General features: G+C 32.1%; 1 long non-coding RNA gene and 1 pseudogene across 1 annotated transcript; one reads left to right on the top strand and one right to left on the bottom strand.

Moving 5' to 3' along the window:
- Window positions 1–3,148: 3,148 nt before the first annotated feature.
- On the bottom strand, window positions 3,149–26,760 carry LOC125612855. The gene is made up of 3 exons (XR_007343329.1): window positions 26,193–26,760; window positions 11,632–11,779; window positions 3,149–3,228 (listed from the first exon to the last, which is right to left on the bottom strand). It is a non-coding gene; the product is annotated as an uncharacterized LOC125612855 (long non-coding RNA).
- An 18,145-nt stretch (window positions 26,761–44,905) lies between these two features.
- LOC107142586 lies at window positions 44,906–47,189 on the top strand (annotated as a pseudogene).
- Window positions 47,190–62,916: the final 15,727 nt, after the last annotated feature.

Raw genomic sequence — 62,916 nt, 5'->3', positions numbered from 1 at the left:
TCTGGGAACATATTCAAGGTTAAGTTACAAAAGTACAAGAACCAAAAAAAAAAAAAAAAAAAAAAACAAGTAGGGAAAAAGAACACACACTTCCAAAATCAAACTCAAGAGTTAGAAAAAGGAGTTTCAACCATGAGATGTCACTGTTTAAATACTTTTTGTACAAGGCAAGGGATTGAGCTTCCATTTAACCTGGTAATTTGTGTTTGTGTGAAATTGGCACAAGTAGCTCAAATCAACAGAGTCTACAGTCATTACTAAGCTAGATGTTTTTCTCTCTGTGATTTCAATATTATTGATTAAAATGACAAATTAAAAAGAATGTGAAGAGGCCTGTGAATGTGGCTAAACACAGCTGGAAATACGGTAGCAGGGAGTCATCAGAAGAACAAAAATGTTTAAATACTGTTCTTGGAAGTAAGAATGCCTTGAATTATCCTTGACACTAATTGATTATTAGCAATTGATAATTGTTAATATCATACATCCAACTTAGTCCATAATTTTGAAAGTTTATTTCCCAATTAAATAAAACAAGAATATCATAGATTGGTATAGATTTCAGTAAAATAAGCAGAAATTTCTAAGCTAAAAATGAATCCATTGCATCAAAAAAATCAACACTGTTGTGTTAAACATAAATGAGGCTTTTTCTCAGAATGCAGAACACTGAAAAAAAATGTGTGTCCTAAAATTTCTTGTGAAGGGGTAGTTTTTCCCTATATATAGGATTTTGAACCTTTTTAATCACTATACAAAATAAGCTAAAAGAGGTAATTTTTTTTGCCCTCAAAGAAACAACACTTTGATAAACGCTAGTCTTAGAACACGTAACTTCTGTTTTTCCTAAAGAATGAACATAAAAAGTTTCAAGCAGCATGTTAAAAAAAATCTAGTATCTATGAAACATTAAAATTAGTGAAATAGAAGGATTACGTGCAGCGGAATTAGTAACTGAAGATGATTTTTAATAAAAATTAAATTTAAAATTCATATAAAAAGAAAACAGCAATCCAGGAAATGAATAACAGAATTGCAGAGTAGTATGAAATAGCTATTTTGTATCATCCTCACAGCTTTTATATAATTTGCATTATATGTTCACTAATAATATCACCCAGTTTTATTTCAGAGAGACCTTGAATGTGTTCCCACTAAACATATTTTAACATGAAGCAAAAATTTACATGAAGTTTTAGCTTCAATACATGATTACACTCTTTCTCATATATATATGTGTGTGTATATATATATATATATATATATATATATGTAAATATATGAATTTTAAAATGTGTGTCTACACAACACCTAAAATCATCTTATAGAGTAACTAGTTGTAGGACAAGGAGAGTAACTTTCTACAAATTAATTTTTATGTATTTAAAAAAATAATTAGTTAACAATTCCAGTAGTGATGATTTTTTTCTCATTACAACATCAAAGAACATTTTGGCATTTAAGTAAATATTTAAGTTTTAGAATTTATTATTTTAAAATTTATGTCCAATTGTGGCCCATTAACTTTGTGACAAGTAGAATTGGTTGCATTACCCAATCTCTCCATTATTTATGAATTATCCTTCATTTTGAATTGGTTTTAGCTTTCTAATTTCTGTCATTACTCAACATTCTAATCTCTGTCATTGCTGATAGTACTATTGAATTTACAAATGAATCCTAACCTTTAGTAATGGAATAAAATCCAAATGTTCAACTTAATTTATATTATGAACCCAGTAAGGTTATAAACTAAAAAATTCTCCCATATGTATCCTGACTTCTCAGTAATGCCCCTAGAAATGTACATAAGATCAGGTATGTGAGGACAAATTAATTACATGACAAAATTAAAAATAGAACAATATCAAAATATTTTATTGAGATGAAATATTTTTATAAAGTCAATTTAGATATATTTTATACAAAATAAAATGTATCTGGACTCGATGGTGCATGCCTGTAATCCCAGTAGCTCTGGGAGGCTCAGACAGGAAGATTGCCAGTTCAAAGCCAGCCTCAGCAAAAGAGAGGTGCTAATCAACTCAGTGAAACCCTGTTTCTAAATAGAATACAAAATAGGGCTAGGATATGACTCAGTGGTCTAGTGCCCCTGAATTCAATCCCTGGTACCAAAAATAAAAAATAAAATGTACCTATTTTAAAATTAATTTGGAGAAATTGTGCAAATGTACATGCCTGTAAAACTGCCACTCCAATCAAAAATGTTTTTTTTTCATCTTTTATCCTTTCCTACTAAAACCTCTCAACCATTAATATATTATTTATCATAGAATTTCATATAAAGTTAGATATTTTGCCCATTGAAGCATATTTCACTTATCATAATATTTCACATAAATGTAATTATATGGCATCTGTACATTGGTATCTAGCTTCTCATTTTCAGGATAATATTTTGACTTTTATCTATAATGTTTATACATGGTTCATTAAATTTATTGATGATTAATACTTCCTTCTATAAATATACCACAATTTGTTTATGAATTCACTTTATGATATGCTTTTTTATTATTTTTCCAGTTATCTATTATGAACAAATCTGTTTTAAAGAATCATTCTCAGTATTTTGTTTTGTTTTTTTCAGAAGGTATGTTTATACTTTTCCTGGGAAAATGTATATAATACATTCATTAGATCATATACTGATTATGTTTAACTTTGTAAGAAACTGCCTAATTACTCCCCCCAGTGTTTTACAATATGGTATTCATACAAGCAATGTATTAGAGTTCCAATCATATAACATTCTTACAAACACTTGTATTCTCATCTTTCTTAATTATAGCTATTGCAATGAATGTGTAGAGTAGAACTCTCACCCTCCCCCTTCTCTCTCTAAAACTTATTTCAGATTTTTAAAATTTCACTATTCATTTATTGCATATATTTTAAATTTAAAACATTCTATGAGTCAATGCCTTTTAAATTGCTTTTTAGCTTAATTTTTAATTATCTTTTGCTACTATGTAGATATTCAGTTAATTTTTAGGACTTTCAAAAACTTGAATTATTTAACTTTTTCTAAATTCACTTAATCCTAGGTCATATATTTCAGCAGATGTCTTAGAAATATTTATGTACACAAATATTTTGTCTATAAAAGAAGACAGGATGCTTTTTGTTTCCAACTATAAAACTTTATTGCTTTTTCTTACCTGATTTCCCAAATTATCAGTTATATATGGTTTTATGGTAACTGACCTATGGAAAGAAAGAGAATAATATTAAGAGGGGGAGGGAATAGTGGAAAGGAAACACTGATCACCTTTGATTTTATAAACAACCATGACCTTTTAATATATAGTTTTTTTAGAATAAAGTAAAAGAAATACACAAATTTAATATAATAATTCTGTGTAATAATTTCAATCAATATCATTATATTTTCACAGGTTTTAGAGGTTTATTTTAATTCATATTAAAAATAAAATATTTATCATAGATAAGCATTTAAAAAGAATATGTGCCCTTTCAATTTCTTAGAACTTTCCAAAAATATCAGTTTGATCAAAGTTGATTATGAAGAAAGCAGAATGTTTTTAGGTCTGATGTATTTTCAAAGATGAACAGTTACCATGCAAGAAAAGGTAGAGTAGCATGAATCAATGGGATTCAAATATAAAGGAGAAGGAGAAGGAGAATAAAACCATTACATCATATTGTACTCTAGGCTGGATCCTAGAAATTGCAAGTATTTTGGCACTGGGCAGTAGAGGATAAGGGAAAATATCACACATCTGAGAGCCAAAACTCTACATTAGTTTCTGTCTCTCTCACTCTGTGTCACTCTGTGATCTTCATGTTTAACCTATTTGCGCTTCAGATTTCTTCAAGTGTAAAATGGAGATAATTATTGTAGCAATCTAATAGCATTATGATGAGGATTAAATGAGCTGCTATTTGTAAATGTGCCAGACATCTATTAAGCATTGTGTGTGTGTGTATGTGTATGTGTGTCTGTGTGCTGTAAGTACAATTCTAAATGTATTACACGTTAGGAAGAAAACATTATTTGTATACTTCAAGGCAAAATGTAATAATTTCTTAAAAGTTAATTCCCATGATCCCTTAAAACAATTGTGCATTTAACTCTAAAAAATATTTGCAGATTTTGGTGTATAGAAAATTCTCTATGTCCATTTTCTAGGGTATTATTACAAAATAAAAAGTATATTAATATTTTTCATGAGTGAAAAAAAGAGCTAAGCTTCTCCCATCAGCACTCTTCCTGCCTGTATTCATTGTGTTAGTTTCCTCCTCTTCAAATCAGAATTTACACGGGTCTATCTCGGGGAAGTCCTCTCTAACCCTTCTTTTCTTGGCTGCATCCCCGATACATGTCTTTTTAATTTTTTATTCTACATTTTTATTGATGTATTATAGTTGTATATAGTGGTGGGATTTGTTGTTATATATTTGTACATCTATACAATATAACAAAATAATTTGACCAGTATCTTTCCCCAGCATTTCCCCCCTCTCTCCCAACCTCCCACCCTTTGTTCCTTTTCTTCTACTGATCTCACTTTGATTATCATGGGATCACCTCCTTTTTTTATTCTGTTTTCCTCTCTAGTTTCCTCATATGAGAGAAAAGTTCTACCCCTTCACCTTCTTAGTTTGACTTATTACACTTAACATAATTATCTCTAGTTCCATCCATTTTCCTGCAAATGACATACTTCATTTTTCTTTATAGCTGAATTAAATTCCATAGTGTATATATACCACAATTTCTTTAGCCATTGATCAGTACCTGGGTTGATGCTATAGTCTGGCTGCTGTGAATTGTGCTACTATAAACGTGGGTATGCACACTAGATACATATCTTAATGAGTCTTATATTTTGGTCTTATAACACCACAGTTAAAACTAAATAATTATATTTTGTAATAATACAATATTTATTCTTTTCATGTTTATCAGAAGATATTGAGCTGCTCAAGAATACAGTGGTTCTTGTATGTAGCTGCATCTTCTGTTTCTAATTATGTATCTACAAGTTCTCTGAGAGGAAAGATCTGTGTATACTTTTTTATCCTTAGCTGTTGCACATATCAGAGATACAATAAATATTTCTTGTATGAATGAACGATGAACTGAACATATAATTAAGTTGGTGAATCACTCTTATTTTGTTTTATTTTATATTCTTCTTAGTATTCCAATACCAGGATACACCTTGACATAATCACAAAAGCATGGAACCCAACCTTCTCCAATTCAGACCCAGCACTTCTCCCTCATCCCATACTCCCTTCCCTCTGCTCCACTCATCCTTCTTCAATCCATTTACAGGTTTTTTTTTTTAATTAAGTAAATATATATTCTGCAAAGTAAGAATGTTGATTTTTGGTGCTATATTTCAAAAAGTCACTATCCAATGCTATAATTCTAATCAAGTTCTACTGCAACTACTTGATAGATTGAACATATGTTTGTATGAAGGGCTGAATGATAGGCAGGATTTTACAATGACCCTTAATATCCTGATATTCTAACTTCTAGTCTACACATACCTTCTTCTTGTTATTTAATACAACACTGATCTAAGTGCTGTCCTAAAAGGATTTTACATATGTGATTGATATAGTAAATCATTTGAGCCTTCAATAAGATTTTATGGGTAGGAATTAAGACCCTTTAATTATAGGCCTAGAAATTAGATTCAAAGAAAATCAGAGAGATTTGAATTGTGAAAGGAATTCCATGCAAGGAAATTTATCTTCTTCTGGCTTTAAAAATGATGGGGAAAATTGGCAAAGAACATGGGCAGCCTTTAGAAGTGAAGGGGGACCCACAACTGACAGGCTAAAAGAAAATAGGGATACTAGCGCCACAGCTGCAAGGAACTGAATTTTATCAACAACCTGAATGAGCTTGGAAACAGATTCTTCCCTAGATCCTCAAGACAAAACACAACCAAGCCAACGTCTTGAATTGCAGGCATTGACACATTGAGTACAGACACACTGTATCCAGACTTCTAACCCACAGGTTTGTAAAGATTAAAAAAAAAAAAAAAAAAGCAGTGTGTATTGTTTTAAGCTGGTAAATTCATAGTAATTTTCACACAGCAATAGAAAAAGAATTAAAGCTATCTATAGACACAAATAATTTGTTTTGCATGTGCAAAGAAAATTTTTCCAGGGCTCAAGTGAATCCAGTTTGATCATAATGTTTTCAGACAAAAATTTTAATTGATTAATCATAAAATCTAGATGAAAGGGAGCAAGTTTTATTGCAAGCTTCCTATAAATTTGGTCTAGACAAAAAGACAATGTTAATGGTAATTAAGAATGTTTTAAACAAGAATTTTCAAGCACATATTATATATTTGGCAGGGATTTTGCTATTCATGCTTCAATACAAAACCCATGCTTACTTGTTTGCATATGCCAGAGAGATAATCCTGATTTATAGATTTCAAGAGTTTGTTTCCTTCCACGTCAGTTGACCTTCATCTCTATGGTTTCTTGTGTTTGATCCCTGCTGCTTCATGTGGAAATCACAAAGAGAAAAAAAAAGGCACGACCCCCATTGTGTTTGAAGATCAGATCTCTGCCATTTCTCTGTGGCTTTCCATAAAACAGGTGAGTCTGCAACCCACAGACTATAATAAGCATACCTTCCCTGTATAATTTAAACAATTCAAAAATTCTGAATCAGGAGAACAGCACATGGGACAAACAAGCCAAGAAGGGAAAAGATGGAGAAGAATTTCTGATTTTCTTTAGCACCGAGACAGCTGCTCTACTAAATTATATACGACCCCCAGCACAGATCTTCTCCATAATGTGAGAGCAGCTTGAACATCCCTTGTATATCTGAGTCCCTAGCATTACCGTCTCATGTTGCTTTATTACCACAATAAACTTGTGAATCCTAGTAACTAACTCAGTGGGGCTCCGATGGCAAATTCATTTTCATAACCTCTTTTGTTGTCACAAATGTGATCCAAAAGGGTGCCAAGTCAGCAGTTCCTAGCTGCTTATTAATATAACACAGAGATTCGTTTAAAAATTCAACAGATGTACTATAATGAAACATTTTACTCATAATTACAATTATGCTAACAGTTAATAATAATTGGGCTTCTGTGCCTATATTTCATTTTGCTCTAAAGACAATTGGGTCTTTTCAAAAGCAGATAACCTCTCAGCAGGTATTCTGCTTAAGAAGCCAGCATAATCAAATGAGAGTAAAAAGTGGGTATGGAACAGGCAACAAGTATGTAGCTAAGAAACAAAGGAAAGCAATTTGGAGATCACTTGTTCTTAAAGAGAAAGCAGTGATGCAAAACTAAAACCAGGATGTTCAACAACAATATATAAACACAGGACACAGGATGTAGAAGAAGGGAAAAATGTGTCATGTGAGTAGCAAAACATTGTTTGCAATTATTTGATATATAGAAGTAGATGTCATTGCAATAAGCAAGCTATTCAATAACAGCTCATCTCTACTATTCTTGAAGATTTAACAGAAGCAGGGAATTTCCATTCTAATGATTATCATAATATCTATTTTCCATCATATCCCATTTACTTCTGTTACAATATCTATATCTTATTATCAAATGCAACATAAAAGTTATATACTAGGTATTATGATGAGATATTCATTAACAAATAATCAAACCTCTCTAAATACAAAATGCACATTTCAAGTTGTATTGAATAAAAAAATACCTCATAAGTATTTAGACTTCACAGTGAAATGTTTAGTTTTTAATGGATTTCACTAAATGTTGCTAAAGCCTCCACACGCTGAATTTTAATATTAAGTAAATAATCAAGTAGAGATGTCTCAGTTGTAAACTGGTAGTGAAACACAATGTGTTTTAGGAGAATGTACTTGAAAATACTCAAATTTATACTTTAATTATAAAAGCTAAGCAAATAACAGATACCATTTACTATTTAAAGTGGTAAACATTTAGATAACATTTTTTCTTTCAGAAAACTTACACTTTATAGAAAGTACAATAAACAAATATATAATTATAAATTTTGAAAAGTGTTGTAATTAAAAGTAAAATTGTACTTTTATCTCAGGGGGACAGAGTTAAGAGTGAATGGTCTATACTGACTGATACATCTTACAAGGAGCCATTTTGCTGAGGCCCTATTGCTCAGAGAAACAGTTTGAGTTAGTGGCTTGATGAAGAGAATATGCATAAAGGGCTCTGAAGTGTAGGTCAATGTAAATACAGCAGATTGTGAGTGGTCCTGGATACTGTTGGACATATAAGGTGAATGTATTTGACAAAAAAATCTCTTAATACAGGTTAAAGAATTGGGAAATTTATTTTATTTTATTTTAAAGGAGAGAGAGAGAGAGAGAGAGAGAGAGAGAGAGAGAATCTTTTTTGTAGATGGACACAACACAATGCCTTTATTTTTTTATGTGGTGCTGAGGATTGAACAGGGTCCTGCCTGTGCCAGGCGAGCACTCTACCACTGAGCCACAATTCCAGCCCAAGGGATTTTATTTTAACAACATTGTAAGTTCATGGAAATATTCTAGTCTATGGAGGACAATGTTGATTATTCAAAATATCACTTTGGATGTTCTGTGGAGATACAGCAATATGTATGAGACATGAGTTTCACCAGAGAGATCAATTTGGAGAATGCTATAAAAATCTAGGTGAATGACAATGATAGCTTAGAATAAGCATCCAAAACTAGGTCTTTGGGAATGAGTCTCTAAAGTTTCAAATGGCACAAGATACATTATGCTGTTAACACTGAAGAATTGAATTTATTTATATGTTTACAAAGATTTTATGCCATTTGTTGCATAAGACTTTATTGAGCATTTTACTAATGTTTTAATTAAATTAAAATGAAGGTATAACAAATCATGAACATTGAGCAAAAAAGAAGTGAAGTAAAGCCAAACTATAATATCTTCAATACTAACTGCAGGGAAACACAGTTTGCTTATCAAATTTCTAGAAACTAGTAAAAAGAAGGAAACATGATATCAATTTACAAAATAAAAACATTTTAAAAATTAAAAACTAAAACTATTTCTCAGTTGAAATAAACAACTCCTTATGCTGATTCAATGGGAAATTTCTCATGAAATCTCCAAATGAAAATAGTTTATCTGAAAAAAAAAATGACCACCACAACTTCTTAGACCATATTCTAAGGCACTATACCCAGGCTATGACAAATTCTTCTTGAAAATTATTTTTTGCTTACTCCAGCTCATCTTTAAAATGGTTCTGGAGTCTTAATGCAGTACTAAGTCCAGAATCTGATTTTAGCATGCACATTAAATCGTTATAAATCCAGGTAAATAGTCCAATATGGAGGAAAGATCAGAAAAAATTATAAACATAATCATTATACATAACAGGTTTCTCCACACTGTGCTGAAGTATGCAACTAGTGATCTTTAATGGGATAACTTCATTCAAACCTATTTCTTCATCATATACAACAATGGCCTGAACATCAGGAAAGAGGACAGCAATGGTGCATAGGAGCTAGACACATTAGGAAGACCACAAATTATATTCTCAAAAGGTTTGCGTTTTGAAACTCAGCAGTTTTAAGCTATTTAAGCCTCACTTCCAAGATATAAAGTGCTGATAAGACTGACTAAACATAATTATCTTGAGGATTAGATGAGATGATGCATTAAAAGTATCATTACAATGTCCAGTGCATGATAAGCACTTAAAACATCCTATTTTTCTTTACTTGTTTTAAACAGAAAATAAAGTTTATTTAATGTTGCTTCCAAAAGTTTAATGTTTTCAAAAATAATATCAGTTTTATAAAAAAAAAAAAGAAAAGGGGTTGAGGTTGTGGCTCCATGGTAGAGCACTAGCCTGGCACATGTGAGGCACTGGGTTCGATCCTTAGCACCACATAAATATAAATAAAAATAAAGGTATTGTGTCCATTAAAAAAAATAATTCCAATAAAGATGATGATCTAATGAAATTGACAGGTAGCAGAACATTTGAATATGAAAGTCCATATACCAGGATGTGTTTTAGATGATTACTTATCATAGTACATAGGACTTACACTGATCTTTGTACAATTTCTGAAAAGTAGCTCTAAGAACAGGAATGATCTCAGCTATTCTTATCTATCACTATAGGAATGTCTGCAAAGAGATTTCAGGGTGTGGGAGTTAAAGAACTGTTGCAGATGGAGAGTCATAAGGAGGGGCACATATAAAAATTATACAGTACTACTTTATCTGCTTTATTGTAAAGCAACCCTTCATTTCAGATCAAATGATGTGTTGATCTTTTAGCTTGAAAACAAAACCCATTTATGAATCAATCTTGTGCCTTCTTGTTCCTTCTCTGTGTATCTTTTAACACTGATTCATTAATTTTAGATAGCTAATAATTTCATATACTTATCTTATGAAACGACTGCAAAAGAAAATAGCAATGTATATCATCTAGCTTTTGTGAGAATTCTCAAAAGATCTTATCTCTAACTGTGCATAACTAAAGGTTCTTGGTTCCAAGAGCTGAACAACTCTTTTTATGTATCTTTTATAATCTAGAATAACTGATAAAGATTTGTACAAGTTGGTTTCACTTTTTATTTACCTATCAGGCTTTATTTACAAATATAAGGACATTAAAGATAATGGAACATGGAATTCATAAACTCCATATTTCAACATACTTTCCTGAAATAGTAGTAATTTGGAAATATATAAGCAAAGTAAGATGTAAGTACATTTATGTATAATAGTTTGCAATTTTTTATCATTCTCTTATCTATTATGAGCATTTAAATATATGTTATATAATATTCAGAGGTAAAAGTGGCCTCAATTCTGAGCGTTTTTTATTCACAGTGAATAGGGGAAATATCAAAGATGTAAATAATATTTTTTAAACAAGTATAAATTGTAATGTTTGTATTCAGATTAATCTTGTACAGGGAAGAATAAGAGCAAGTGTCTCTAAGGAGTTGCTTTGATATTTAATACAATGTGCTGAACAGCTACTGGTGTAATATTTTCCAATTTTCTACTAAGTATTCATGGAAAGTCAAAAGCATCCAAGAAATTGCTTAATGCAGAACAACAGGACTGGCAGTAAACCTGTTATCAGAATTTGGGACAATTTTTCCCGGAAGTACAAAGCTCATAGAACTGAATTGAATCATGTAATTAGGTAAGTCAGGAGACATTTTTGCCCACCTCCTTCTTCTATTCCTTGGTTTACAAGTACAGTGTAAAAAACAACTAAGAAGTTAGACATCCAACCATTGATGATATTATTTGAGACAAACTTGGTGCTTTTGTTAGCTTAAATCCCACTCAGAAATTGCCATTGTCATAATACAATAAGCAGGATACTTGGGAAATAGGAAAAATTGTAGTTGTATGTTGAATTTTGAGATTTTTATTTGTAAAAGTAATTTGTTGTTGGAAGACAGAGTAAGAGCCTTGGTAAATTAATTATTATGATATCCCATATGCTCTATCCATACAAGGATCAGAGAGGCAAGAAAAATGGGCAGATGGAAGAAATCACAGTTTGTCAGAACATTACGGGTAGAGCCCTCAGAGAGTAGAAATTAAGCCATATGCTAATTTGCACTGACCTAATGTCCATGTTTGGTTCAGAGAAGAGGTTTCAACCAACGGCCAAGAGACTGAGATTTGAGCCAAGTGAACACCCAATATTCCATTGGTAAGCATCAGATTATGACAGATCATTCTCAATTCAAGGATCAGTAAATCAAGGATAACCTAGGATTGAAAAACAGACTCTTTGCTGAATTTTATAGCACAATGCTAGAAGCTCAATATCTTTGCTGTCACATTCTCATAGTGCCCTCTACCGCCTTGCTGGCAAGCTCAGTGAGAACAGGTTGAATGACAGTGGAGGAATGGACTTCCAACTACCAGTAAGAAGAAGGAAAAACAGCACGAAAATTTCCTTTTTGCATGTTCTTGATTAATAGAAGATGCATTTTAAAGCCATACTAAGTTTCTTGTAAGTAGTACTTCTCTTTAAATTCCATGTCAAAGACCTTTCATAAATATCTCTCAGATTATTCTATATAGAGAAATGAAAAAAAATGGATTTTAATTGGACAATTATTAAATTTCAAGCAAAAACTGTTTAAAACAGCAGATCTTTAATTGATAGAGAGTTAATAATTGGAAAATTTAAAAAAATATTGCTGAAATCTTACATAGAAACATAATGTTCATACTAAACATTATGAACTCGAAAGAGGAGTATACTATCTCACTTATTGTTGAAATTATTATTTTGTAAACCAATATATTTTGCTAAAATTCTTCCATGATTGAAAGAGCCCAGTTCTACTTATAAAATTGAAAATTATCTTTTAAAATCAAAACATTTGCAAGGAGAGGGCATTATGCAGAATAAAAAATTCAGGAGATTGCAAAGATAAATGAAACAAATGAGAAATCATTTTGAACAAAGCTTTCACCTGGCAGCAAAACTTTTTTTTATATTAGCATGATTACACCTTTAAAAACTCAATTGATAGATCTCAGGAGAATCAAGAATGACACAGCAAAATAGAATGCAAAATAAAGAAAGTATTTTGCACAAATTAACATGGCTTGATGATTTTAAACCTATTTCTTTTAAAGACATTCTGTACTAAGTGAATATAAAATGGGAGTTAAGATATCCATGTGCAGATTTAAAATTGATCTCATGATTAGATTCAGTGTCACAAGTCAATTTTATCACACACACAATAGAAGATAGTTTTGTTTTGAAGTTAGTTTTATGTCAAATCACACTTCGATATTTCTTTTTATAATAACTAAAGGTAAAGCATGGTGTCAAAGTGAAAAACAATATGTTTTATACCTGGTTATATTAATAGTGAAAATTTATCAATGAATATTAAAACCCAAAGCAGAAAGAAACACAACAATTTGTTCTCTTTCCAAAAGAGAAACAGTAAATCACACAAACACATAATTTGTTTGGTTATATATTGTAAAGGTTATGTTTATACTACGAGCTGTGAATGAGATTAATGAGTTTTCTCAGCACAGTAAACCTCCTCCACGGAAACAGAAGCTAAATTGCAATAAATCACAGGTTTATGTTCACGTATTTATGAGATGGGGAAGATTTAAGGTTCCACAGTAGAGAAAGCATCCCGAAGTAAAAGAGAAAATTATGGCTTCTGTAACATAAAGGTAGATAAACTGGGGTAGGCTCAAAATTGTGCATTCAATACACTTTAATGATGTCAGTAATTTATTAAAAGTAATTATCATGGCACAGTTTCATGCTCATACTTAACCAGAAGTGACAAAATGCTATTTCAATATGGTAGTTACCATCACATGATTATGTATCAAGACCAATTAAACTAGAGTTGTGGTTTTCTCTGCATTTATCTAAAAATTCAATACTATATTTTCTTTTAAAAATCCGTTGGCATTATCATTGGGCCATAATCTTATGTTACTTCATAAAAACAAGGTCTTTTACGTTATTCTGGGGGTGAGGGAGTGGGGGGAGGCTACCAGTCATATTAGGCTATCTGCTGAGAGCATAATCCATTCAATTTACTTGTGTATATAAATAAGTTTTTAACAGATTTTTTTGCATAAACAATTCTTGAAAAAAAACTCAGTTTTGAGTTATATTTTATTTTTATTCACTATCTCTCTGTCTTGTCAATTTGTTTTATCTTCCTTGAAAAATTAAAACCAAATACAGAAATAGTGATAGCAATATAGACCAAGATGCCAAGGCCCTACTGTTTGTTACTTTGCTCATATCTGAAAATGACACTGTTGAAAACAGCAGAGTGAGTTTTGTTTCAATATCTCAAAATAAAATAAAACAATGGAATTTGATATATATTTGGCTTCTGGGAATGTCATTCAATGTGATTCAAACACACTGCATGCAAAGAGAAAATTGTTTGATTGTTTCAGAAAAGTCAAAATCATTTCAAGTGAATGATGAATAAGTAAGAATATTCTCATGGGAGAATCAAGAAAATAATTCCAATCCTTATAATTAATGATACCTCAAAAAACTTGAATAAAACATTTTAAGGACTTAAGTGCCTCCTTCAAGACATTTTAAATGGACTGGATCATTCATCTGTCTTCAAAGAAAGTATAGATTGTTTACACTTAAAATTGGGTAAAAAGCCTCTTTGAAGGTTATACATACTGAATTAGTTCTTCAGGAAAAAAAGGACTGGTTTTTGAAGGAAGAAAGTAATTTTCTGAAATTCAAGTAAAAAGTAATTTTTCCAACAGATTTTATTGGGTCATATAAGAAATTTGTATCTATTAATAAACAGACAAATAATTTTATACTTCTCTATTATTTGAATCCATCTTGTTTAAATATTTCCAAGTTGCATATGTTTAATCAGCTCTAGTAAATACCCTGAAAACAGTGAATAATCCACTTGTGGAGATAAGATTAATATAATACATGAAAAATTCTGATATATTCTGAAATAAAAATGCAACATATATTTATATATTATGCATCTTCAGAAAAAAAAAACATATTTTAATTATATATACCAAATTGTCAAAAGGTCAACTATTTTTTAATTGGTACCCTTAAGAAAACCAGTCCATACCATATAAAACTGTTGTTTATGTCACCTGTTGCACGTAACATCTATGTTTACATGTTTTGATTCTTCTATATAGTAAAACTATCTAGCACAGATCCTCCTTGACATTGATTCACAAGTAAGATAAGTATATTATTTTCTTTTATTACAGAAACCAATAAAATGACAAGTTTAATTCCCAGTCAATTGTTTCACTTGAAATTATTTAAAAAAAAAAAGTTGTGTGTTTTGAATGTGTTCACACTTGTTCAGAATTTTTATATTGGTTTGAAAGGAACTATCTTACTATACGAAATTACAAAATATGACACTTTTTAAAAGTAAGCTAATCTGTATATTATATTTGCCTTATAAATTATACTATATGAGATGAGGTTGAGAAGTAAGGGTATATTAAATTTAGCACTTTCTAAAAAATTGCTCATTAATTTACAGAAAGTTTTAGTTAGAAACGTTTTAAATCTTCACAGTTTCAGGAAAACTGGTTGTTGTTAAAATAAGTGCATGAACTTATTTTTATTATAAAATCTTAAAAGCATAAATTTCATATCTTAATAACTTTCATGAATGAAATATGAATAAAGATAAAACTGTGCCCATACCAAGGAGCATCCCACCCCACCTTTACACATAACACAATTAAGATTTACTAAGAATTAGTACAAGATAATGAAATCTTCAGGTATTTAGTGTTGTTAATAAAGAGTTGGGAAAAACAAACAAGTGTTTCACAGGTTCAAGGAACATTCATATTTACACAACATCCAAATTACTAAAGTTATATCACACTTAAGATACAATAAAGACACATTTTTTTACCCATTCATCTATTGAAGGGCATCTAGGTTGGTTCCACAGTCTAGCTATTGTGAATTGTGCTGCTATGAACATCGATGTAGCAGTATCCCTATAGTACGCTATTTTAAGGTCTTCAGGGAATAGTCCGAGAAGCGCAATAGCTGGGTCAAATGGTGGTTCCATTCCCAGCTTTCCCAGGAATCTCCATACTGCTTTCCAAATTGGCCACACCAATTTGCAATCCCACCAGCAATGTACAAGTGTACCCTTTTCCCCACATCCTTGCCAGCACTTGTTGTTGTTTGACTTCATAATGGCTGCCAATCTTACTGGAGTGAGATGGTATCTTAGGGTGGTTTTGATTTGCATTTCTCTGACTGCTAAAGATGGTGAGCATTTTTTCATGTACTTGTTGATTGATTGTATGTCTCCTCTGAGAAGTGTCTGTTCAGGTCCTTGGCCCATTTGTTAATTTGGTTATTTGTTATCTTATTGTTTAATTTTTTGAGTCCTTTGTATACTCTGGATATTAGGGCTCTATCTGAAGTGTGAGGAGTAAGAATTTGTTCCCATGATGTAGGCTCCCTATTTACCTCTCTTATTGTTTCTCTTGCTGAGAAAAAACTTTTTAGTTTAAGTAAGTCCCATTTGTTGATTCTTGTTATTAACTCTTGTGCTATGGGTGTCCTATTAAGGAATTTGGAGCCCGACCCCACAATATGTAGATCGGAGCCAACTTTTTCTTCTATCAGACGCAGAGTCTCTGATTTGATATCAAGCTCCTTGATCCATTTTGAGTTAACTTTTGTGCATGGCGAGAGAAAGGGATTCAGTTTCATTTTGTTGCATATGGATTTCCAGTTTTCCCAGCACCATTTGTTGAAGATGCTATCCTTCCTCCATTGCATGCTTTTAGCCCCTTTATCAAATATAAGATAGTTGTAACTTTGTGGATTAGTCTCTGTGTCCTCTATTCTGTACCATTGGTCCACCCGCCTGTTTTGGTACCAGTACCATGCTGTTTTTGTTACTATTGCTGTGTAGTATAGTTTGAAATCTGGTATCGCTATGCCTCCTGATTCATACTTCCTGCTTAGAGTTGCTTTTGCTATTCTGGGTCTTTTATTTTTCCATATGAATTTCATGATTACTTTATCTACTTCTACAAGAAATGCCATTGGGATTTTGATTGGCATTGCATTAAAACTATAGAGAACTTTTGGTAATATCACCATTTTGATGATGTTAGTTCTGCCTATCCATGAATAGGGTATATGTTTCCATCTTCTAAAATCTTCTTCTATTTCTCTCTTTAGGGTTCTGTAGTTTTCATTGTATAAATCTTTCACCTCTTTTGTTAGGTCGATTCCCAAGTATTTTATTTTTTTTAAAAGATATTGTGAATGGGGTGGTTTTCCTCATTTCCAGTTCAGAAGATTTGTCGCTGATATACAGAAATGCCTTTGATTTATGCGTGTTGATTTTATATCCTGCCACTTTGCTTAATTCATTTATTAGTTCTAGTAGTTTCTTTGTTTTACAAAATTAAATATAAGAGGAAGTGAGGGGAAAGGGGAAAAAAAGAGAGAGAGAAATGAATTACAGTAGATGGGGTAGAGAGAGAAGAGGGGAGGGGAGGGGAGGGGGGATAGTAGAGGATAGGAAGGGCAGCAGAATACAACCGACACTAGTATGGCAGTATGTAAAAAAGTGGATGTGGAACCGATGTGAATCTGCAATATGTATAAGGGGTAAAAATGGGAGTTCATAATCCGCTTGAATCAAACGTATGAAATATGATGTCAAGAGCTTTGTAATGTTTTGAACAACTAATAATAAATAAAAAAATTTAAAAAAAGAAAAAAAAGATACAATAAAGACAAATAAAATAAGCTAGTACCAACTTGATGCCAGAAACACTTATTTTTCTTAATTCTCAAGTGAATTAGAAACTTCCCAAATTTAAACTAGGCATAGATATTTTCACTGATGAATACATCAAACATAAAAGGGACAAAAAACCTCCAAATTTACCTAAATCTTATTAGAATATAGAGCAAGTGGCTACATACTCTACCGTGTTTTATGATACTAGCATAACCTCATAATGAAAATATGGTATAGACTCCACCAAAAAAATTGTAAATATATCATAAGGTAAAAAGCTTTGAAAATGTAGACAAATTAAATTACGCAATATGTAATAAAATATAGTACAGTATGTCCAATTGCTGTTAGCCCATGGAATGTAAGAAATTATAATTCTTAAAAACCAATCAATTGTTAAGTTAACATAAAAAGAGCACAAATATATAACAATTTTTACTTATGATTTTAAAAGAGAGACAAATTTAAATGCACATTTATGACCTTTAAAACCTCATCAAGTAAAAAACTGAACATAGTATTTTAAAAATCTATATCAAAATAAGTGATGAGAAAGGACTTTGTGTTTTCCTTCAAAAAATTTAAATATGGCAATGAGATAAACTCTCAATAGTTTTATTTAAAATTTTACTTGGTACAAAGTCAGTATAAGAAATGGCAAAAAACCAAACCAACCAAACAAACAAACAAACAAAAAAACTAAAAAGACAGACACCCACTGGAACTCAGGCCTAGCACAGATCCTCCTCTACCAATTTGTGCAGAAGCCCAGGCCCAGCATAGACCTGGGTCCCAACCACCCCACCTCAACTGGGACCCTTGGCCTAACCCATTTCCATATTAGGGCACTGCATCATCCCCATAGCTTTTCCCAATCAGTAGCCTCTACCTTGGGACAACAGACAGGGCCTAGAAGAAACTTCATCTTGGAGCAGGCATCCCAAAGCCAGTATAAGGCCCACCCTTTCAGCTCCATTTCTGAAAGACGTTGCATCCATCTTGTAGCAATTCCACTTGTATCTCTAGTTACCCCCTGCTATTGCCCCACCACCTAGAGTTAGTAGCATCCATCCTGGAACACCGGCAGGGTCTGTTAGTCCAAAACCAACGTGAGTTACCAATAATCTGCACAGATACTACAAGATTATAAGATAGAAACTGTAATCTTCAGATGCACACAGCAAAAATGAAAGTCACATAGACAACATAAAAAAAAATGGAGAAAAGTGCCCCAAACAAACCAGGATACTACAATTACAGAACCCATGGACAGTACAGTTGATGAAATTTCAGAGAAGGAGTTCAGAATGTTCATAAATAAAATTATCTGTGTATTAAATAATGACCTAAATGAGCAAATACAGGCAAAACTTTACTTTATCATTCCAAAAAAGAGATAAGAGAGCAAATATAAGCAACCATTGATGATACAAATAAACAGATAAGGAAACAAATACAGGCATTCATTCATCACAACAACAAAGAGATAAGGGAGCAAATACAGATAGCAAAAGATAACTCCAAGAATGAGATGGAGATTCTGGGGGGAAAAAATAGAAATCCTGGAGATGAGGAAAACAATAAACCAAATAAAATACTCAATAGAAAGCATCACAAACAGACTAGATCACTTGGAAGACAGAGCATCAGATAATGAAGACAAAGTATAAAATCTGGAAAATTAAGTTGACCACACAGTACAGATGGTAAGAAACCATGAGCAGAATGTCCAAGAATTATGGGATAGCATCAAAAGACCAAATCTAAAAGTTATTGGGATATAGGAAGGCACAGAGTTTCAAACCAAAGGAATGCACAGTTTCTTCAATAAGATAATATCAGAAAATTTCCCAAACATGAAGAATGAATTGGAAAACCAAATATAAGAGGCTTACAGGACACCAAATGTACAAAATCACAACAGATCTACACCAAGGCACATTATAATGAAAATGCCTAGCATACAGAACAAGGATAGAATCTTTTTTTTTTTTAATTTTTTATTGTTGGTTGTTCAAAACATTACATAGTTCTTGATATATCATATTTCACACTTTGATTCAAGTGGGTTATGAACTCCCATTTTTACCCCATATACAGATTGCAGAATCACATCAGTTACACATTCATTGATTTACATATTGCCAATGGAGTATTACTCTGCATTAAAAAATGACAAAATCATAGAATTTGCAGGGAAATGGATGGCATTGGAGCAGATTATGCTAAGTGAAGCTAGCCAATCCCTAAAAAACAAATGCCAAATGTCTTCTTTGATATAAGGAGAGTAACTAAGAACAGAGTAGGGACGAAGAGCAGGAGAAGAAGATTAACATTAAACAGGGATGAGAGGTGGGAGGGAAAGGGAGAGAGAAGGGAAATTGCATGGAAATGGAAGGAGACCCTCAGGGTTATACAAAAGTACATACAAGAGGAAGTGAGGGGAAAGGGAAAAATAATACAAGGGGGAGAAATGAAGGGGGATAGTAGAGGAAGGATAGAATCTTAAAGGCCACAAGAGAGAGGAATCAGATCACATAGAGGGGAGACAAATGCATATCTCAGCAAATTTTTCAACCCAGACCCTCAAAGCAAGAAGATCCTGGAACAACATATACCAAGCTCTGAGAGAAAATGAATAACAACCAAGAATTTTATATCCAGAAAAATTAAGCTTTAGATTTGATGATGAAATAAAAACCTTTCATGATAAATAAATTTTTAAATATTGTTAAAAGAATTTGCAACTAGAAAGCTTGCACTAGAGAACATTCTCGACAAAATATTCCATGTTCAGGAAATAAAAAACAACAATGAAAATCAGCAGAGGAGTATTATACTAAAGGAAAAACTAATCAAAGGAGAAAAGAAGTCAGGTTAAATACCAAAAATAAACAAAAATGGCTGGGAATACAAATCATCTCTCAATAATACCCCTAAATGTTGATGGCCCAAACTCACCAATCAAAAAGACAGGTTAACAGATTGGATTAGAAAAAAAAATAAGACCCAACAATATGGTGCCTCCAAGAGCCTAATCTCATAAAAAAAGGCATCCATAGACTGAAGATGAAAGGTTGGGAAAAATTATACCACTTACATGGACTACGGAAATAAGCAGGGGTTTGCAACCTCATATAAAATAAAGTATACTTCAAGTCAAAGTTAATCAAAAGTGATAAAGAAGGATATGGATACTGCTTAAGGGAATCACACATCAACAAGACATAGCAATTATAAATATATATGGCCCAAACAATGGAGCATCTACATTCATCAAACAAACTCTTTTCAAGTTCAAGAGTCAAGTAGACTACAATATAATAATTTGGGGGTGACTTTAACACACCTCTTTCACCTTTGGATAGATCTTCCAAACAAAAACTGATCAAGGAAACAATAGAATTCAATAATAAAAATCAATAACTTAGACTTAACTGACATATATAGAATATTTTATCCTTCAATGAATGAATATACTTTCTTTTCAGCAACACATGGATCCTTCTATAAAATAGATCATAAATTAAACCACGAACTTACTGAATAAAAAAAAAAAACTCTTACTGAATAAAAAAAACTAGAGATGCTACCCTGCATTCTATCAGATTATAATGTAATAAGATTAGAAATCAATGATAAAATAAAAAATAAAAGCTACTCCAATGAAATTGAAAGAACAACAACAACAAAAAGTTAAAAATTGACAAAACAAAAAGTTGGTTCTTCGAAAAAATAAATAAAATTGAGAAACCCTTAGCTACGTTAACAAAGAGAAAGAAACAAAACCTCAAATTACTAACATAAGTTATGAAACAGGAAATATCACAATAGACACTACAGAAATACAGAAGATAATTAGAAATTACTTTGAAAACTTTTACTCCAATAAAATTGAGAATATCAAAGGCACTGACAAATGTCTAGAGTCATATGATTTGCCCAAATTGAATCAGGATGATATACATAATTTAAACAGATGAATTCATTTTTATATATTTATTTTTTAGTTGTAGTTGGGCACACTACCTTTATTTTATTTATTTATTGTTACATGGTGCTAAGGATCAAACCCAGGGCCTTGAACAGGCTAGGTGAGTGCTCTACCGCTCAGCAATACCCCAAACCCTAAACATATTAATTTCAAGAAATGAAATAAAAGATGCCATCAGAAGAAGCCTACCAACCAAGAAAAGCCCAGAACTGGATGGATACACACCTGAGTTCTACAAGACCTTAAAGAAGAACTAATAACAATACTTTTCAAATTATTTTGTAAAATAGACAAACAGGGAGCACTTCCAAACTCATTTTAAGAGACCAATATCACCCTGATTCCAAAACCAGGAAAAGACAAATCAGAAAAGAAAACTTCAGACCAAATATCGGTAATGAACGTAAAGGTAAAAATTCTCAATAAAATTTTGGCAAATCAAATACAAAACCTTATGAAAAAGATCACGCACCACAATAAAGTGGGATTCATCCCAGGGATGCGAGTTTGGTTCAACATACAGAAATCAATAAATGTAATTCATGACATCAATAGACTCAAAGATAAGAACCATATTATCATCTCAATAGATGCAGAAAAGGCATTCAGCAAAATACAGCACCCCTTATGTTCAAAACAGTAGAAAAATTAGGGATAACAGGAACATATCTCAACATCATAAAAGCTATCTATGCTAAGCCCCAGGCCAACGTCATTCTAAATAAAGAAAAATTGAAAGCATTCCCTCTAAAAACTGAAACAAGACAGAGATGCCCTCTTTCACCACTTCTATTTAACATAGTTTTTGACACACTAGCCAGAGCAATTAGGCAGAGGAAAGAAATTCAATGGATATGGATAGGAAAAGAAGAACTCAAATTAGCACTATTTGCCTATGATATAATTCTGTACCTAGAATACCCAAAAACTTACACCAGAAAAGTTCTAGAACTAGTAAGTATATTCAGCAAAGTAGCAGAATATAAACTTGAGGAAAATAAGGAAAATTATCCCATTTACAATAGCATCAAAAAAAGGTAAATAAAATACTTGGGAATCAACAAAAGAGGTAGAAGTCCTCTACAATGAAAACTACATAATTCTAAAGAAAGTAATTAAAGAAGACCTTAGAAGATGAAAAGATTCTCCTTGTTCTTGGATACACAGAATTAATATTGTCAAAATGATCATACTACCAAAAGCACTATATGGATTTAATGCAATTCCAATCAAAATCCCAATGACATTCTTCATAGAAGTAGAATAGGAAGTCATGAAATTCATCTGGAAAAATAAGAGACCCAGAATAGCTAAAACAATCTTTATCAAGAAGAGTGAAGCAGGTGGCATCACTATACCAGACCTTAAACTATACTACAGAGCAATAGTAACAAAAGCAGCATGGTATTGGCACCAAAATAGACTTGTAGACCAAAGGTACAGAATACAGGACATAGAGACTAACCCACATAATCACAGTTATCTTATACAGACAAAGGTGGCAAAAAATATACATTGGAGAAAAGATAGTACCTTCAACAAATGGTGCAGGAATACTGGAAATGAATATGCAAAAATAAATAAATAAATAAATAAATAAATAAAATCCCTATCTCTCACCGTGCACAAAACTCAATTCAAAGTGGATCAAGGACCTAGGAATTAAAGAAGAAAAAGTAGGCCCAAATCTCCATTACGTCAGTTTAGGTCCTGACTTCCTTAATAAGAGACACATAGCGCAAGAATTAAAATCAAGAATCAATAAATGAGAGGGATTCAAACTCAAAAGCTTCTTCTCAGCAAAAGAAACAATCAGTGAGGTGAATAGAGCCTACATTTGGGGAACAAATTTTTACCACACACAAAGCAGATTGAGCACTAATCTCTAGGATATATAAAGAACTCAAACATTTCAACACCAAAAAAACAAATAATCCAGTCAATAAATGTGCCAAGAACCTGAACAGACACTTCTCAGAAAAAGAAATACAAAATATGTGAAAAAATATTCAATATCTCTAGCAATTAGAGAAATGCAAATCAAAACTACTAGAAGATTTCATCTCACTTCAGTCAGAAAGGCAGCTATTAAGAACACAAACAACAATAAGTGTTGGTGAGGATATGGGGAAAAAGGCACACTCATACTTCGCTGGTGGAACTGCAAATTGGTGCAGCCAATATGGAAAGCAGTATGGACATTCCTTGGAAAATTGGAAATAGAATCACCATTTGACCCAGCTATCCAACTCCTAGGACTAAACCCAAAAGACTTAAAAACATCATACTACAGGGACACAGTCACATCAATGTTTATTGCAGCACAATAGCTAAACTGTGGAACCAACCTAGATGAATGGATAAAGGAAATGTGGTATATATACAGAATGGAATATTATTCAGCATTAAAAGAGAATAAAATCATGGCATTTGCAGATAAATTAATGGAGTTGGAGAATATAATGCTAAGTGAAGTTAGCCTATCCCAAACAAAAAACAAATGTCATGTTTTCTCTGATTTAAGGGTGCTAATTTATAATGTGGTTGGGGGGGCATGGGAGGATCAGATGAACTTTAGATAGGGCAAAGGGAAAAGAGGGAAAGTTAGGGGGTATGTGGGCAGGAAGATGATGGAATGAGATGGACATCATTATCCTAAGTATATGTATGTAGAATCAAATGGTGTGACTCTACTTTGTGTACAACCAGAGATATGAAAAATTATGGACTATATATGTAAAATGAATTTTAATGCATTCTGTTGTCATATATAACAAATTAAAATTTAAAAAAACTGAATGTAGTAAAGAGAGAAGTGAAAGATAACTGTCCCTCTTGACAAATAACATTGATAATTGCCCCTCTTGACAAGCAAGATTGTTTATATATAATCCTGATATATAAAATCCCAAGAGCTCTACAAAATATGTAATATTACAAGTGAATTCTGAAAGTTTGGAGCAAAGTAAGTTACATAAATGAATCAATATGTTTTTCCAGATTTGGGGCCAAAATGAGAAAACATTTAAAAATAGGTCTGCAGCAGTTTTAAAACCGTAAGATTTTAGCCAGGTTCAGTGATGCACACCTGTAATCCCAGCCACTCAGGAGCTGGGGCAAAATGATCTTGAGTTCAAAGCCAGCATTAGTTACTTAGTGAGGCCTTGTCTCAAAAATAAAAATTAAAAGGACTGAGAATGTTGCTTAGTGGTAAAGTGTCCCCAGGTTCAATCTTCAGTATTCACCACTCAAAAGAGAAAATATTATTCTGCTGATAGGAAAGTTCCCTATATTACAATCTATAAAACAATGCTAAGAAAGCCAAGATAAATGGAAAGATATACCATATTAATCAATATTAATTAATGGACTAGAATGCTGAAGATGGCAAAATGTCAACTTCTTCAAATTGATCTGTAATTTCACATGAACCTGACTTATAATCGTAATGAGTTCTTTTGTTTGTTTGTTTCATCTAATAGAAAATTATAAAATAAACTGGAAATTCATATGGAAATATTAAGGGGTTAGTATTTACAAACAACTCTTGAAGAAGAAGTTTGGGTTCAGGATTTAAATTTAAGATTTAACACAAATCTAACAAAAATAAACAAACAAGGAAAGTCAAATAACTAAATGTCACAAAAGACAAAAGTGTATTCAAACATTGGTTATCAACAGTAACACTGAATCAATTCAATAAATAAAGGAAAATATTTTTAATAAATTATGCTAGAAAAAATGCATATACATATGGAGGAGACAAATAAACTTCTGTCTCACGCCACACACAAATTATTTTAACAACTTGGCAACTTTGGGTAGACAAGATTTATTTGACCTGATAAGAACTAATGAATAATAAAACAATAGATGATAATAAAAATGGAAATTTTGATTTCATTGAAATTAACCGCTTTGTTCATTTGAATAGACTATTAAGAAAATAAGTAGACAAACCTCAAACTAGGTGAAAATACTTGAGAAACATGGAGAAGATTTGGCAGTTTGTTAGAAAGTTATACATAGATCTAGGAATTTGCAAATGTTTGTTCAAGAGAAATAAAATATTTCTGTTCACAGAAAGACTTGCACAGGTATGTTCATTCTGACTTTATTCATAATAGCTCCAAACTGTTGACAACAACACAGACTTCTATGATCAGGAGAAAGCAATAAATTCAAGTGTTAGGATTATACATTGAAATGTTATTAAGCATTAAACGGTAGCACCCCACTGATATTTATCATGGCCCAGATGAATGTCATACACTACCCACAACCAGAGAGCTGCACTCAAAGATTAGGTAATGTATGGTTCCGTTTAGAGAAAGATTGATAACAGGCAAAATGACTATATGGTCAAAATAATCATAATAATAGTTGCCTGTGGAGGAGGCATTGAGACCATTCACTGGGAAGAAACACGAAAGGACTTTGGAGTGAGGTAATTGTTCTGTATACTAATATATGTACCAAGAATCACCATATCATATATTTTTCAAAAGTCATTGAAAAAAAATTTATATATTCCACACTATATAAATTTTGACTCCAAAAATAAGTGTGAAAATTATTACACTCTAATGGATTTTTTCCCACAATGACATTTTTAGCAGTTACAAAATCATTTCCTTTATTTTCGATATTTGAGCAGAAGAGTTAATAATATATTGAGCATGACCCAAAACAGGCCTCTTTCTAGCTATTGGAGAAAAGAGCTGCTAATATGGAAAAAAAAAATGCAATGTGCTCTGTGATGTTGGATTGCAGTTGCCCATTGCATTACAATGGTCTTATACTTTTTGGTACATATAGAAAGAGACAGAAATACATTTGCATGTGCTGACGGGCTCTGATTTGTAAATATTACCTTCTATCTACTCCAAGAAACCAGGGATCTTTGGAGAAAAGCCTGAATCCAGTGCTCTGAGAGAAATAGAAAAGGATGAAAATAAAACATTTTGTTATACAGAAAATATTAAAAGAATGAAGGGTACAAACCACACTGATGAGGTTCCCACTGGTTGAATATGGGATAATTTGAGCATGAAAATAAGTAATTATAGTAATGTATAGGTAAAAAATTTACAGCACAGTACCTAGTAATAAAAAAGAAAACATGAAGATATCATCAATAGATGCTAAAACTAGTCAATGGAAATTTAATGAAGTATAGAATTTTTATAAATTTTGTAATTATATTCCCCTGAAGTACTAATTAATCACAAACCCAAATGAGAAAACTTAATGGAGAAACCCAAAAAATACAAAGGAAGTGATCACATCTTACTAATATTAAGGCAAACTGACATCAAGTAACTCCTGATAGAAAGCTTTGAAAAGGCATTATATCATTTCTGTACTATTCCTGCCAAAAATGCATACCCTGGAAGTAATAATGAGGAAATATCAGACAATTGAGATACAATCTACACAATTCCTGGCCTTTATATAGTCTTCAAAAATGTCAACTTCAAGAAAGTCAGACTGACTAAATGTTCTGAAGAGTCAGGGCAACCAAACACAATGAATGGACCATCCTTGATTTTGGGAGTAGAATAAAATAGCTATAAAAGACATTTTGGGGGCAATTAATGAAATTTAATTATGCACTAGGATAATATGAAACGTTCCCTTATTCTAAGGAGACATACATTAAAATATTTGAGACAAGAGGATAAAAGTCTTCAACTTATTTTAAATTGTCTGGAAAAAAGACACATCTGTATTTAAGAAAGAAATTAAAGAAACAGCAAAATGTAAGCAATTTGTGATTTGCATAAAGGGTTAACAGAAATTTCTTGTACAAATTTTAAATTTTTTTCTAAATTTAATGTATCAAAATAAAAATCACATTCATGCAAATGAAGAGTAATATGAAACAGGAAAAAAAGGAGCTTGTTGGGGCTTACATAAGTTTAGGAGAGAGTACAGCAGAAATGTACAGTTGAAACACACTATTCCTTTCATTTTAAAGATGAAATTGTTTTCCAATGAATGATAGTAGAAGAAAACTTTAGATTAAACAGTTGAAGAAACAACTTGCCATCTGGAATATGACTATGTTTACAGCACAAAAGATGAAAGCCAATGATCTGCACATTTGTATGTATTAATATAGAAGGATGGTATAGCTTTAAGGCATTTCTTTAGGAGATCTCTCTCTGTTAGAAGAACAAAAAACTAATAATAAAGAGAAACTTACAGGTCCAATTTACAAATAAATTTCATTATTACTATATGTTTCATTGAAAGAACACTGTATAAAATATAGTTCAATATCAGTTCTATATCTACTTCTTCTTAGTTGAATGTATAATTTAAATTTTATGTGCATAAGTTTTCTCACATGAAAAAAGGAAAAATATGGCCAGTGTATGGTCTTTTTTGAAAATGTTATGTGTGTGAAACATAAATCATATGAAAAATTTCAGAGTGCCAACCATATTCATTATTTAATTATAATGAATTAATTAAAATCCTTAAATACTCTATGTGAAGGAACCACACACTTGTATAAATATAAAAGCTATACCATCTTTCTATATTAATACGTACAAATTGTTCAGATCACTGGCTTTCATCTTTTGTGCTGTAAACACTTGCAAAAAAAGAAACATCAATAGCTAAAGTTAGATTTTCATTGAAAGCTTTTGACTTAATGTCTGACCTTTGAAGATAGCATATAATCATTAAGATATTTGATCTTGATTGTTTTTCTGCTTTTTGAGCATATCTTCTTTTTTAAGTAGTTTGATCTGTGTGCTATTGGTAAACAAAATTTTGCAAAAAAAAAGCAGCTTTGCAGATGTTTTTCAGATACATCTGAGCTGTTCTCTTGGGATCTAGGCTATTTCTTATAAAATGAGTTGTTACATATACTTTAAATGTCAAGGCATGCTCTCAAGATTATACAGGCTTTTCATGATGTCTAACTTAGCATGTTGTCACATTTTTAATTCTACTTATGCTGATTTATGAACAATAACAATAGATTCGCTTGACACTTTATTCTCTTACTTTCAAAGCTTGATCTAGCACTCCTGTTAAGTATGTTTTCTATTGTCTCCATGGAATACTGACTCTTCCAAAATTTCAGTAAAAATCACAATCATTATGTGCATTTTAAAAGTCATTTAACAAAATATTAAAATTGAGTCATGATGTTGGTTATGATAAGCACATTTGTGCTCATATGTATATGCATATGTAATGAAATCTACAAATGTCATAAAATTTCAGAAGATTAAACACTTCACTTTAAATGCTTCATAAATCAGTGATGATAATATATGTAGCTCACATCATGAGAAGAAACTTCAGAATATATTACATATTTATGGTAAATATGAAAATATTATAAAATAAATTTAATGTTCCATCTACTTGTGATGAAAAATAGTATCCTATACTTTCTAGTCTTAAATATTTTAAGTCTTAACCATTTATTACTGTGATGGTCTTTGATAATGTATATAATAATCTCATTTTTATGTCTTTAGACCCAGAGTTCTTATTCAGTTTGGTAGTGGCATCTTTGAGAAATGAGTCTGATTATACAAGAAAATCTATTAAGGTTTGTTGAAATTAATGTGATATATGGAATATTATTGATTAAAAGCCTAGGATATTTGTCCATGTATCAGATTTTTAATAATTAATTTATTAATGTCCCACCATAACTTTTTCCACTTTCACTTATTAGAAGTAAAAAAATCCCAATAAAAAAAAGGATTTAGGCCTGATTCCAAAGAAACACCCTATATGTTGTACAGCTAAGAACTTCAAATTTAGCATAAGTTTACAAATAAGCAAGAGAGACAAGTCAAAGAGGGAAAGAGGGGATCTACATTTAGAATTTTTAATTATAGGTGAGTGCACATACTGGACTGAGTAGAATTCCTTACCTTTTTTAGGATAGTCCAGGAAGCCAATACAATGATCAGCAAAGTGATCTTTAATTGAGGATAAATTCAAACTAATTATTCAATAGATATTCGGTCCTTTTTGTTATTTAAACCAGATTTTTTTCTTTTCCTAAACACATTTAAGAAGTGACTTTGTGATTCCCCAAAAGGCTCAAACTACCATCCAAAGAAAGCACGTTAGAGTATATGCTCTTTACTCTCTTGCTCCTGGATCATTCTCTCTTGTCTGGGCTGTCAAAGAGATCTTTTTAAGATATTATAAATCACATCCTTCACTCCTTAAGCCTCCAATGTACTTTACTAAACTTGATAAAGCATCTGAACTCCTTACTAAGCTCTACAAAGCCCTTTATGAACAGTTCCTTGACTAAGTCTCAGTTACAATCTTAAAGACAGCATATTTCTGCTATTCTCACCAAACTTCTTTTTATTCTTTTTAAATAGTATAAGAAGAAGGAGAAGGAGGAGGAGGAGGAGGAGGAGGAGGAGGAGGAGGAGGAGGAGAAAAATCATATTAGAATTAGCACATTGGCCTCAGTTTATCTGATTCCAATTTTGCTAGCAGTATCAGAAGCATCATAAAGAGGATATAGTTGACTAAATGCCTTCTTCTTTCCATCATGCCTTATCAGAGCAATGACCTTGTCCACATAAATGTCATAGAGCTTCTTAGCTCAGTTTGACTTGATGCTTATTGGCTTTGGCATCCACGATGAACATGAGTGTCTTGTCATCTTCTGCCTTCTTCATAGCAGATTCAATGCTCCAGGGAACCTTAACCATAGCATAGAGGTCAAGCTTATTTCTCCTGAGGGTGCTCTTCTGATATTCAGAGTGACTCAGGAGTCTTATTGTCTTAGGCTGCCAAATATGGGTGACTTGTGTATCTTACTTTTTTGTGGCTGTGCATACATTTACACTGTCTTCTTGGCCCTTGAAGCCTCAGCTTTGGCTTTGACTTGGGGAGTTGCAGGAGGTTGCTTTTCTCTTTCAGCATCATCTTGGTGAAAAGAGTCCTCACTGTGTTTCTTAATGCTACCCTGCTCTCTGATGTTCAAATAAGCTAAATTCAACATAGTTTAGGATTATTGCATTGCTTCCTCTTTTTCATGGAAGGCTCTGGCTCCAAATGTTCATCTGTATGTGCATTTCAGTTCATTAAGAGAACCTAAGTAGACATTCACTTCTATAGCCCAATTTCTTCATTCAGATACTGCTTTATCACTTTCACAGAATTTGCAAACATATGTGATAACATTTATGGTATTATTTTGATTTATTGGTTATTTATAGTCCCATGCTACCAATACTAATAATAATAATGTGGCATGCACCAAGGAACAGATGATCGACTGTTGCTTTGCTACTATAACTCAGCACCAATAATAGTGTCTGACCCATAATAGTCAATTATAATGACTTTCACATGATTGAAAGAATGAGAAACTAAGACAATAAAAGCTGAGCACATAGTTCTTTGATTGACTAGTAGAACAATGTGAATTAAATTAGGTGAAGGAGTAATTTTCGATCCTCAATATCAGAGGATCCTGTGTTAGGGTTCACCAAGGCTGAGCCATTGAGAGGATGGATGACTGTAGATGCAGTAGTACTCTCATTTTTCAAGCTGAGTATATTTAAAAATACACTCAGGTATAAGATTTGTTGGAGAAAAATGGTTCTGCTTATTGAAACAACAATAATATAACAGTATGTTAAGAACATCAATGTGCAGGAATGTGTGCAATACCCATAACTTTACCAGCCTACATCATTTTTTTTCTCCTTCGACTACAAATTTAAGACATTCAACAATATTATGTTCAATATTATTTCCCTGAAAAATCACTTATTTATATCTTAGTTTTTATACAATTTCATTGGCAATATGAATATATACAAATTATGGATTTATGCACAGGTAATTATGGTACAAATATGTTTATAATTTGTAGATTTATTCAAGAACACTTAACTGAATATAAGAGTCTTGCATCCCTTTGGAAAATGAGCTAAGGAAGTACAAGTTGGTAGAGTTAACTGCTGCTTTAATAGTCAGATATGTTGTATAATGAAGACCCTTCACACAATTGCATTAATTACTCTTTTTGTTTCAAGGCCATTAGGTGATGGATGATCTTCAAGAAGTGTTATTTCAGCTGGATATGGTGGCATACACCTATAATCCCAGCAACTCGGGAAACTGAGGCAAGAGGATTGTGAGTTCAAAACCAGCCCCATCAAATTAGTGAGGGCCTAAGCAACTTAGGGAGATCTGTCTCTAAATGAAGTATTAAACAAAAAAGCTGTGAATGTGGATCAGTGGTTGAGAACCCCTGGGTTCAATCTCTGGTAACAACAACAACAAAAAAAAATCAGAATAATTCTGTAAAGGACATATTATTATTATTTTCATTTTAGGGATAATCCATAAAGTTTGACTCTTGAGACTTTATTTTTTACCATACCATTTAGTTATAATTTAAATTGTGTTAAATATAATTTTAACCAAAATAACTAAAGTAGTAAACTTGCTTAGTAATTTTAAAAGCCTACTAAAAGTTGGGACAGAATTTTTTTCCAAGAAGCATCTTTAGCTCTAATATAGATAAACTGAATCTTATATATAATGATTATTACCAAGAATATTAAATAATCCAACTTATATAATTATAGAGCAGTCACAAAATTTTATTCATATACACAAACGCACACATATAATATATAAGTATATATGCATACATATATACAAATATATATTATATACATATATTTGGATTTATATAAAACACACACATATATATACACACCTGTTTATATATACATGAATGCATAAGATTACTTTTCAGGACAAGTAGTAGTAAAACAAAGATTTTAGACAGTCTGTTATTTCACATCATTGAAAAATACATTTAAAAGGATCATCATATTCACAAGTATTTATGAAGAAATTCATGGAGACAAACTTACAGAATTTCATTTTCAGGGCATCAAAGAAAGACATGATTCAAAGAAAATCAGTAATTGGAAATCACTAATGTGCATATGCTCATGAGGGAGGTTTTAGGAATCTCTATCGATAAAAACCTAAGTCTGAACAAAGGTCAATCAATCTAAAACATATATAAAATCATTTTTTCCTGTTAAATGCTGGAATGAGAAACACAGGATTCCACTGAGAACTACACACACATTTTGGATGAAATTATAATAAATTAATAGAATGCAATTTTGGATGAATAGTGTAAATTCGTGTTTAAACTCCACAAAATTTTCTGTTTATTGCAAGATAGTTTCATTACAGGGACAAGAGGGCCTTCTGCAGTTTAGCACACAGCTGAATGGGAATCTCAGCCAGACGCCAGAAGGGTCTTCTATGACAGCAGGAGCTGAAGTGAGACCAGATCATAAATTATAGCTACTGAGGTTTCAGTTACAGTTGCCAACATACCAAGCAGCAACTTGATGGCCAACAGATAGTCCTAGAGAAAAGGAGCCCAGATGTTTCCACTTCACAAAATACTCTGTTTCATGACCCCTGCAAAAATAAAATCTCTCCTCCAAGACACCCTGACACTATAATGGAATGCAGCTATGGAGGAAGCATGAAAGATCAAGAAATCTCAGACACAATCATTTTTATCCTCTTTTATAAAATTATTTTAATGATCAGTTCAATGTTTTAAACCATATGAGGATAAAATTTAAACATTATATTATTCTAAGTGATATTTATGGGCATAGATAAAACATGAGATTAGTTCAAGACAAAAGTAAAGTTGGTATAATTTTCTTGAACAAGTAAATTTTGTGGTCATTTTTTCTATACTTGATGTACTTATAAGTTTTCATTGGGCACAGTTTTACTTTGTGAGTTCAACTTTAAGCAAAAACTATTCTAAAATATTAGCATTTATTACTGATGTTTTGCCAAATGTTTGTGGAATTTTCAACTTGTTGTTATAGAACAAGGCCATAGCAATATGTAAAAAAATAAAATAAAATTGAGTTTTACAGAGAATTTCTGCAAGTTTTCATAATGGGCTTGTGAAAAAGATTATTTTTAGTACATTTTTCTAATCTTATGACATTTTAGTCATCCTCAAATTTCCAACTGAAAAGTCACCAAATATATTATTCATTTGTTTTTTACATAACCAACATTTATTAATTTTGCACCATGTACACAAAACTCTCCTTATAGACTGAAAACACAAAGATAAATGTAATACCATTATTAATCTCAAAGGGGCCCATATCACTGGGTCTGTGGTCACTAAGTTATACAAATAAGAATAATGCAATGAAATAAGGTCTGTTATTGAGTAAAGTTCAAAGTGCCCAGAGAACAGAATGGGAGAACAATATTGCTTTAACTGCTTAGAAGTACTTCAAAATGTAGATGACTTTGAATTGTACCTGAAAGATAAATAATATTTTAATAACAAAAAAATGATGACAATGTTGTTTTAGTCCATGAAAGTAGCTGGTAAAGAGGCACAGTACCATGAAGAAAATGTGTATTTATGAAATATTAAATAAATCAGTGTGCCAGATATATGGGAGTCAGGGCAGTAAATGACAGGAGGAACAACTGGAAAGGGACCCAGTGACTGGACATGCCCACTAAGCAAATGACATCAAATCAGAAATTGCAAATTATTGAATACTAAAATGATAGAATGCTGCAATTGTTTGAGCTGCCTGGATTCTTATTGTTCTTCAAAGTATGTCCCTTCTCTCTCAATTATGATCATCCTAAAATGTGTATTTATTAATAATGGGAGATTTGTTTTACATTTTGTTATTATTAGACTTAAAATGGTCCCCAAATTCCCTATTATATAAGAGACTTTGCAGTGATCCATTGTGTTATTAAAAAAATTAATAAATGAATAAAATTGTACTTATTTATGAGGTTCATGTGATGTTTCAAAACATATGTACAATGTTCAAATCAAGGTAAAAATCTAATTCTTCCAACATTTATCATTTCATTATGGTAAAAACATTCAAAATCATTTATTCTAGCTTTTTGAAATAGGCTTTAAAATACCGTTATCTATAGTTACCCAACTGTGCAATAGCACACCAGAACTTCTTACTCTTAACTTAGGACCCATTGCTCCTTTGTATAGTATGTAAGGCACTTCACAATCTGGCAAGGCCAGCTTTTCGTGAACTTCCCACTTTCCTCTCTCCCACACATTACACTCTAGCCTTAGGGAAATCTGGCTTTCTAGTTCTTGCTTCAACTCAGTCTAATTATCACTTCCTCTTTTAAAGCTTCCCTGGTGCCTTTAAGCAGTCAGTCACACTCCTCTGTCTGCTCCCATGAAAGGAAATAATTGGCTGTCATTCAAGGATCTTATGGGTAGTATTCCAGTATTGAGACAGATGCTGGATTCAATAACCTCAAAGGTCATTTCCAATACTTCATTACTTTTCTGCAAGGTATTCTACATAAACACTATACATCAACAAGCACAATTACAAACTGAAGTTTTGCATTTGCCCTTCAAACAAAATAAAATTGTGTCTCACTGAACCTATCAACTACACTTATATTTTAGCTTAGGAACTTCTCACAGCTTCCAGAATGATGGCACTACATTTTATATTAGATGTAGATATACATATTAATATAAATAAATAAGTACTAGATAGCTCTATTGTCTATAATGTATATTATAGTATAAATTGGGGTATAAGTTGGCTAAGCTGGCAATAAAAGTTACACAAATGGAATCGCTTGAACAACAGAAAATTCTTGCCTCAGAGTTCTGGAGCCTAGAAGTCCAAAATCAACATTTTATGAGCATTAATTCCTTCTGACAGCTATGAAGGAGAATTTGTCCCATGCTTCTTGCCTCAATTCTGGTGGTATGCTGACCATCTTTGTCAGGATTTGACATGTAAAACCAACACTCAATCTTTGCCTTCATCTTCCCATGGCATTTTCATTGTGTACACTTCTGGATCCAGATTTCTCCTTTTATGAGGACATCATTCTTATTGGATTAGGGAGCCATTATACTCCAGTGTGACTATTTTAATTAATTACATCTGTAATGACCTTATTTCTATATTACGCTATACTATGAAATTCTAGGGTTTAGAAATTCAATATTTAATTTGGAGGGAAACATTTTCAAACCCACAACATATACACACATATAGTATACTATTAAAATACTACTATATTATCCTATATTTATACTATTTTAATACTATTTAGACATAAATATCATACATAAATAATATATAGAAATACACATCGTCATCCTAGATAAATATATAATTATACTTTAATTATGTAGCTATAGAAATGATTGAAAGATATGTAATCTATAAGAAACAGACATCATTGACCAATTTCAGACAAAATCTGTGAGTCAATTTACTGTGAGGTTCCCTGAGATACTTCCCAAGAGAATTTTTTTCCTTAAACTTTCCTTAATCAAATAATACCTTAAAGAGAAATGCACAAATTTTGTTAAGAAGTATGACGTATTAATAGTACCTTACTCGATGGGTTTACAACACTAACTTAATTTTTTTTTTCTTTTCCAGGTAAACTTCCAATTGAACATGATTTTAAGGCTACAGCTTTCAAGACTGCAATACTATGACTATAATTTTTTAAGAATTATGGTAGTTGAACCTGCCTGTAATAAGTATATACCTCCATTTCCTTCTTAAAGACATGAACAAATGGGAAATTTTTGATAAAGTAACATTTTTTTTTCCTTTTTACATTGGTAATTAATCCTGCAATGACAGTTTAAAGTATAGGTAATACAAATCAATATTTTGTCTTATTATGTAGTTGTGTGTTTTGTCATTTGCTAAAACCTATTCTAACTTGATCTCCAAAAATAACTAATTGCATATGAGTTGATGAAGTAAATAATGCTGCTTAAGAGTAATTGAGTAGTAAAAAGTTACAATATCTTTAGTGAAGTTGGTCTTGTACTCTCCTGTTTTTGTATAAGCTAGACCTTGTCCCCTTTACCTTCTTTCCCAAAGTTTCAACCAGAGTTTGAAGAAGCATCTAGAGTAGTAAAATTTATATTATTTTTAGAATCATTACTTCATATAACAACAAAGCCTTTGTTAACTGAGGCGAGATTTTAATGTTTGTCTCCATTGGGACAAATTCCTTTCCTCAAAATTTATTCAATCATGTACATATACACAAACATCCTTTATGGCCAGTCCAGTGGTATATAAGCAATAAGTAATAAACATGAGTATTGTGCATATATGTAAATCATTATTTGTGATAGTATGGCACTAATTGCTTGCAAGAAAACACATTTGTATCTAAGTTCTAGTTTAGGTTTTAACAGATTCCTACTGCATCACAGTCACATTTTTCTATTCTTGATTCTGTTAGTTATTAACTTCAAACCTAAACTTTCCTCCTTCACATAACAGGGATGGATTATGATATTTTTTGTGAAGGAGGCAAATACTTCAAGAGATAGAGTAAAAAACTCAATTGAAAAAAAAACCTATCATCATCAACATCACCAGTAGCAGCAGCAGCATGGTCATTTAGTTTGGGAGCATTTATTTATTTATTTAATACAGGAATATTTATTGGGTGGCTAATCCTTGAAATTAAAGATGAGCTGAATGTTGCAACAGCTGCCCTCTTGGGTTTAGGAGCTGATCCTTCACGGAATCCATGCCTCAGTCTTCAGTATACAAGTTTTAGGTGCCTCACTCAACAAGTCCAGTGGTATTTCATCTTGTCACGTTGGCACTCACTCCCCTTGGCACTCACTCCCCTTATGTTTTCTTCTGTGATTGGCAGGATAGGTCAACTGTTGGCCTTGGAGCCACAGGAGCGGCACAATTTGTGCATCTTCTTACCATGCAATGACATTCGCTTCATCATCTGGCTTCTGCATAGAGGCCAAAAAGTGTTTTGGGGGTTTTGTTTGCCAGACTGGGTATTGAACCCTGGTCCTTAGGCATGCTAGGTGTGTGTTTGACCACTGAGCCACATCCCCAGCTCTATTGTCATTTCCTTTTAAAAAAATATAAACCAAAATATGAAAAATGCCTACTTCTTTGGAATTAAAAGTGATCATTTCATATAGTATTTTAATATACTTTTCAGAAATTTTAAAAGACTGAACTACAGTATTTAGTTAGTAAGATAAATAATTGAAAGTTTAAAAATTTAACAGAATTAATCTAATTGTGTTAAACAGATATTTATTACTTAATATAATGTAAAATACATTTTATATCAAATCAAAATATATATAAAGTTATCATTTATTATCACTATGTTACACACATGTTATCATTACTTTTTTCACTAAAAAATCTGAAAATCTTGAAAATTTTAATATAATATGGGCAAATGATATTTGTTACTTACTTTTTTCTGATTTGTTGACAGTGGAACTTAGAATTATGTAATGGTTTTCAATTGGTAATGTTCTTCTGTTTTTTATTTTTGCACAATAAACCCTGGTTTAAAATACTTATAAAAGATTATCTTTGCCCTTATAACACTGTTTATCTTGCATCCTCATTTGTCTGAGCTTCACTTGCCTACACCAGGATTTATGGATAGCATTTACTGGAGTACACCTTTCTATCCCTTTACTCCTGACTTTCCTATGTCCTCTGTTTTAGATATTTCTCATAAAAGAATGCACATCTAAATTTTAGCTTTTAGCTGATGGAAGATTTTTTAATCATCTAATATGGAGTTAAGCCTGTTTACATTTGTTCCAGTGATTGACAGTTTGAAGAGTTTTATGCCACTTGCATTTGACACAATTTCATTTGCTTATGTCCTATTTTCTGGCCTTTTTAGGTTATTTTCTTGTTATTCTCCCCTTAATTTTATTTTTTTTTAAATGTAGATTTCTTCCTACACCTTCAGTTATTGTCATTTCAACTTAAATCTATGTTTTTTCTAACAAGTGCTTATATTAATCAATTCCTTGTTTTTTTTATCCAAAAGAAGGCAAATAGTATTACATATTTTAATTTCTTATCAACATTTTCTTTCTCCACATGCCATTTTTGCCCATTATTTACTGCACATTTATTATTATATATATTGATTTTTCTATTTTCTCTTTTTGTTATAGATCTCATTTTTTATTTTTAATTCTTGGTAAAATTATTATTAGGCTTTACCTATATTTGTTCATGTTAACTTTTTATCTTATGTTTGCATTCATCTTTTTAATTGTGGAAGCACATCTTTTATCCACATGTCTGTAGGAGTCATGTTTCTAAGTGATTATTTAAATTTATTTTCAAATCTGCTGTATCAAAATAATACCTGCTGTTCTGACAGTATTCTTCTGTAGATAATCTGAATATGTCTCTCTGCTGGACTCTAGAATATTCTCTCTGTCCTGGTGTTCGGCAATTTTACTATAATGTGTTTATTCTACTCTCAGTCTGATAATTCATAAGTTTTTTCATTTTAGAATAACCTCAAGTGTTATTTTTTCAAATTCTTCCTCTCTATCATTCACTTAATTTACTCCCATTTATTTTTCATTTGGAACTATATTAGAGAACCCCATCATAATCTACATAACCCCTCACTTCTGTTTCATGGTTGTTATCTTGTTATTCCCCCACAGGATATTTTGGAACATTCTTTTTTTTAGCCTTTTAAGTATCTAAATATCATTATTTATAGATTTAAGTAGTGATATCTAAATAGTGATATTCAAATGTTTAATAACAATTTTAAATATCACTGAATATCTTTACATATATTTCAATTTCAGTGTTTCTCAGCCTTCATCCTGTCATAGAACACATAGAAGACATTAATACTTGTAAGGTTCACTTGGGTAAAAGACAAGTCTGCTCTTTCCAATTGTTATTTTTAAATTTTTAGTGGAACAATTGATGTTATTTCAGTCATGTCTACATGATTTATAACTAGTGCTATTATCCAAGTATAGTCACTAATATCTTTCAATTCATCGATTTGTAATAAAAGTATTTTTGAAGCTAGGTGCAGGGGTGCATGATGGTCATCTTAGTTATTCAGGTGGCTGAGGCAATAGGTCCACTTGAGTCCATGAATTCAAAACCAGTCTTGGCAACATAGCAAGTCCTTCTCTCAAAAAAATAATTCTTTTATTTTAGAAAGATATCTATATTAAAATGGGTATCTATATCAAAGTGACATGTTATCATTATGGATAGTAATCATGTTCTTCAAAGACCATATCTTTCTATTTATTTTGTTTTATTGGCAGCAAACATGATGTTGACAATTGCTTTTCCAGCTAGTAAAAATAGTTTTTTTCTGTAAAAAGGAATGTCTAGACCAGGAAAAATCTTGAGTGAACTCAAGTTTCTCTTCTCTACCATGCTCCTGCTCTTCTTCCCTGCCTCCACCTCCTGAAACTTTCCAAGCTAATATGTGCTCAACCATCAGGCAGAAAACCTGAAAAGAATTTCTGGACTTTAGCCCGTCAGTTTGTCTAATTTGACTAACTTGCCAAGAATTAAAAATGGCACTCGCCCCTGGGCCTTCAGAGTGGTCTCAGGCCTGAATATCAGGCACTGACTGGGATGTGGACAATGCTCACTAGCTGGAGCTTTGAGGTGAGGTGGGGCTTACCGACTAATTTGGGCCCATGATCTCTTTGCCCTTCCTTTTTTTAAAATTAAATAAATGGATCAAAATTAAATAATTCAAGCCCTGTCTTCAAAATTTAAAAAAATATATTATTGTTTAGCAAAAATAACAAATCCCAAACTTTTTTAACCATTAATAAAAATTAGTATGGGCTGGAGTTGTGGCTCAGTGGCAGAGCACTTGCCTTACACTGGGTTCTAGCCTCAGCACCACATGAAAATACAACTAAAAACATATTTTAAAAAATTAAAAGAAAAATAGTATGACTTTTATTTGAGCTCTTAGTTGCAATACATTGTAACTAGCTTATTAACTTGGAATCTGATATTCTTGAGGGGTCCTCATACAAGATTTAAAAGACTGAGACTTTTTCTGCCCATAACAGATATTTTTTTATAATAATTTAAAAAAATATTTATATATAATGCCCAGTGCTATTGCAGATATAAATATGCAATGTCAGATCAATGTTTCATTTGATAAATTTCTAGTAAATTGTTTAACTTGAGAACAAAAAGAATGATTGAGGCACACCGAGGTATATTTATGTATGTTGAGCTTTCTTCCTTTGTTCCTTCTTTTCATTTTCTCTCCTTTTCTTACTTCTTCCTTCCTACTTTCCTTCCTTCCTTTCTTTCTCTATTCCTATTTCTTTGTTTCTTTTTCTTACACTTATGTTGATCGTGACTTTAATCACTAAAATTTAAAAATCATTTGATGGATCTTGAAGATATGTAAATACTAATTTATATTAGATATAGATAACTTGAGTAGAAATGTTTGGACTTTAGAGAACATTTTTTTAAAAAGGTTAAGTTTTTTAAAACTGCAATGAAAATTTTGAATATCTAGCATGTTTTAAACAAATTAAAATATACTGAAATAGTAACTTTGTATAGTTCAATAAATATTATTCTACAAAATCATATATATATATATTTATATATATGTATATACTTATATATGACAAAATACTAGCAAAATCAATTTTAGGAAGTTTGTTTTATGTATCAAAAGCTAGTTTTTTAGTAATTAACCTTTTTTAATTTCTCAAAAGTAATTCATTAATAATTTTTATCAAATATTAGTCTATGGCTAATATTGAGTAATTAAAGAAATAATGTGAAGAAAAGGATCTAAAAGAAAAATCAAGACCTTACCACAACCAATGATGTTCTATTTAGAAAGAGCTAATAGACAATTGGAATAATAACAGACAATTGGAATAATTGCCAGAACAATTCAACAAAAGTTCGAGATTATAGAAAAATTATATGTTAAATTAGAGAACATATTTATATGCTTATGAAACAAGGAACATCATTGACAGTAAAAATTGCAATATTTATTTAATTTTAAAATTGCAATATTTATTTAATTACTATACCAAGTAAAGTGAAATATTTGACTGTGTTAGTGGTCTGAAAGTTTCTTCTCAAAATTCATATGTTAAAATTAATTGCTAATTAAATAGTATTAGGAAATGAGCCTTTGGGAGGCAATTATGTCATGAAGGCACAGTCCTTTTTAATGTAACTAGTGCCTTTATAAAAGAGGCATCAGAGTGCTGTTTTGATCCTTCTACCATGTGAGGGTGCAGAGAGAAGTCTCCATTTATGTGTCAGGGAAAAGATCCTCAACACCTTAGTGCCAGCTTGAACTTGAACTTCCCAAAATCCAGAACTGTGGGAAATACATTTCTGTCCTATTCATCATCCAGTTTATGGAATTGTGTTATAGCAGTTCAAACTGACTATGACAAATTAGAGATCAAGGAGGGGACCATGCAGTGTGGCCAATACAGAGCACTATCTTGTGGTAGGGACAAAGCATAAAGCCACACAGGTATACATGAATTACGAATTCAGGCCCTTAATAAAGGAAAAACGATATATTTTAAATAAATGTCAAGTCTAAATTTCTAATGGTTATGAAAGTACTTTAAAATTTAAATTTATGAACATTTGTATCTCATAATAAAGTATAACTTACTCAAAAACAACATTGTCAGAAAGCTCTGAGTTTCTTTATCTTTAAAACTAAAAGCTGAATTTTTAAATTAAAATAAAAGACAGCTTTTATTTCCAGATTTTTGTAGCATTTTATGCTTGTTTCATTGGAACTATTTTGACCCAAACTCTTTGAATATTATAATCACACTACTGTCAGTATCCTAGAATCAGCTCAAATGTTTAGATTTGATCAAACTCTCTGCACACGGAGCCTGTGTTGGGTATGTGTGAGACCTTGCCTTTGATTTTATTTCCCCCATTGGGTTTCTCCCAGCTTAAATTAAGTTTCCATCTCCAGAGAAGAACATCATGTAATCCCTTACCCCTACTCCTCCTCCCTGAAGGGCGCCAGGCCAAAGGGTGCCAAAGTAAAATGTTTTCTCAACCAATCCTGGAGGGATGCAATGTCTGCTCACTGGTTCCTGAGCCACCCTGCCAATCAGCACCCACCACATCACCAGAGCAACCCTTCTTAAGCTGAAGCTTGCAGGCTCATGCTGCTGCTGCTCTTTTCCTCTCCCTTTCTTCCCCTTCAGGCAACCCCTCAATAAAATCTCTTGGTTGAATCTCCATCTAAGGTGAGTCACTTGCCTTTCAGCCTGACCACCCTTAGTTTTCAAAGACTGTGCCAAAGTTTCAACAAGTGCCAACACCAAAATTTCTAATGTAAATTTTCACATATCTTTTTAGCATGCTGCTACTCTCTACTCTCCTTGGGAATTTTGCTACTTTTCCTCGTTTGAGTCAATAGATAGCCTCCTGTAATATTTCCCATACATTCTATGTTTTTTTGTTGTGAGCTCATCCTCTGCATTAATAGCCTTCCATTTTTTCTCTCTGGAGTGTTTCCACCATTGTCTTCTGAATAATTCCAAACTGGTACTTATATTTGGTAATATACTAAAAGTTTAAAAAGTCATTGTGAATTCAGCTGCTATCAGTCTTCATTTATTTTTTAAATTCAGATCTTTAGTACCAGTCTTTAGAACAATCACCATAGATTTAAAAAGTAATATTTGTTAAAGCATGCACAAAAGTATATAAGTCTTCAATTTAATTCACATTTTTTTTTACTAAAGCTGAAACAGAGTGAAGTTTAATTTTTCAGTCTTTTAATAGTTGATTCTCTTATATATTAGCCTAGATAAGGAACTGTCTTCAACTGAGGTCCTAAATCAACAGACAAATTTGTTCTGGTCGTTATTTATAAGCAAAACAGTTCCTTTAGGGCCCTGGTTTTATTCAGATTAATTTTAACTTTGAGTGCATGTATGTTTTAAATTCCACTTCTTAAGATTCATATTTGCTGCTTCTCTTTCTGTGGGCCATGTGAATTCAACATCAGTTCATAATTTTGGATACTTTTTTTTGTTGCTGGTCATTTAGATATCTCCTCTTCTTATTTTTGAACATGAATGTCTAGTAAAAGCTCAATGCACATTTGTTTGCTACAGAAAGTAAGATTTTCCAGCATGTGATTAATTAGTCGTCTTCACTGGAAATCTGAACACTGACTCTATAAATAAAGACACATTTCTCTGAAACAATTTTTTCAAGTTAGTAAGTGAATTTTGCTTATTTTATTCTTGAAAGCCATAGTTTCTCTTAACAAACTGAATCTTCAGTGTTACCAGAATGTGACAGGCTACCAAGAAAATTTAAAATAAATTAGTTTATTGCATTTTACTCAGAAATATATGTTAATATATTGCTTTATATTTTAAAACACTACAATATTCTCTTGAAATGTGATCCAATTCTTATCCAAAGTATAAAATGAAATGTCATTTACATTATGGCTATGATTTGCTGGGGGTTTAATAAAACAATAAAAAATTGACTAAGCTCTCAGAATTCTTCTATGCTGAAATATTTAAGTTCATTTTTACAGTTCAAACCAGGTTGCTATAGTAATGGTCAAATGATAACTTATGATAATGATATTTTTGAGGTGAAATAACAAAAGAGACTAAATTTGCCCAGAATGAATATATTTTCCCCTTTGTCCTAATTAGAAGTCAAATCCTAACTACTTTTTTATTTTTTAGTAAAATATTAGAAAATCCTTAATAATGGCAAATTAGAAACTACGTAAATGCTTTGAAAACTCTTATCTGCTAAAAAATTTCCAATCAATCTTAAATTTAATTTATATTTTCTCATTTCTAAGATCTTCTTTGTTCCTTAGGCTATTATATATGATACATTCTCATACATTTAAAATCATAAAAAGACGTAACACTTACGTTAATTTGTTGTGGAATGCTTATGTCTCTGTGTATATTCTCTTCACAAATGCTTTTTGACATTAGTCTTTCTCTGAAAAAGAATTAATCTCAGCTAATAAAATTGTTTTAATTCATAAATTTTTTCCAATTGAACAGCCATGTTTCTTCATTTTCTGTATATGATTCCCTTTAAATTTATTATTTTTCTGTAATGTCACACCCTACTACTACCTTCAATATTTCTGCTTCCTAATAATGGAAAGAAAACTTATTCAGCAATGAGGCAATAATAATTTTTAAAAGCAAAGTGAACGTTTCAAAAGCCAAGTTCTTAGCTTGAAAAGTTAAAACTTGGCAGGCATGCTTTATAGTTCTGATATTCTATCAAATTTTAATAGTTTTAATTGCCTAATTATCTGCTCCAGTGCAATAATAAAGCCTTTTAATATTTCATTTTCTAGTACAGGAAAAGGTATTCCAGTCTGTGCTAGAGAACCTTCTAACCCTTTATTGAATGCAAAGTTGAAGTTCTTTAGTATAATCTTGCCCTTTTGTAAGCCACCTCCATCTGTCATCTCACTTTTGTTCCCCCCACCTCCCTCTTTACCCAAATGTTACTTGTTTATTCAAGGAACACCTCTGTTTCTTTTATCTTTTTCTCTTTGGCAGCTCTGGTTTTTATATCCATTTTTATACTCTTCAATAAATGTCTCTCTATTGCTATGTGTCTATTCTTTAATGCAGGCAATAACTGCATTTCTGAATCTTATATGCCTCCCCACGCCTCTGAAAAGTTTTTCTCTACTTCCGATCTTGCCATTAGCACCTCTCTTAATCTGCTGGTCTGTGCTGTACTGAATAGTTAGGAGAGAATCAATGCTTCTTTTCAGGCACTGACAGGAAGAACTGCCTTGGGCACACTCAGCAGAACAAGAGACCAGGAGGTCAACAACAATAAGAGGATTTAAAGACAACTTCTAGGCACTGAATTCCTACTTAGGAAATTCTGTGATCCATTTTCTGTCTTCTTTATTGAACTGATCAATCTAAGAGAAATAACTTATGAAAAATTTATTTATTTACAATTTCAAGGATTTAGTCCTCACACCATGAGCACAAAAGGCATTCCAGTGTTTTATGTACAAAAATACTGTTATGGATACTCAAAATAGTACTATTTTTGTATCCAAGATGAGAACTCTTTCTATTTCCTACACTCCTTTCAGCCCTCCTGTCTATCAAGTTCTTCAGCCTTATTCTTTATTTATGTATTACCTGCTTGTTCTAAAATTTTTGACACTTCACAAATGAAAATGTTTACTTTCACTGAAGTTGGGATCCCAGCATCTAGAGCCTATAAGCGGGCATCTCATAGTACACAGGGAGCAAATACATTGCAGAATATGTAGATGGGAGGATGGAGTCCAAAGCTGAATATATCCTCCCAACCTAACAACATACATTGGGGGAAATGAAGGAACAAGATATGATGGGGGAAATGAAGGATGGCATGTTTCAAGGCGAAGGAACACTGTACTTCCCCAGTGGGAGTATATATGATGCTTGTCTGGGGAAAAGGATTGGCCATCAAAGGCACGTATACATTTGCAGATGGGCTACAGTACGATGCTAATAACTGACACTACTGCGATGGCTATGATGGAGGTTTCACAGGGACATCTGCTTTGGCTTGAAGCCTTCAGGTATCTCTCAACTCATCAACATAGACCCACCTAGAAAAATCCCCCCAGCCACCTACGATTGTGGAGATGGCTTCTACGACCCCAACACGAGGATAATCAAGGATTATAGGTACTACGTTCTGAGAAATGGAGATGATGATGATCATCCAGCCCTGTCAGAAGGGCTGGGATGAGATCATGGGTCACAGGCCCAAACTGTGAGTTCTGCAGCAGCCTCCACCAAAGGCAGCCATCTGCACTGCTGGCACTGGCTGCCTTCACCCTAGGAGCATGTAATTCTAGAACCTAAATTTTGACTCAGGAATAAAGGCTTTCTGCACTAAAAAAAAAAAAAAAGTTTATTTTCATTTTCATTATATGGTAACAAAAGAACTAGTCAATGGGAATTAGTACTTTGAATATTCTTCTGTGATGATGCCTCAATTATAATCAGCTTTAGAAATGATTTCCTCTTCCTAGGGAAAGGTAATTTTCAATTCTTAAATTTGATAAAAAACCAAAACAGCGTCATTTTAAAAATCATTTATCTATAACACACTATTTCTTCATGAAAAGTCAATGCATTGCTATTCACAGGAAAATAGTAAACCTAATTAAAGATTTTCCTAATACAACTATTCCCATCGTTAAACACAATACATCTCAAATGCATCTCCATAGGTATTAACTATATTACTATCTCCACTTAATTCATGATTAAGGGGGTGAAATCAAGTTCTCTTTATGACTTCAGGAAAATACGAATTGGAAAGTAAGACTTATAACTGAAACCCATAATCAAGTCTCAAAATTTAATTAGTTTTATGTATAGTAAGAACAGAAATAAGAGATTACATATGTCTTCAAATAATACTTTTTTTCCAAATAATGCATCTGAGAAGAACCACAAGAAAGAATATTTATATGCTAACAATATGCTAAACCAGGCTTAGATTTTGTGCACCATACCTGGCTCATTATTTTACAGATATGTTGAAAACAACTAAGAACATGATTCGTTTGTTTTTAGAAAAAGATTTTTATGAGAATCTTTGTGACAGACCCAAATTGAAAATTAGAAATATAAATGACTAAGAAGACAAGACTTCAGGGCTGGGGTTTTAGCTCAGAGGTAGAGCACTAGATAGGCAGGTACCAGGCCTTGGGTTCCATCCTCAGCAACACACAAAAATAGGTAAGTTAAATAAAGGAATGTGTCCAACTACAACTAGAAAATAAATATTTTAAAAAAGATTACAAGACCTATCAAATAAGAATTTAGTTAAAAACTGAAGAATAGCATTTGATGAGAAAATGTCTTTATTATGGTTTTAGAGATCAGAACTCTTTAGTGATTGATGATCATGAAACTCAAGGTCTGATACTATAAAGGATAAAAACTATGAAATAATATGTAAAGAGATAGCAGTTTATGGAATATTTTACATTTTCTTCCAAAAAATTTATAAATAAGTTAAACATTTACACTTTGTTTTCAAACCATTTCTCTTAAAAAAAAAAACTGAACTAAAATATTTACTTATTTAACATGTTTATTGATGTCATTAACAGTCACCTAATGTGTATAGGCTATCTTAAACTGAACTCTTTTAAATCGGTGAAGAGAAATCTTTAAACACACATGTGCGCACGCGCACACCCCCCCACACCCCCCACACACACACAAACACACACATAAACCCTGTGATCAGTTCTAAAATTATGCATTCATAGCTGTGTTCAAATTCCAATTTATGAAGAAGAAAACAGAGCTGATATCTTAAATGAACAGATTCCATTTAGCCTCACCAAAGACATGCCAAGTGAGTTTTGCAGGTATATTTTATTAGATTTGTTTGTAAGTTCACTTGTATTCCCAAAAGTGTTGCAATAGTTAAGTTTTACACCTAAGCCACAGAGTGAGCTGCAGGGTGGAGTGGTCGCTAAGCAACCTTACCAGGAGAACATTAAGTACCAGATTTTCCTCATTTAAATCTGTTTGAGAGCTAGAGAAGTGAGATTTTTTATGGGAAGAACTTTTCAAGTTGATTTGGCTAAACTAAGCATACTGCAATTTGTATGCCTGAAATCCTGTCAGATTGGCAAAAGCCAAAACAACAGAAATTGCTTGAAGAAAATACGATTGATGCTGTGAGAAGGATTTTTCTCTGAAAGGTAGTCTCAGTTTTGTTCTTAAATAAAAAAGACATTTTTCAAAAATTGTAAAAATTTCACATTTGGTGTACTTCTATTCCAATTCCACTTGATAATTTTAAAATAATTATTTTCATTCCAATTTATTATACCATTAAAATTAATCCAAACTTAATCACAGCTATAACTAAATTGAAAAGTTTTACTCTTTCTGGTATATTGAAATAGAAAATATGTAAATTTTTAAAAGGTTCCAGACATTAGCAAGTCAAGGGGAGGAGAAACGTGGGGAAGAGACTGGATAGTTCTTTGATTTTAAAAACCAAACAAATACTATTAGTTTTCCTTACTTTTATGACTTTTAAAAATAATTATTGCCTTCTTTGAATGTCAACATTTTAAGTCACGTGTGCACCTGCATTATTAAAAATGATTATAATTATTAATATGTAATTAACATTTTTGCCTTCTCTGAGATTTACATTAATAGTCATAGCATATATTCATTTATAAATTGTATTTTTCAATAAATAATAAGTTTGTGAAAAAAGCCCATAGTTTTGTGTGAGTTATATAGTTTATTAATGTTATTACAATATGTTATATATTATATTATACATTACATATTACAATGCATAAGTTATATAATTATTTGGCTCACTTTAGTAAATAAAGTGCACAAAATGTTAATTATTTGTGTATTAATTATTTGTGTATTTTATAACAATAAAATATGTAATTTGTAACAAATGTAATTTGGGAGTTTTAAAAACAATCCTGCTATGATATACTTGTATATGTCTCTAAATATACTTCTGAAAGTATTCCTCACTGTATAGAAGACTAGGTCATTGGTATGCTGTATCTTCAACTTTACTATATACTAACGAATTGGTTTCCAAAGTTTTTCTACAAATTAACACACCCAGCATCTCAGTTGTCAAAATCTTTAAATTTGTTACAACAGAGGTTTTCGGGGGTTTTGTTTGTTTGTTTGTTTTGTTTTGTTTTCTTATTTTGCCAATAGAACAAATCAATGTGTATCTCACTGGTTTCAATTGGCATCTTCATGACTAATAATGAAAATGACTATCATTTAATGTGTTTCTAGTCTGTGCCATGCACTTTGGGAGACTGATTGCATGAATGTTTAGTATCTTCACCATTTCTACCTAAGGTGCACGTCCACATGGTACTTCTCCCTGCATGAGGATTCAATTCCTTGGAGCTATTAAAATAATTCAATGTGATTGTCCCTTCTGTGCACAATACTTAAAACAACAACAAAACAAACCCAGTGATTTCATAATTCTTTAATCTCTGTCCTGATGAACAAGGGCCTACAGTGGAGCTGAGATAGCCACTGCGGTCCTTTCTAACTAGTTCTTGTGATACCAGAATGATTTCAGATATGTGGCAGCCAGGAATTTTTTAGAAGGGATAGAAAAAAGGATAAAAAAGAAACTCTCAAGGGAGAGAATGGGTCCTCTCAGAGAGAACAAAAATGGCATGAACCTCCTTCCCTTCAGTTTTATTGGCGTTCCCAGAGAAGTTTCCAAAGAGTCCCACCAAGTCCATCTCTTGACTTTTGACTCACAGCAGGATTGCATCAGACTTCCAAATACCCACCTTGCATGGTAAGTTCCAAGGTAACTCTGGGTCACTTTCGCCCATGCTGACTGGTTCTAATTGGAACTTGTCCTTATAGATTTTATGGTTAGGGAGAATTCTTATATCTCTGAGTTCTGGAATCTTGTCTATGTGAGGCTCATAAAAGTTCTTCTTTCAAGGTAAAATGTGTTCACCTTATCAGCAGGGAAGAACTTTTCTTCAGGCCTGAATTTCTCCTGAAGATAAGGACTGTTTGCTGAGGAATGTAGTATATACTATTGACTTAACCAGGTAAGACTGAAGGTAAATTGCATTTTGAGAGGAAACATGTGGGGGTGACACTGTAGGCCCAGTTTTTAGAATTATCCCCTTAAATCATATACTCAGTACACATTTCTGCTGTTACCTCTCATAGAGACCAGTAATGATCCAGATGGGTTTGCTATAAGTCTCACCTCCCTAAGACCCCCTATCAAAGGGCATGCAGAGTGAATGAGAAATTTCTATTCTAATTCACTAATGATTCTTATTAGTTATTAAAATAAATCATGGGCACAAGTTCTTGATTATATTAAAGTGTTGGAAATTTTACCTCTATGTTACTATTTGTTTTTCATTCTTCTGTGTTATCTTTTGATAAAAAAAATTCAAATAGAGTTTTTGCTAATTTATCAATAGTAGTCTTTCTGTTAAATTCTGTTAAAGAAAGTCTCTTTCTCTTGAAATTATTATATATTAAAACTGTCTGTGTTTGCCCTTCACATTTGAGCAGAACTTCAATATGAATGTCAGTTCTTGAGTCTTATTCTTTATTCATTTGGGGAAATATTTAATTATAGCTTTATATTTAACTACAGATTTGGTTATAGTATCTATTTTTCCATTATTCAGTTTTTATATTATACTTTTCTAGAGATATATTTGCTTCGAATACATTATCTAATTTATGGGCTTAAAAGGGCTTTTAAAAATACTATTCAGCATATTTATTTATAAAATATCTATCATGTGTCAAATGTAATTGTATACTCGTTATTTTATGTGAAATTTACTATAAGTTTATCATTTCTATGATGTATTTTTATAAGCAATTATTCCTTTAATTTTCATTTTTGCATGTTTAATTTTTATATGCTTAATTTTTTATTAACTTTTGCTTTTGTTTCTTTCCTTCACTTTAAATTTAATGTCTTTTAATGTTATTTCCTCATATCTTGTAATTGGATGCTTATCAAGAAGTTTTCAATCTTCTCCCTTCTTTGTTTAAGTTGGTAGGTCTCTTTTTAGAAGTTATTGTTTTCATTGTTGCTATTTTTATGCTGGGGATCACCCATGCTAGGAAAGTACTCTATCATTGACCTACACATTCCATCATGTCAATTTTTAAGAATTTTGTCTATATATTTTTCTATTATTTTTACATGGCCTACCAATTATTGATAATAGAACTTATAACTGTATATTAAAATTTCCAACTATTAATTTATATATATAAATATATATACATATATATTTCTTCTTATATTTCAATTTTTATTTTATGTATTTGAATGTTATATTGTGAAATATTTTTTGTCACTGGTTTTCTCTCTCCCCTGATGTTTTATCTTAAAATAAATTCATCAAATACTACTATCCTAATGTCATATAAAAATAACAAAAATAAGTGCAGCAGCAAACATCACAATAATGTTAATGACATAATATTTCCAAAGTGTAAATATGTAAAATTTGTCGGCTTAGACTTGCACAGCAAAATACATAATATTGTCATTCAAAATAACTAAAACTTTACCATCAAGAGAACTTCTCTAAAGAAAGCAGTATGGTTTTAATTCAAGAATTAAGCAAATAACCCAATATAGTAGAAACTAGGTTAAAAAAAATAATGTGGTGATAATGACAAATTCAAACATGTAGGCAACCTTGAGAAATCAATAATTTCTAATTCACAGAGTAAAGACAAAATACTTTTTATTTAAATTTCAATAGTTAAGCAAGTTCCTTTATCTTTATATATCTTGCTATTATACACATAGTAGGAGCAAAAAGACTATTGTCCGAAATTATTAAGAAATCAGATGCCAATTCCATGTTTTTCTCAGCAAAAGTTTGCTTATGGTGTAATACTTGGTCCATTTTGTGAGATCTTGAAGACGTGTATGTGTATGTATATGTTTAGGTATGTGTGTGTGTTTGTGTGTATAAAACTTGTATTCCATGACTAGACTTTGTCTAATATGTAAAAAAAAATTCAGTGGTTATTCAATAGTATTTGGAAGACTCAAGAGGAAAAAAAACAAAACCCAGTCAGAGAAGAGAAAAAGTATAAATACTTTTATATAAAATTTCACCTTATTTCTAGGGAATGGTAGAAGAAATTCATAGCAGAAACTCCACTATATGCTTAGAAATTGTTAATTAATTATAGAAAACTTTTGATTTATCCATTTTTTGGTAAAGTTATATTTTAAAAACAATAAGTGCCAGCCGGAAACATGACAAATTTCTTAACTTATCACCACCTCAGTTTTATCACCTGTATAAACTTTATGAAAAGGCATGACTTTGAATTTGTCTCTTTAATAGTTTTAGGGAAATATAATGCACCTAGGAAGGGAAAGGGAAAAAAATAAACATTGGGCTTTGATGTTTGGTTTGTTTTTTTAACAAGCATAGGTTCTTAAATGAATGGCTCTTCTCTAAGAAAAGAAGCAGAATTGGAAAATATTGAATGAAAATGGAAGTAGCATTTATGATTTTTCTGTATAATTACTTCCCAGATAAAGAATGAATTCAGCTATAGCAATAAAATTTTTAACACTGATGATTTCAGTATCCTGAATCTTAGTAGCTAGATTAGATTGATCATTTAGAACTTATATGTCCATAAAGTCTATTGAGTGGTAGGTGGCCATAATCATCCTCTTTATTTTGGAATACATCCTCCACTCATCAATTATGACATTGTGTTACATAATACAAGCGTTTGATATTATGCTAAAGAAAATAAATGTCTTGCTTTAATTTTTTGAGTGATATTTATTCTAGCTGAACATTCAGATCCGACTCTAGAACAAGGTCATGTTGCTTCATTAAGTTCTAACCTATGTTTAATAAAAAAGATGAAGAAAATCTATGATACTTCTAAATATACCCTCGGAAATGACCAGCTGCACCCACTTATTCCTGTTAATCATTTTATACAGAAAGAGATGGCTATTTCCTATTGTAGCCACAGACTTGCCCAAAGAAGCACCATCAAATGATAAGTCCAACCTGAAATTATGCATTAGGCAAATTGTATATTCTCCGGGATATAATATGAAGGATTTAAGAATTAAAATGATGCTGAGACAGGTGTTTGAGAAAAAAATAGTCACCATACGAGAAGTATTTACAAAAGCCTGAATTGAACTGTCAGTAGCATTCATCATGAAAATAAATTAAGAGGGCTGGAGTTGTGGTTCAGTGGTAGAGTGCTTAACTAGCATCTATGGGAGGCACTAGGTTCAGTTCTCAGCACCACATATAAATAAACAAATAAAAGAAGGTCCAAGGACAACCACAAAATATTAGGAAAAAAAAGAAGTGAAGTGAAGATGTTAAAACTTCATAGAATCCAAGGGTTTCAAAAATTAGTCTAAAGAAAATGAAGAGACAAAAGGCTGAAACATTGTTTGTAGTTGAATCCCAAATAACTAAGGAGAAACCGGGCCATAAACAAGAAAACTCAGTAATAGGCAGAAAATAAAGTTGTAAAGTTAATCATGAATATGTTTTATTGTTAGCTGTTATAGCTTAGATATAAGGTGACCTAGAAGCTCTTGTATTAATGCAGGCCTATTCAGAGGTAACATGATTGAATTCTGAGAGGTGTGACCTAATTAGTCCATCCTAGTTTGAATGGACTGAATTGGCAGGTAGAGCATATTTTCATTGGGGGCATGCCCTCAAAAGATTGACCTTTCCTGTGGCCCCTTCCCCCACCCCTCTCTGCATTAATACTACCATAAGGGGAGTATCTTCCCTCAACCACACCATTCCCCATAATATTCTACTTCATCTTGGATCTAGACTAATGGAGTGAGCCATACTGAGACCACCTCTGATACCATGAGCTGCATATAAACTTTTCTTCTTCTAAATTGTTCTTCTTTTATATTTTAGTCACAGTGACACAAAACCTGACTAAAATAGAAAGTTATATCTGGAGTAGAGTTGTTACCACAGTAACAACTAACTTGACCATGTGGTCCAGAAATCTTTGAAGATGAACTGTGGAAGTAATTTGGAAAAGTTTGGAGATGCAGATTGAAAAAATCTTTAGAATGTTGTAAGCAAAGACTAATGGACAATTCTGTTGATAACTCAGAAGACCAGAATGCAGATAGTAAAGATTAGGCTCATGAGATTTTTAGAGGGAGATGAAGACTCTCTTGGGAATTGAACTATAGGTCACTTGTGTTATATTCTTGCCAAGAAATTCTCTATATTTTGCACACATCATGAGATTTTGTGTGTGGCTGAATTTAAAAGTGATGGACTAATTGATCTGGCATAAGAAAGTTCAGTGCAGCACAGCATTCAATCAGTGGCAAGGATTTTGATGGCAGATTTTAGCCAGGTTTACTGTGAGAAGTAAGAGCAGAAAACAGATCTAAAGGATTTTAAAGACTTGCAGTTAGACTAGAAAAGTGCATGTAAAACTGGGGAAGTTGTGTTTGTTGAAGAAATTACAGTACCTAAAGAGATACTAAGTACTTTGCATTGAGATGTTAGGAAAGATAGCTTGAGGGCATCTCAAGAATTTATAAAACAACACCCACTGCAGTCTCTAGGTTGTAGATAGAAAAGTTTTCGAGATGTCATGCATGGAGTTCCCTGTTTTCACAGGAATACTTTGGAAATTGTTTCGTCCAACTCAGCCATCCAGGTACTCAGAGGTTGCTATAGTTATGATCACAGAGAGTGCAGCTATTGCATCAACTGGTAGCAGACCCTGGTGTCATCCATGTGGCACTTCAGGAATGCAAGATGAGATTCATGGAAGTTTCACTAAGATTTCAAAGCAAGGCCTGGGAGACCAAGCAAAAATGTATCAGGATCAAAATTCCTACGGGGCATTCCTGAGATGGTGATTCCTGAATCTGTGTGGGTGAAGACAAAATGAACACTTCAGAAATTAAGAGAAGCTAGTAATGATGGCTGTCTGGTGAGAAAAGCTGATGGCTGCAGAGATAGCCAAGCTAAAAGAGAGTCCATGTGAATTGCAATTTGCAAGGCCAAAGGATAGTAATTTGGTGGGGCTGCCCAAGCCCTTTAGAAATAATATCTCAGAGTCATGTGTCCTAGATGCTATTCAAAGAATTGTGGGACCTGTTTGATCAGTTGGGTTTTATGTTTGCATGGCCCCATCTGTTCTTTATATTTAATGTTTACTCTTTACTCTGTACCTCTGTATATTGCATGTATGTAACTTGCTTTTTTTTTTTTTTTTTTGAGTTTTGAGTTTTACAGGGGCTCATAGCCAAGAGTTTGCATTTGAGTCTCAGAAAAAGCCTTGGACCTGGAATTTTTGGCAATTCTCGACTATTAAGGTCATGGAATGCTTAAAGTTGAACTAAATGAATTTTGCATTGTGAGATGGCCAGGATTTTAGAGGTCAGGTGCAGAATATTGTGATATGTAGTATCTCCCTAAAACTCTTTTATTAATATAAAAATGTTTAGCAGAAAAATAATTGAATTATGAGAACTGTAACTTAATGGGTCTATCCTAGTTTGAAAGGACTGAGTGGTAACTGTAGGTAGTTGGGATGTATGTAGTTATGTTGGGGGAAGTGGATCACTGGGGGTGTGCCCTGGAAGAGCTCACATTCCCTATAGCACCTTTCCCCACCTCCCTTTTCTTTGCTTTCATGGAAGGAGCATCTTCCCTCTGCCATGTCTTCCTCTATGATATTTTGCCTTATCTTGGGCCCAGAACATTTGTGGCAAATCTATGAATTGAGAACTCTGAAATAATGAATTCCAAATATATATATATTTCTCTTCTAAGTTATTCGTATTGGGTATTTTGGTCATAGCATTGCAACTTCTGAATAAAATATTACCAATAACTTATTATGTATGGATTTGATACCTTAAAAATGAGCCAAAATCCCCTCAAATTGAATAAAAATATGGGAAGCAATGAAACTGAAATAAAATGACTTTTGATTTTAAAATATTGAATGATTATCAGGTAATAAAAATGGTCATTTTAACACTTTATAAGATAGCTCAGAAAAATCACAGAAAACATCCTATACATATTTTAAATTTTGGTAGCACCATTGAAATAAGCAGTAATCTTCTAAAATTACTATTTTGAATAATTGTCATTTGGATATAGAAGGTCTAATGTATACATTTATAAAAAATAAGCTCTTTTAGCAGGATACATAATTTGTGTGTTTTTAAAAAGTTATTATTATTAAAAATACTTTCAAGCTCTTTTTAACAATAAAAGGCAAATAGTAATAATAAAAAGAAAATAATCTCAATATAATACTAGAGAGAATTCATAATAACTTAGGATAAATTAATACTTTAAGAAATATATTTAATTAAGTGTACTCAAAGACAGAATTTATTTCCTTAGATAACATCACTAGTTGTATATAAATCTCTAGTAAATTTAGTTTTAAAAATTAATATTTGGAAAACTGAAGAAGTAAATTTTATTTATATTTGGAGAGCCAAAAACATGATCCAGAAAGAATAAGATAAGTTAAAAAATAAGTCATGCTGTATCAATGGGTAGCAGCAAAAGAATTAATCAAATTGGATAAATAAATAAAACTAAGATCATCTCCAATCTTAAAAATGATACTCATCCTAAGTTAGAAACAGTACACAGTATGGAAAGGCCTCCCAGTTTGACTGGTAAAGTGAAAATATAAAAGTTTTTTCAAAAACAATTATGGTAATTTCACAGTCACAAAGTGGATGAGGGAAAAAACCAAAAGCTTAAACTCTGCATGCTAGCTACATGGGGAGGAGCTGCTTACCCTGTCTGCCATGATCGCAGGTTTTACTCTATTACTGCCTGATATATTCGAGCATACCAAATAGGTATAAAATGATAGTAGATGACCTCCTGTGGGATTTTGTGCACAGAAAACGGAGGATGAATCAGCCTGAATTGAATTGTGTTTCTCTCTCCCACAGATAAATATTGCATACTAAATCAGTTTCAGTGTACTTGTGTTGCCTTCCCTTTAGCTTAATATATGCAGTGTCAAGTTATTTCAAACTGAGTACCATTTGACTCTATGTACACAGTTTGTCTAAGGTAAAAATTGGAAACAGTTTATAGTATAATGAAATTCTCTTCCCACTCCTACAATTTTTCAGGGAATAGTGAGAAAAATCTGTGAGCTGGAAAACTGACTTAACTCGTATTTCCAATACTGTGTAGTGGCATGAAAACCCTGCCATTTACATTGTAATATAACATCTTATATTATTTAATTCAAAGACTTTTGCAAACTAAGATGGTCTTTACTGTGTCATTCAATTGGAATAAATTGACTTAGGTCATATTTTCCAAAAGAAGTTTTCACTAGGAAACTATATTCTTGAAAACATTGTCATCTCTATATCTTCGATTAGAGACATATTTTTGTGCGGAACAATATCCCTCTCTGAATTGTTTGTGTATGTGTGTGTGTGTGCATGTAATATGTACACAGTAGAGTTTAGAAGTAGATAGAGGGCACTTGATATTAAGTTCTTGAGCAGAGCTGTAATGGAAATAGAATAGAATCTGTGCTGCTCCCTTTTCTCCCTCAGACTTTTAGCCAACACCTGCACAAAAGGCAAGGGTCAGGCAGGAAGGAAATTGATGATAACCGATCTAGAGAACTATATAGTAAACTGAATCCACTTATATTCATTAGAGTATTAGAAGGACTATTTTAGCAATTTCCCAGAATAACAGTGGTTTAAAGAAAGTAGACATTTATCTCTAATGTATACCCAGGTCAATGCAGAGACTGACGTTTATTGCACTCTGTTTTATTGTCTTTCATTCTTCTGGAGATGACCTGACCTTAGATGTTAAGGAAACTCACCATCATGTTCACACTCTACATGTTGGGAAAAAGGAAAAGAAAAAGAATGGGAAAAGAGATAGATCATTTATGACTGGGTCATAGTTTTCTTTGAGGGCAAAACCCTGAAGATACAATAAAGAAAAGAAAAATCACACTGATCAGAAATTAGTCACACGTTTCCACTAGATTTGAGAATGATGGATAATGAAATATTCATTTCAGGCAAACTTGTTTGAAGATAAATTCTTAACAATGGATAACTATAGATATTGGGGGATGACCAGCACTCTTTGCCCTTTTACTATAACTTGAAAAGTTAAATTCTTAATACTTAATCCGAGCACCTTGACCAAAAATGCCTTTGACATAGTTCCCTATTCTTATTCTCTTAAGACATGTATGGAAGATGAGAGGTGATATGGTATGACTACTTAGAAAATAATTTCTGCAGAATACAGCTTTCGATTTAATCCTGGTTCTGCTATTTTCTTTTTTTATTTACATATGAGAGCAGACTGCATTACAATTCTTATTACACATATAGAGCACAATTTTTCATATCTCTGTTTTTTTACAAAGTATATTCACACCAATTTGTGTCTTCATACATGTCCTTTGGATAATGATGTCCATCACATTCCATCATCATTTCTAACCCAATGCCCTCTCCTTTCCCCTCCCACCCCTCTGCCCTATCTAGAGTTTGTCTATTCCTCCTATGCTCCCCCTCCCTACCCACTATGAATCAGCCTCCTTATATCAGAGAAAACATTCAGCATTTGGTTTTTTGGGATTGGCTAACTTCACATAGCATTATATTCTCTAATTTATCTGCAAATAAAATTTACCTGCAAATGCCATGATTTTATTCTCTTTTATTGCTGAGTAATATTCCATTGTATATATATGCTACTTTTTTATCAATTCATCTATTGAAGGGCATATATGTTGGTTCCACAGTTTAGCAATTGTGAATTGTGTTGCTCTAAACATTGATGTGGTTGTGTTCCTGTATTATGATTTTTTAAAGTCCTTTGGGTATAGACTGGGGAGAGGGATAGCTGAGTCAAATGGTGGTTTCATTCCCAATTTTCCAAGGAATCTCTATACAGCTTTCATATTGGCTGCACTAATTTGCAGCCCCAGTAGCAATGTAAGAGTGTGCCTTTTTCCCCACATCCTCGCCAACACTTATTGTTGTTTATATTCATAATAGCTACCATTCTGTCTGGAGTGAGATGAAATCTCAGTAGTTCTGATCAGTAGTTCTGATTTGCAATTTTCTAATTGCTAGTGATGATGAACATTTTTTCACATATTTGTTAATTGACTGTATCATCTTTTGAGAATTGTCTGTTCTGGTCCTTGGCCCATTTATTGATTGGGTTATTTGTTTTTTTGGTGCTTAGCTTTTTGTGTTCTTTGCTGAATTCATTTACCCTAGATATTAGTGCTCTATCTGATATGTGAGGGGTAAAGATTTTCTGAAGATATAGGCTCTCTATTCACCTCACAGATTGTTTCTTTTGCTGAGCAGAAACTTTTTAGTTTGAGTCCATCCCATTTATTGATTCTTGATTTTAATTCTTGTGCCAAAGGATTCTTATTAAGGAAGTTGGGACCTAATACTACATGGTGGAGTTCAGGGCCTACTTTTTTTTCTATTAGACGTAGGGTCTCTGGTTTCATTCCTAGGTCCTTGATCCATTTTGAGTTGAGTTTTATGTATGGTCAGAAATAGAGTTTTAATTTCACTTTGCTGCATATGGATTTACAGTTTTCCCAGCACCATTTGTTGAAAAGACTATCTTTTCTCCAATGCATGTTTTTGGCACTTTGTCTAATATAAGATAATTGCAATTTTGTGGACTAGACTCTGTGTCCTCTATTCTGCACCATTGATCTACCAGTCTGTTTTGGTGCCAATGTTATGATTTTTTTGTTACTATTGCTCTGTAGTATAATTTGAGGTCTTGTATAGTGATGCACAATTTTTCATATCCTGTTAAGGATTCCTTTAGCTATTATGGATCTCTTATTTTTCCAGATGAATTTCATGACTGTTTTTTTTAGTTTTATGAGGAATGTCATTGAGATTTTTGATTGGAATTGCATTAAATCTGTATAGTGCTTTTGGTAGTATGGTCATTTTAATAATATTAATTCTTCCTATTTAAGAACAAGGTAGATCTTTCCATCTAAGGTCTTATTTGATTTCTTTCTTTATGACTCTGTAATTTTCATTATATAGATCTTTCACCTCTATTGTTAAGTTGATTCCCAAGTTGGTTTTTGTTGTTGTTGTTGTTGTTGTTTTGTTTTGTTTTTCTATGCTATTGTCAATGGTGTAGTTTTCCTTATTTCCCTTTCAGATGCTTTGTCACTGATATACAGAAATGCCTTTGATTTACGGGTGTTGATTTTGTATCCTGCTACTTTGCTGAATTCATTTACTAGTTTTAGAAGTTTTCTGGTGGAATTTTTTGGATCTTTTAGGTAAAGAATCATATCAAATAGTGCCAATCTGAGTTCTAATTTTCCTATGTATATTCATTTAATTTATTTCATCTGTCAAAATGCTCTGGCCATATTTTCAAGAACTATGTTAAAGAGAAGTGGTGAATGAGGGCATCCCTGTCTTGTTCCAGTTTTTAGAAGGAATACCTTCAATTTTTCTCCATTTAGAATGATGTTAACCTGGGGCTTAGCATAGATAGCCTTTATGATGTTGAGATATGTTCCTGTTATCATTAATTTTTCTAGTGCTTCATGTTCATGCTTTGAACATGAAGGGGGCTATATTTTGTTATTTTTTTTTTTGCATCTATTGACATGATCATATGATTTTTATCTTTAAGTCTATTGATGTGATGAATTACATTTATTTATTGTTGTATGTTAAAACAACCTTGCATCCCTGAGATGAACCACACTTGATTGTGGTACACATTCTTTTTGATATGTTTTTTTTATTTGATTTGTCAGAATTTTATTAAGAATTTTTTGCCTCTGTGTTCATTAGAGATATTGGTCTGAGATTTTCTTTCTTTCTTTTTTTTTTCTTTTGATTTGTCTTTGCCTGGTTTTGGAATCAGGGTGATATTGGCCTCAAAGAATGATTTGGAAGTGCTCCCTTTTTTTCTATTCTGAAGTAAATTGAAGAGTATTGGTATTATTTCCTCTTTAATGGTCTTATAGAACCTGTGGGTTCTTTTTTTTTTTTTTTTTTCAGAGTCTCTAGCTCTTTCTTGAAGTAATCTTTTGTTACCTGTATTTGCTCTCTTATCTCTTTGTTGGAGTGATCAATTTTTGCATGTATTTGCTCATTTAAGTCATTCTTTAATTCACAGATCATTTTAATTATGAACCTTCTGAACTTCTTGTCTGACATTTCTTCAACTTCACTGTCCATGGGTTCTCTTATTGTAGTATCCTTGTTTGTGTATCCATTTGGTCCTGGGCTTTTCTTGGTCAGTAGGCCTGTGATGGCATCTTCTATTTCATCACTTGAAATTGATATGTTTAAATTGTGTATATCATCCTGATTCAATTTGGACAATTCATATGACTCTATAAATTTGTCAATGACTTTGATATTTTTTATTTTATTGGAGTAAAAGTTTTCTAAATAATTTATAATTATCTTCTGTATTTCTGTTGTGTCTGTTTTGATATTTCCTTTTTATCATGTATGTTAGTAATTTGTATTTTCTTTCATCTTCTCTTCATTAGCATGACTAAGGGTCTGTCAATTTTATTTATTTTTTCAAAGAACCAACTTTTATATTTTGTCAATTTTTTCAATTGTTTCTTTTGTTTCAATTTCATTGATTTCAGCTCTGATTTTAAATATTTTCTTTCTTCTACTGATTTTGGTGTTGATTTGTTCTTCTTTATCTAGGGCTTTGAGATGTAATATTAAGACATTTGTTTATTGACCTTTTCTTCTTTTAAGGAATAAATCCCATGCAATGAACTTTCTTGTTGGAACTCCTTTCATAGTTTCTCAGAGATTTCCATATGTTGTATCTGAGTTCTCATTCACCTCTAAATTTTTTTTAGTCTCCTCCTTGATGTCTTCTGCAACCCATTGTTCATTCAGTAGCATATTAGCCTCCAGGTGTTGGAGTAGCTTTTATTTCTTTTTTTATCATTGATTTCTATTTTTTTTTTCATTATAATCTGATAGATAGAATTCAGGGTAGTATCTCTATTTTTAATATTTTCTAAGAGTTGCTTTGTGGCATAATATATGGTCTATTTTAGAGAAGGATCCATGTGCTGCTGAGAACAAAGAGTATTCTCTCATTGAAGGATGAAATATTCTATATATGTTATTTAAGTCTAAGTTATTGATTGTATTATTGAGTTCTATAGTTCCTTTGTTCACCTTTGTTTGGAAGATGTATCTAGTGGTGAAAGAGGTGTTTTAAAGTCACCCAAAATTATTGTGTTGTGGTCTATTTGACTCTTGAACTTGAGAAGACTTTGATGAACGTAGACACTCCATTGTTTGCGGCACATATATGTATAATTGTTAAGTTTTGTTCATGTATGTTTTCCTTGAACAGTATGTAGTGTCCTTCTTTATCCTTTTTGATTGACTTTAGTTTGAAGTCTACTTTATTTGATATGAGGATGGTAACCCCTGCTTGCTTCCACAGTCCATGTGAGTGGTATGATTTTTCCCAACCTTTCACCTTCAGTCTGTGGATATCTTTTCCTATGAGTTGAGTCTCTTGAAGGCAGCATATTGTTGGGTCTTTTTTTTTTCCAGAGTCTCCAGCTCTTTCTTGAAGTAATCTTTTGTTACCTGTATTTGCTCTCTTATCTCTTTGTTGGAGTGATCAATTTCTTGCATGTATTTGCTCATTTAAGTCATTCTTTAATTCACAGATCATTTTAATTATGAACTTTCTGAACTTCTTGTCTGTCATTTCAACTTCACTGTCCATGGGTTCTCTTATTTAGTATTCTGGTTTGTTTGGGGCACTTTCCTCCCTTGTTTTTTCATGTTGTCTATGTGTCTTCCTTTCTTGTAGCATGGATGTGAGATATTACAGTTTTTATCCTATATTCTTGTGGTACTCATGCAGATTTTCTGTACTTCAACTTAATATTGGTCTTCCAGACCCTGTTGGTGCCTCTTAATGTATGCTACTGCATCTAAAGGTGGTGGAGGCAATAGCCAAGGTAACTAGAGATAATAGTGGAGATGCCCAGGGATGAAAGC

Source organism: Marmota marmota, unplaced genomic scaffold (genome assembly GCF_001458135.2).
Source record: "Marmota marmota marmota unplaced genomic scaffold, marMar, whole genome shotgun sequence".
Taxonomy (NCBI): Eukaryota; Metazoa; Chordata; class Mammalia; order Rodentia; family Sciuridae; genus Marmota; species Marmota marmota.
The sequence above is the reverse complement of the archived record's forward strand: the minus strand, read 5'-3'. Positions and strand labels throughout refer to the sequence as shown.